At 38.2% G+C, this 60,551-nt stretch overlaps 7 protein-coding genes across 11 annotated transcripts; 6 read left to right on the top strand and 1 right to left on the bottom strand.

Moving 5' to 3' along the window:
* Positions 1-930: 930 nt before the first annotated feature.
* On the top strand, positions 931-3,276 carry LOC116247200 (probable (S)-N-methylcoclaurine 3'-hydroxylase isozyme 2). Its single transcript, XM_031619221.1, has 2 exons — positions 931-1,790; positions 2,602-3,276. The coding sequence occupies exons 1-2, from the start codon at positions 936-938 to the stop codon at positions 3,229-3,231; spliced, it is 1,485 nt and encodes a 494-aa protein (XP_031475081.1). The 5' UTR covers positions 931-935; the 3' UTR covers positions 3,232-3,276.
* A 3,282-nt stretch (positions 3,277-6,558) lies between these two features.
* LOC116249128 (corytuberine synthase-like) lies at positions 6,559-8,362 on the top strand. The gene is made up of 2 exons (XM_031622279.1): positions 6,559-6,801; positions 8,246-8,362. The coding sequence occupies exons 1-2, from the start codon at positions 6,559-6,561 to the stop codon at positions 8,360-8,362; spliced, it is 360 nt and encodes a 119-aa protein (XP_031478139.1).
* Positions 8,363-9,528: 1,166 nt separating this feature from the next.
* Positions 9,529-12,876, top strand: LOC116247199 ((S)-N-methylcoclaurine 3'-hydroxylase isozyme 1-like). Its single transcript, XM_031619220.2, has 2 exons — positions 9,529-10,426; positions 12,002-12,876. The coding sequence occupies exons 1-2, from the start codon at positions 9,569-9,571 to the stop codon at positions 12,626-12,628; spliced, it is 1,485 nt and encodes a 494-aa protein (XP_031475080.1). The 5' UTR covers positions 9,529-9,568; the 3' UTR covers positions 12,629-12,876.
* Positions 12,877-13,290: 414 nt separating this feature from the next.
* Positions 13,291-15,608, top strand: LOC116248324 (pentatricopeptide repeat-containing protein At3g13880-like). The gene has a single exon (XM_031621060.2). The coding sequence runs from the start codon at positions 13,526-13,528 to the stop codon at positions 15,488-15,490; it is 1,965 nt and encodes a 654-aa protein (XP_031476920.1). The 5' UTR covers positions 13,291-13,525; the 3' UTR covers positions 15,491-15,608.
* A 3,772-nt stretch (positions 15,609-19,380) lies between these two features.
* LOC116247711 (pantothenate kinase 2-like) lies at positions 19,381-35,418 on the top strand. Of its 3 annotated transcripts, none has more exons than XM_031619975.2 (22): positions 19,381-19,991; positions 21,813-21,920; positions 22,540-22,598; positions 23,482-23,598; positions 24,001-24,120; positions 24,228-24,322; positions 24,397-24,490; positions 25,084-25,215; positions 26,047-26,159; positions 26,368-26,560; positions 26,815-27,026; positions 27,563-27,607; positions 27,744-27,792; positions 28,421-28,503; positions 29,940-30,056; positions 30,330-30,393; positions 31,519-31,665; positions 31,784-31,942; positions 33,551-33,634; positions 33,815-34,012; positions 34,862-34,933; positions 35,051-35,418. In XM_031619975.2, exons 1-22 carry the CDS (start codon positions 19,730-19,732, stop codon positions 35,138-35,140), a joined length of 2,613 nt encoding a protein of 870 aa, XP_031475835.1. In that variant the 5' UTR covers positions 19,381-19,729; the 3' UTR covers positions 35,141-35,418. The 3 variants fall into 3 exon arrangements, with proteins under 3 accessions (XP_031475835.1, XP_031475834.1, XP_031475836.1); XM_031619974.2 differs by having other exon boundaries at positions 21,813-22,025; XM_031619976.2 differs by lacking the exons at positions 27,744-27,792; positions 28,421-28,503 and having other exon boundaries at positions 21,813-22,025.
* An 836-nt stretch (positions 35,419-36,254) lies between these two features.
* LOC116246759 (50S ribosomal protein L12, chloroplastic-like) lies at positions 36,255-41,521 on the top strand. Of its 3 annotated transcripts, XR_007572683.1 has the most exons (3): positions 36,255-37,059; positions 39,173-39,346; positions 41,277-41,521. XR_007572683.1 is itself a non-coding variant. In XM_031618623.1 (2 exons), exon 1 carries the CDS (start codon positions 36,446-36,448, stop codon positions 37,010-37,012), a length of 567 nt encoding a protein of 188 aa, XP_031474483.1. In that variant the 5' UTR covers positions 36,255-36,445; the 3' UTR covers positions 37,013-37,059; positions 39,176-39,374. The 3 variants fall into 3 exon arrangements, 2 of the variants coding, with proteins under 2 accessions (XP_031474483.1, XP_031474482.1); XM_031618623.1 differs by lacking the exon at positions 41,277-41,521 and having other exon boundaries at positions 39,176-39,374; XM_031618622.1 differs by lacking the exon at positions 41,277-41,521 and having other exon boundaries at positions 39,173-39,374.
* Positions 41,522-47,620: 6,099 nt separating this feature from the next.
* Positions 47,621-49,341, bottom strand: LOC116246827 (gibberellin 2-beta-dioxygenase-like). Its single transcript, XM_031618712.2, has 3 exons — positions 48,690-49,341; positions 48,233-48,578; positions 47,621-48,094 (listed from the first exon to the last, which is right to left on the bottom strand). The coding sequence occupies exons 1-3, from the start codon at positions 49,085-49,087 to the stop codon at positions 47,831-47,833; spliced, it is 1,008 nt and encodes a 335-aa protein (XP_031474572.1). The 5' UTR covers positions 49,088-49,341; the 3' UTR covers positions 47,621-47,830.
* Between the last annotated feature and the right edge of the window lie 11,210 nt (positions 49,342-60,551).

Raw genomic sequence — 60,551 nt, 5'->3', positions numbered from 1 at the left:
AGATATTTATGTATATATGAGTTCAATCCAATGTCTGTAGCATCACAAAAAATACATCGGTATTCATACTAACCGCCAATAGTTGAAGGAAATGTGTCAAAAGAAGAAGCACATATTTGTTAAGTTTTCATAGTTAGAATGGTGATCTTATTTTTCTTCAAACATTTAAGTATATTTTCTAGCCTTAAGGGGCATAGCATATATTCAATCGGGTAGAAAGACATGTAAAAGGTATATGTTTTTTTTTTTGGTAGTGTTTTTTGTGCGTACTATCTTTCTGCACTCTAAAATGTGAAATCGCTATATTCAATTGAAGAGTGTACCCTACCTCACTATGCCCCAATGTAGCTCATGACTCCAAAAAAGTCATATTGATGAGGTGAAATAGGATTTTTTTAAAGTGGGGCCAAACATATCCAACCTCTGGATCCGAGTGGAATCAAACTGAACCCAAATCCAAATAATACATAACCCAACTAAAATTTTTTATTTTTTAATTTTTTTTTTTCAATTTGTTGGGGTGGAGCCATGGCCTAGGTGGACCCTCCTCCCTCTACCCCTGAGGTGAGCTAGCTTGACTACTTACCTCTAGTAGCTCACTCCTTCTAAGTGGCCTTGACCAAACATGGCCATCTATGTTAGCAAAGATAGAAATTTTTGTCTATAAATCACTAAATATATAAGTAACATATTTTCAGTTAACCTTAGATAGTGGCCCATGTCTTATGGGACTGATCCATATAATTAAATCCAAATTTTTCAGATTCAACGTATACCCACTGCCCACACCTACCTCCGCCGCCGCCGCTGCCCTGATGTAGGCTCATTCATGCATAGAGAACACCACGCAATAGTTGCAGTAGTCAACCTCAGTTCGATCGGTGAATCACCCCTATATAAAGGGACCTCCGTGTTTGGCTCGCTATCTCAAACACATGGAGATGGAGATATGGCTGTCCTGCTGCCTTCTCTTTCTGTCACTTCCCCTTCTCTTCTCAGTCTTCCTCAAAAGAAAAGACAATCTTCCACCCGGACCAAGAGGCTGGCCTATCGTCGGCAACCTCTTCCAGCTGGGCTCCAAACCTCATGCCGCCCTCGCGAGCCTAGCCCGCACCTACGGCCCTCTCTTCTCCCTCAGGTTAGGCACCCAGCGCATCATCATCGCCTCCTCAGCCTCGGCTGCTGCCCTTGTCCTCAAGACCCACGACCTCATCATCTCTTCTCGCTCCGCTCCTCAGATGTGCCGATTCGATGAGTACCTCCCCTACTCCATGATTTGGTCCGACTGCAATGACTCGTGGAAGCAGTTCAGAGCCACATGCCGGAGCCTGCTGTTCTCCAACAAGATGATCAACGGGGGCGCCAGTCTCCGGCAGCAAAAGGTGGCGGATATGGTCGGACGCCTCCGCTCTGATGAGGGCAAGGAGGTCTGCATCTCGGAGCTTGTGTTTGGGACCATCTTCGGTATGATGGCTGCCAGCATATTTTCGAATGATGCAGAAGGCGCGACCGGCAACACGGACAAGATGAAGCGGGTGATACGGAGTGTGCTTGAGTTGATTTTTGAACCGGACGTTTCCGACTACTTTCCGGCGATCGGCCGGCTTGATGTTCGAGGGCTGCGCCGGAAGGCGAGGGGGTATTGCATGGAGATTTATGATGTCTGGGAAGGAATTATCGTGAAGAGAAGAAAGGAGAGGATGGATGGTGGAGCGAAGGTTCACCAGGATTTTCTTGATGTGTTGCTTTCGAGGGAGCTCAGTGACCTCCAAATCAAAGCACATCTTTTAGTGAGTTTTTCTTTTTTCAGTTTTTATCTTGGTTGCCTTTTTACTGACCGTTTTTCTTTCCTGTTCAGTTTTACTTTTTCTTATCTTTTCTGTTTACTAATATATTTTATATTAATAAAATATAAACATCTTAATATAATTTTAAAGTTATATTATATCGAAATTTTTGATGGGCTGTTGTGGGCAGTCTCCAAGAGCATCCAACAAACAACTCCTCTAGTTATTGGATTTGTTTCTACCCTTAAGGAGTATTTTTATTTCTTAAAAATACAACTTGCTTTTTTTTTTTTGCAACTTAATTTTCTTTTTTTTTTTCATCTTACTTTTCACAATCAAATCTCCTTAAAATCAATAGCTCACATGATTCACATCTATTCTAGGTTTTATTACCACTAGTTTCTAACATTGTACTCGTTTATTAAAATCATTGTCAGAAAAAATGTGTACCGTATTATATGGTATTATATGGTAAGAAAAAAGACGAGCATAATATAGCAAAGTTATATATCTGGAGAATAAAATGAGAAAATCTCAATAAATTTTAAAAAATTTAAAACATTTAATAAATCCTAAAAATTATAAAAAAATCAAAAAAATAAAAAAAACACAAAAAATGTATAATACACTTATAATACATGTCTTATATTCATTTTTTATTTTTTGACATTTTTTTTAAAATACAAGAATAAATCAAGTATTATACGATTGACTGTATATGCTTTTTTCAATAAGACGCGTTTTTTGTGAGAGTAACTAAAACCATGTGAATAAAAACAAGAAAAGGTACTCAACTTTTATATACATAATGCAGGAACTATTCATTGGTGGTATTGACGCTACAACCGCTACCATAGAGTGGGCTATAGCGGAGTTCATGAAACAACCAAAAATTATGGCCAAGCTACGTGAGGAACTGTTTGATGCCTTGAGCAGCCGAGGCACAGAGGACCCAGACCTGGAGCAGAAGCTGAAAGAACTGCCTTACTTCCAAGCTTGTATAAAGGAGACAATGAGATTGCACCCGGCAGTATCGCTCATCCCCCACTGTGCCACCGAGACATGTGAAGGTCTCGGTTACACAATCCCGAAGGGATGCCCAGTCTGGGTGAATGTGTGGGCAATAGGAAGGGACCCAGCATCCTGGGTTGAGCCCTTAACCTTCCTGCCTGAGCGCTTCATTGAGTTCCCGAATTTGGATTTCAAGGGGGCTGATCACCAACTGATTCCTTTCGGCTCGGGACGGCGCATATGTCCGGGGTTGCCGCTTGCAGCCCGGTTTATTGAGTTGACATTGGCAAACTTGGTATACAACTTTGAGTGGTCGCTACGTGAGGGCATGGACCTTAGCCAGCTTAGCATGGAAGAAAAGTTTGGCGTTACGATCCCCATGAAGCAGCCCCTGCAAATTATACCCAAGTTTACTAGACACATTAGCTCCTAGTTAGCAGCTGTAACTGCTTTGGCATAAAATTAAATAAATTTCAAATGGTGTGGTTTCCTTAGTATGGTATTCCCCTCGTGCATTAGACCTTAATTACAACATGTTTCTATGTTTTTCTTTTCGTTGTATTCTAAACTTTAAGACCAGGCACATGTATCACATTTTTGGATTCAATTGTTAATCTAGGATAATATTTCCTATTATATATATATATATATATATATATATATATATATATATATATATATATATATATATATATATGTATGCAATCATTGCATCAAGTCACCCAAATATAAATCCCCTATCACTAAGAATCAACAATAGACTGACAAGATATACTCAGGCATCTAAAATTAGTAAAGAAGAAAATTCATCCAGACTAATTGCCAATTCTAAAACATGGAAAGAGTAAAGTAATGGTCCTAACTTTCTCTCTCTCTCTCTCTCTCTTCCAAATTTGACATGTCTTCCTCTAATGTTTGGAATAGTTTATCTCTCACATCTCTCCCTCTCATTTTTGGTGTGACCTGCTTTCTGTACTTCTTCTTTTCCTCCAGATTGCTGACCTTCCTTCATTTACACCCTCATCTTAGCCTTTTTCACCTTTACATGATTCACTTTTTCTTCTTGCTACCTGACCTCCTTTGGTTCTTCTGTTGCGTCATTCTCACTCCAGTCTCTTTGGTCTCCAGGTCCTTCTTCTCATGTCATTGCTTTTGTCTGGCTTATTTTTGTTGACCACTTCAACACTTTTGACTACTTACTGTGCCTTGACATCAGTTTAACTAACCAGTGTCTCATATCTTTTGTCACAGCCGAGTCTCGGGTTCACCTTTTTACTTTTTGCTCTTTCTTCTTTAATGTTCTTGCCTTTGCATAGTCTTCCTTTGTAGTAGCCTTCTAGACTCACCCTCAATTCGTTTTATTTTCATCTTTTCTCCTTCCCCCTACCTATCTGCTTTCTGGGAGAGAGTATGGAGGTTGTGGCTCATTTTCTCTTGGTGGTGCATTTGGAAGGAGTGCAACAACAGGATCTTCAGGGGCACGTTTTCATTGTTGGATGTTGTGGCTCATCTTGTGCAGGGGGATGTCCATTTTGCTATTCGGCTACAGCGCCGTCCTCCGTCTGTGGGTGGTTGACTGTACTGCGCCATCTATTCACTCTCTCCCCACCTCTCTTATTTCGTTTTAATGTACGATTGTCTTGTATATTTCGTCTTTTATTTCTGTTTTACGGTTTGTTCTTATACTTTGGGGACTTTTTGTTCCCAAATTTTGCTATAAATTCTCATTTTATCAACTCTCTCTCTCTCTCTCTCTCTCTTCTCTCTCTCTCTCTCTCTCTCTCTATATATATATATATATATATATATATATATATATATAATCTGATGAAAGGGAGAGTTGTGGGAAAGAGGTGGCATAAATGAGATGATGACGGCCATCGATAGATTGGTAACTTGGAAGCATTGGAATTGCCAAATAATTAAGAAAAACACTTTGGTTTGATAAATATAAAAGGCAGGAAGAATTGAAAATCATGGAAAGAAGATCTACCTTGTTGTTATACATGATCACCTAAGAAAAGAAATGGATAAAAACAAAAGTAAAGGACAAGATATTATACCATTATCGTGTGTAACAGATCCACCAAAGGTGGATACCGAATGTAAATCTCCTTGACAGCTTATTTAAGGGAACCTCTCTAATGATGCTATTGAAGAAATTTAGAGAGAGAGAGAGAGAGAGAGAGAGAGAGAGAGAGATGCTCGTGGACGTAGGTCATTCAAGACCGAACCACGTTAAAAATTGTCCTTGTTTCTTTCTTTCAAATATACTCTGATTTATTACATGATTATTCCAATTACAATCTAACGATAATAACATACATTTCCAGGATAAAACATTGTTTTTCACCGCCTCTCGCTACTAATAACTTAGCCACACATAAATAAATACTTTTATAATTGGAAGCTTAAAAGGTAAATTTTCAAAAGTTATCTGTTTTTACCAATGTTTCTTGTAGGCTAAGAATGGGCCAAAGAAGAAGTAATTGATGCACATTAATGAGCACCGCCCACCCACATGGCACGGTTTTGAGTAGTTGGGTGATCCTTCATGGATCGTTTGCTACATCAACAAAACTACGTCATGTCATATCTACATCAAGATCCATAGATTTTAAATATGAAGTCATCAAATGTCCCTAAAAGAATTTATTACTTATCTTTGGATCCTTATCCACCAGCTAATGTTTTTTTCCCTTGTGGGACACTAACATAGGTGTGGACATCACCTGTGGTTGGACCTAGGTCCGGCCCAGTTGCAATAAAAGATTTAGACACACCAATCACACAATAACTCTGCTAGTGTTTGGATAGTTCTTCTTTCCCTTTGAATTGACACGAGCATGAGATTCCAATCTCTCTTGCTAATGAGGGCTTCCTTGTCCTTCAACAACAGTCCACACTTGTAGACTTTCTTTTCCTTTGTTTGGTTAACCTTACATGCATTTATGTTCATGCACCTACAATGTTTGACCAGCGTAGTTAGTATTGGTTGACCGGATGGTCAGCTCAGGCATGCATCAGCCGCCCACTGGTAGAAAATATTAATTTTTGATGTGAGCATCTCGAGTTGACTGATGGGAGATGTTTTTACTATAAGAGGGGTACTTTTGTCATTTTATATGCATGAATATTTTCTACCAATATGTGGTTTGTTCATTGAGAAGTTATCAGTTTGTTAACTTTCAAAAATTGGGAGCCGAATTGATTTGTTATCAAATAGTAACTGGTAAAAGTTCAATGTGTCTGGTTTGAAGGGTCAAAAGGTAGGCGCTTAATCTTGAACGAGGCATTTGATAGCCTTGGAGTTGAAATGCATGATCTAATGTGACATTTTTACTGGTGTGACAAAAGATCCATGGTAAAATCCATGATTCACCAAGATAAGGATCTTCGGTCAGACATAAGATCCGTACTTCAAATCCTTATTTTATTTCTTTGCATGGACAAAGGGTTAGACTTCAGATCGAAGATAGAGAAAGTCTTATTTTAAATCCACGATTCTCAAATCCGATGCTATCAAACACCTAAGAGGAATTGCCTAAAGAACCACCTAGGATTAATGAAAACATGACTAACGTGATGCAGTTTACAAAATTACTCATCTGAATAAAAGCAACTCAAACTATGTGATATTTTTATCAAAACCATGTTTGTGAACGAAGAAAGAACAAACCACGAACATATTTTTTTATATTCCAATGTAGGAGATGTTTGTTGCTAGCATGGCAGTACAACCACTACAATAGAGTGGAGGATGGCGAAGTTCACGAAACAACCAAAAATTGTGGCGAAGCTTCGTAAGGAACTGTTTGATGCCTTGAGTAGCACAGACACAAAGGTCCTAGACATGGAGCAGAAGCTGAAAGAACTGCCTTACTTTCAATCCTGCATAAAGGAGACACTGAGATTGCACCCAGTTGTGCCAATCCTCCCATATCGCGCCACCGACACGTGTGAAGGCCTCGGCCACAGAATCCCCAAGGGATCCCAAGTTTGGGTGAATGTGGGCAATAGGAAGGGACCCGGCGTCTTGGGCCGAGCCCTTACAACTGTTATTAGCTGGCTTCTTTTTGCAGGTCATATCAATACTTTTATCCACCTCCAGTGCCTGAGACATCATCTAGGTAACCAATATATCATTTGTCATACAGATGCAAAGGTTACGCATTCACCTTTTCTGTTCTTGCTCTTTTTCTGCCATATAGTTTCATTTGCTTGGTCTTCATTATTTCATCTCCTTTCTGACCCTCCTTCTGCTCACCTCTTCCTTCTTTTTACCCGTTCGCACTCCTCACCTTGGCTTTGGCAGCATACATGGCTGTCGTGACTTATTAACTATCGATGGTGAATCCGAGAGGAGTGCAACAATAGGGTGTTCAAAGATATAAATGCATGAGTGAGCTCAGTTAGCTACATGGTGAAGGCTGATGAGCATCTGGCACTCTGCCTTGACCAGTGGTTGTGCTCAGTCTCAAACCAGCATTTTTTACTTTTTCTCTTCTTCTCGCTCCTTTATTGCCTTTTGTTTGCTCTTTGTATAGTTTATTTTTCTTTGTTTTTTTGTAGACTTTTTATTTGTTCTTTAGTGACTGCTCGTCACTCAATTTTGTTGTTGACCAAACGATTCGGACAGGAATAAAAAACTAGATCTATATAAAAAAATCATCTTAAATGAAATATAAACATCATAATATACTTATAAAAACTATTTGGTATTAAACATGCTTTGAATTAAATTGTTTTATTTATGAAAAATGTGAATTTTTTTATTATCAAAATGCTGATGCTATAGGAGCCATTCAATTTTTTTATTATAAAAACAATATTGAATTTTAACAAATGATCAACTTAATATATGTTGTCCATAAACCTATTCTTAAGATAATATCAATAATATTAATGATCAACTTAGATTTTAATTATTTTTCTAAATATCTTAAATTTGTTTTTATATTTTTTATTAACTTTGCATGTTATTCGTTTATTTATTTAAAATTATTTTCAACATATTTTTAGTGGGTTCACAGCCGGCTGAATTGAATCAGCAATCTGCCACTTTACTGAATAGGCAGCACTTCCCATTCAGCTTAGAAGGAGGTGTTGTAAGAATGGAAAAGATAAATTTTCTGAATTTTAAACTTAAACTTCTCTCTAAGCATTAATTGTATGACTATTTAATTGTTGGTAACCATACATACACACACATATATATATATATATATATATATATATATATATATATATATATATATATATATATATATATATATATATATATTAGACAATTGATGGATACCCGGACCCGACCCTTTTCTTTGGTAGCATGAGAGAAAGAGAAAGAAGGGAATGGATGGTCATTGGAATTATGGTTGATCTTTTGTTGATGGAAAATGACATACAATTGTCATTTCTCATTTCCTTTTTCATTAATGATACTGAAGGTTACTGTTCAACAAATCGTCCAAAGGACCCCAAATGGTCAGTTGCCCGATTGGTATTTGACCCCAAACCAGTTGAAGCAGCAGCGGAAGCATCAACGAGGTGCCAGATCGAGATAGAGCAGCATGAATATTTAATGGCTGGTAACCATATATATACATATTGAAACTCAGTCTGCCAATCTCAGGATACAGAGTTTTGAGCACGGCACCAACAGTGCAGAACATGTTTGAATGATTTATATGTCAAACTTCAACATGGAATAAATTAGAATGGAACAAAAGTAGATTCACACGCCCGTAGAGACTTCCACCGGCGATTTAAGGACGTGACGTGGTGGACTAAGAAAAGGAGTCGTGGAACAAGAAACAAGCCCCAGACACCAAAAGACCCAAAAGAATCATGTCCATGCTGCCTCCGAGGACTAAAAATCAAGTGGATATAGCCGCCGAGTGCATTTGATTGACCATGATCGACGTAAATGAGATGATGACCGCATGGATCTTAGATCGTACATTTTTTCAATGAAGAAAAGTATACTGAAATTGCTTATTTGTGTATGTCACATCAAATAAAAACTCCTTAGTTCAATGAATCATAGGTCTTATTGTAGGTCAATCTTCTACTGCATATGTACATTGGATCAGAGTTTTTAAATATGAAGTAATCAAACGCCCCAAAAAGAATTTATTGACTATCTTTGCGTCCTTATCCACCAGCTAATCTTTTTCCACTTGCATGTAGAAGAGCAAGGCAGCTTTATGATGAAGGGCATGCTCATTCATTGCATTCTTGGGCTGACACAGGGCAGCCTTCTCAATAAATTGAGGCAAACCTCAATAAATGTCTTAGTTGCTCATGCCCCATGGGCCTTCCATGATCGCAGCAATGTGTCTTTGGTCGCCTACATGGTCAAATATTGCAGCTGTAAGTTATAAATTCTTTTGTAGATACAGTGGGTGGAGTCGACGAAGGACACTATCCGATCTCTCTGACTTAGTAGAATAAATGCTTGTGGGGGCACTATGTCGCATAGGAGTAGTCTTGGTAAACCAAATACGCCTTGAAAAGTTTTGATTGATTGAACTTGGCAACAGTGGCGGAGGTACGTAGTGGCTAACGTGGGCAGTTGCCCACACGAGCTTCATAAACAGTACTTAATTTTATGTTAATAATTTCATATATTTGGTTGTTTATATATATAAGTGCTCCTTAAAACATTGAGGTTATTCCAACCAAAATTTCTGTCTCCGCTAGTGCTTGGCAAGTCATCTATATAAAAAGGCCTACTTAACGTCGAACACCAGACCTCGTTACCTAAAGCCATGGAGCTGGAGGCATGGCTGCCCTGCCTTCTCGTCCTCTTACTTTTCTTTGTCTCCTCCCTCTTGTTCTTCCAAGGAAAGGACAATCTACCACCCGGACCAAGGGGCTGGCCTATCGTGGGCAACCTCTTCCAACTGGGCTCCAAACCTCACGCCACCCTCTCGGGCCTAGCCCGCACCTACGGCCCTCTCTTCTCTCTAAGGCTCGGCACCCAGTGTGTCGTCGTCGCCTCCTCACCGTCCACCGCGGCCCTTGTACTCAAGACTCATGAACGCTCTATCTCAGCTCGCGCCGTCCCTCAGGTATGCCGATACGAGGAGTACCTCCCCTACTCCATAGTGTGGTCTGACTGCAACGACTCGTGGAAGCAGTTGAGAGCCGTCTGCCGGAGTCGGCTGTTCTCCGGCAAGATGCTCGACAGCGGCGCGAGACTCAGGCAGCAGAAGGTGGAGGAAATGGTGAGGCGCCTTCGATCCAGTGAGGGCGAGACGGTCTGCATTCCAGACGTAGTGTTTAGCACCATCTTCAGCATGATGGCTGCCAGCATCTTTTCGGATGATGCAGAAAGTGCAACCGGTAATGCGGAAAAGATGAAGCGGTTGGCATGCAGGGTGCTCGAGTTGTCAACCACACCGAACTTTTCCGACTACTTTCCGGCAATCGCGGGGCTTGACGTGCAAGGGCTGCGCCGCGAATCGATGGCTTGCTATAAGGAGGTCTACGACATCTGGGAAGGAGTGATCGTGGAGAGAAAGAAGCAGAAGTTGCAGGGAGGAGGGAAGCTTGATCATGATGATTTTCTCGGCGCTTTGCTTGCCAGTGGGCTTAGCGACCTCCAAATCAAAGCATGCCTTTTCGTAAGTGTATTTTCTTGTTATGCTTTCTCCTTTCTCCCTCAGATCGTCATGAACAAGTTTGGCTGCCTTGATTTGCAAAATAAGGTGCTGTTCTGCTTAAAACATTTCTGCATATGCTCCATTAGTGAGGGATGCTGCTCTTGCAACCATTATAGAAACAAAAAATATCTGTGAAGAAGTGCTTTGACTGGGCCATGCTTTTTTGTTTTTAGTGGTGAATAATGTCCTTGGAGCTTTAAATACGCTTCAAAATTTAGCATCACCTGCTTTTCCTTTTTCAAAATTTAGCATCACCTGTATCATAGTATCACAGTAGGCCGTATAGAACTAGAAGACTCTTGTTCAAGGTAGCCGAATCTTTTATTTTTTTTCTTCCTTTACTCTATGCTAGCTTTACTGAAGTTATTTGATTTGAAGAAATCATATTGTGTGGACTCATTTACATTTTTTTTTTGGTTGGCAATTTTCTTGAACCTTTCAAACCTTAACTAAGGTTTTCTAAATGAAGACGATAAGAAAGGAGAGCTGGTTACGTGAGTGAGTAGTACACACCTTTAAAGAGAAAGATAAGTATCCTAGCTCACTTGTATTGACTCGGTGGGCATTTTTCAATCGAAGCCTTTATAGACCTCCGCATCAGTAACCAACAGGTACTCGGTACTCGACCCGATAATGTATCATCAGGCCTGATAATGTATCATCAGGCCTGATAATGTATCAGGCCAATTCAGGTTGGCTTGATTGGCTTGATGGGTCTGATTCGGCTCGATAACAGAATTATTTTTTTATTTTATTAAAAATATGTAGTATTATTAAAAATATATGTGAATATGGCTATGTTTGATAAGATAGAGATATGTAGAAATATTATAAAAAATCATAAAGCGCTACTTCAATTTTGAGCAAATAATGGATCGCCCCTCAACTTTTAGGGGTCAATAGTAAGGCACTTAGTCATTGCGGGGGTATTTGATTGAAGCTGGCTAATACATGACTAAAGTACCCATCTAAAATGAAAAAGAAAGATTTTCGATAGGCTAAAATGAGAATTATAAAAATATTAGAAGACTAAATGTACGTAGCTTTTTTAAAAAATCTACAATGCCACTGCCTCCTTTCTTTTTTTGGTACATAATTGTTGTGTGTGCAGCTCTACCTCGCATTTGATAACCTTGAATTTGTGATCCATGGACCTGATATAGATTTGACGTGACATGTTTTTATTGATGTGACAAAAGATTCATAATAAAATCTATGTTTTGTCAAAATAAGGATCCTAGGTCAGACATATTTTCCACACTTAAGATCCTTATTTTACTTCTTTGCATTGAAAAAAGGTTAGGTTTAAGATGGGAGAGGGGAGGGTCTGACCTTAAATCTGTAGTTCTCAAAACTTGAGAATCTCAAATCCGATGCTATCAAACACCCTAAGATAAATTGCCCAAAGAGCCACACCTACGATTAATGGTTAAAATGGCACAATTTGCAAAAGTACTCATATTATGTGATATTTTTCTTAAAACCATGTGTGTGAAGAAAGAATAAATCCCTGACATACTTTTACATACAATGCAGGAGATGTTCATTGCTAGCACCGACACTACAACCACTACAATAGAGTGGGCGATGGCAGAGTTCATGAAACAGCCAAAAATCATGGCCAAGCTTCGAAAGGAACTATTTGATACCTTGAGTAGCACAGACACAAAGGTCATAGACATGGAGAAGAAGCTGAAAGAACTGCCTTACTTTCAATCCTGCATAAAGGAGACACTGAGATTGCACCCAGTTGTGCCAATCCTCCCATATCGCGCCACCGACACGTGTGAAGGCCTCGGCCACACAATCCCCAAGGGATGCCAAGTTTGGGTGAATGTGTGGGCAATAGGAAGGGACCCGGCGTCGTGGGCCGAGCCCCTAACCTTCCTACCAGAGCGCTTCATCGACTCCCCGAGCTTGGATTTCAGGGGGGCTGATCACCGTTTGATTCCTTTTGGCTCGGGAAGGCGGACATGTCCCGGGTTGCCGCTCGCGACTCGGCTTATTGAGTTGATACTTGCAAACTTGGTGCACAACTTTGAGTGGTCACTACCTCAGGGTGTGGACCCTAGCAAGCTTAGCATGGAAGAGAAGAATGGCCTCACAATCCCAAGGGAGCACCCTTTGGAAATCATTCCCAAGTTTATTGGGCATAAACACTAGTTGGGGGCTGCAACTGCTATGACGTACAATTGAATAAATTTCAAGTGGTGTAGTTTCCTTGTAACATATTTTTGTGTGCTTCTTGAATCAATGTCTAGAGTTTAAACCACTGCATGCCTTAGCATGGGACATGTATCACATTATGAAAAATCTTAAATTTGAATTATGTAATAAAGTGAATTATGTAAAGGAGCTAGCTTTTGAGTGAAAGAAATTGTGTGGGTATGTGTGGGCAACTGCCCACACAAGCCGTCACCTATCTTTGCCGCTGCCCCTTTCCAAGCTATGTGCTCAATCAGCAAGCTGTAAGGTTAAGTTAGCCTATGCTCACTCAGCCTACATTCAATGAGGATGTCAATTGGTCATATTTACATTCTATATTGCTATTGTCATATCTTACTAATTGAAATAATGCCTGCATTGGCAATCAGATTTAAATCCAAACAAAACCAACAAAAATGTCACATCCAAAATTTTTACTTCAACATTTTATCAAACGCTTTTCGTAAATATATAATTCGTCTATCCGTCTGGATCCAAAACTAACTCTATGAAAAATAATCGATGAAATTATTTGGATAGCGGGTCCGACTATTCTGTCAATAGTATTGATAATAGTATTGATGGAGCCGTGGTACAACAAAAACTGAGACTAACGCGGATCCTGTCAGCATTTGCTCGGGTCGGGTCAACCCGCCTGAACATGCTAGATTTCGATTTCGCTTTCGCTTTCCTTTACATGGTTCTGCATGCCACCATGGGCTTGGCGCCTGTATGCATCTTGCACATGCGTCGTTTCTTGTAGCCCATCTCAAAGATCGGACGGTCCTGTTCGAGGCTTGAGAGTGTTCTTCTGCATATGTTAGAAGATGGCCGAAATGATCGGTTGGCCGTGAGATGCATATGAGAAAAATAGCTTTCTTTCGTTGCAGAAATGGGGGGAAATTCGGATTCAGGTTTCTGAATACTGTATCTCAAGTGTTCGATGGAATTTCACGGCAGGAAATCTTATTGCAAAATAAAAGAATTAGTGGGTATTTTAAATCCGGTTTGGTTGATGCTGCACGGCAAGTGTTTGATCAAATGCAGGAGAGAGATGTGATCACATGGAACTCGATGATCTCGGGATACCGCCGACATGGGCTCATAGAAGAAGCTCTTGAATTGTACCTATGCATGAATCGTGCGGGAATCAAGGGTAACACGTCAACTTTTAGTAGTGTTCTTGGTGTCTGTAATGATGCTGGGGCTGTAGAGTTAGGATCCCAGGTTCACTGCCTGAGTATACTTCTTGGGTTTGAGTCGAGTTTGTTTGTTGGCTCTGCTCTTGTTGAATTTTACATGCAGAGCTCGGAAGTCGCTGATGCAGTCAAAGTGTTTGGCTTGTTGCCAGAGAGGAATTTAGCAACTTGGAACTCAGTGTTGTCTGGATTTAGCAGAAATGGTCGGACAGGTGAATTGTTTGACATGTTAGTTGAGATGCGGGCGACAGGCGTGGAGCCGAATGCACTAAGCTATTGTTATGTCATTCATGGTTGTGATCATGAAGGTGTCTTGGACCAGGGAAGACAAGTGCAGTGTCACATGATCAAATCTGGATTAGCTGAATCGAATTTGTTCGTGGCTAATGGTTTAGTTGACATGTATTCTTCTTGTGGCTGCCTCAATGAAGCCATCAAGTCGTTCGAGGTAATACAGTTTCAAGATGTCATCTCTTGGAATTCTATTGTTTCAATCCATGCAAGTCATGCGTATAGATTCAGGGCCTTTGACTTGTTCAGCCAGATGCGTCAATGGGGGAAGAGTCCCACAGTCCGTTCACTTATCGAACTCCTGAACTCCAGTGGCAGCACCCAAAGCATTCAACTTGGGGAACAGATACATGGACAAATAATCAGTCTAGGATTCAATGGCAGTGTTCATATTCGATCAGCTCTAATCAGTATGTATGGCAAGTGCAAAGACATGAGAAGTTTTGAGAGGTTGTTTGATGAAATTGCACGAAGAAACTTGGTCTGCTATAATGCTCTTATATCTTCATATGCAGTGAGCAGTCTTCACGAAAATGCAATTGAAACATTTAAGATAATGCTTAAAGAAAAGCATGGACCTGATCAGTTCACCATATCGGCAATTCTCAAATCATGCACTTCCATGGCAGCATCGGAATACAGTGAACAGTTTCACTGTTATGTGTTAAAAAGTGGATTATTCAGCCACATGGCTGTATCTGTTTCCCTGATTGACTCGTACTCGAAATCGGGAAGAACTGAGATCTCACAACAAATTTTTCATGATATGTCTGAATTAACTACAACCTCAGTCACTGCAATCATATCAGCTTATGCTCGAAATGGGTTAGGCAGGGAAGCACTTGAATTATTCGAATACATGCTACTGAATGGATTAGCGCCAGATGATGTGACTCTTCTAGCAGTGCTGTCAGCATGTAACCATGCAGGACTTGTAGAGGAGGGACTGGCAATTTTTGAGTCCATGAGTACATGCTATGAAATTACTCCTGATCAACGGCATTATTCATGTATTATTAATCTTCTGGGACGAGCAGGAATGTTAGAAGAAGCAGAAGAATTGATGAACGCATCACCAATTGAAGGTGATGCAAAGCTTTGGACTGCAATCTTGGGGGCTTGTAGGATTTATGGAAATCTTGAGGTTGGTGAACGAGCTGCTTTAGCTTTGATGGAATTGGAGCCTGAATCTCCTGCAACTTACTTGCAAATGTGTGATTTGTACAATGCGAGTGGGGATTTGGAGATTGCTGCTAAAATTAGATGTTTGAATATGACAAAGCAGGGAAGAAAAGATTGTGGTTACAGTTTGATTGGGATAAGGGGATAACAAACAAAAAATTTACTTCCACTTCCAAACTGCAATTTAAAAAAAAATGTCTTTTTTTAATTTGTAAATTACTATATTTGCCAATAATATATTTATCCCTCTGGGAATTCTAGGCTTCCATTTGACAAAAATAAGAGAATAGTGGAGGAACATGCTAAATCACCCTTGACTTCTACCAAATATGGAGCAATGTTTCTTCTCATTGAATGTCTAAACGTTTCAACGTTGAATCATTTAAAGTTATCTTGAGAAAGTTGATCTGTATCTGATGTTATAGTGGGGAAACTATAAAATTAAACTCTGAGGTTATGAATATGGTTGTCGCCTCCATAACTCTATAGGAGAGATCAGTTTTCTTCCTCCCCATTTCCGAAGAAATTAACCGTGGACCTGACAAGATATTCACTCTCTCAATCTTTCATTTTGCAGTGGACTTTGGTACACTTATGCTGTTATTGTACATCAACGAATTGCACGAGTAATCAAGCCCAAATGCAAGTGCGAGAGGTTGAACATGCTTACGTTTCCCTTTCATTCGTGTAAAAGAAAAATTAAAGTTGCCTAGAACAAAAGCAATGTTTCCATATGAGACAAAATGAATTCGGTAAAACGAAAACTTAATTTCTCGGTGGCTGAACAAGGGTCTGATGTCCTAGCCTTTAACTATTTTTTGAATATTTTAATTGAGCTTGTATCGTTTTTTACAATTGTCGGTCGTGTCTCGCCGATTTACTGAATAGGCAGCCCTTCCAATTCAATTTAGAAATCGATTTTTTATAATATTGGAGCCTATAAATCTGTTTTAAACTGGAACTGGGAATGATGTTTTGTAAGAATAGAAAAATAAAGTTTCCAAGTATTTTAAAGCTTCCTGTTGCATAATTTTATCAGTGTAGTGAAATAAACTGATTTCTTATTAATAAGTAAGGTTAGGCTAACAATTTTGAAAAACCCAAGAAAGCCTAACAATTTTGAAAAACCCAAGAAACGTATGAAGAGAGTAGGCTTGCTTTCAGCACTCTAATTTGGAGGCACGATTAAGGCTAGAAGCGCATTGCCAATAGAAGGGACGAGAAAACTGCCTCCCACCTGGAGGCAGACCGGTCAGTGCAACTCAAAATCCAGTCCAACAGCTGTGAAGAATCTGTTTTGCAAGATCACGGCGATGAAAGACTGGCCTGCTGCAGAAAACAGGCGCCTCTAAGAACTCTGGTTTTACCGTTTGGAAGGGAAGCCACAGCATTTGGAGCACTTTCTTTAAACTCTTTTGTTGATTTCACCTTCATCATGGTACTTGATTATTTGCAGATCCGGCTTGAAGAAGATCTTTTAGGGGCACTGTCACTTTAAATTTCAAACTTTAAGGAACGCTCACATGAAACAAAAATTAAAATTAATGAATATCAATATGTAAATAAAACAAATTCTATGAGCTGGTGTAGGCAATTGCCTGCAGTAGCCACAACGTGAATCTGCCACTGTCTCTCAGGTCGAAGTTCTCACCATAGTCATTATTGGGTGTATCATCCTTGTCGCTCATTCTTGGGGGCCAACTGCCAAGAAAATCCCTCTTAGTTACTGCTTCTCCCCCGCTCCTAATGCCATCATCCTAGATCCTCCCTTTCCTATGTAGCATGAAATCTTTATTTAGCATGCTTGGTGTTTCAATTGCCCCAGGAAAAGGCTGTTCTTGTCCTAAGTTACATGGGTGCGGGTATGGATTCGGGTACATAAACGTGAATATGAGCAAAAAAAATTTAGAAAATCTGGACATGAGTACAGCAAGGTATATACGATACGTGTGTGTATATGAAAACTATCACAAAAAATTTGCAAATGAAAGCAACACTCAAAGATACAAGTAATACACATAAAAAACTATATGCTAATGACCAATAACTCGTAAAAAGAAAATGATAAATGAGTTAAAAGAAGTTAAATCAAGTAAAAGTAAGTAGTTTGAATCAATTTCGTTTCAAAAAAATATGTAAGTATTTCTAAATATCCGATTTGCCTTGACGGCATGATGACACGGTTATGGGGATCACCATGTGACTTAGTTTTGGCAAACTTACTAGACAATTGAACGCCAACCTAGTCGTTACTATTGAAACAAAGATAGATTAATGTTACGTCACCCTTAAGAAAGCTCAATTCATGGTTTGTTCTTGATTGCTTTTGATCATTAGTGTTTAGCAGCAGCCTCAAAACAATCTTGGATGCCTGCCCTTCAGCCTCCCGTAGCCGATTGGTTTCTGACATCATGCATTTGGTGCTCTGGCCCGACCTCGAAGACTTAGGTGCTGCCATGGCTCATCATCTCCAACAAAGTTGAAACATTCAATCTCTATAACCTTAGTCTCCATCTTGCTAGTAGATGTATCCTTTACCAAGTAAAGGAGAAGAACACAGTTAAATGAGAACAATAACAAACTATTTCACGAATCTACCCGAAAGATTAGGGTAGATTAACGAAACACCTATGTTACAGTGTTCATGAACCCACAGTAGATTTATAAAACAGTTTGTTATCGTTTCAATTACCAAACAACCCCATTTGGAGTCCCTATCTGGGAGGGATCTCATGAGGGACTTCTCGGTTACGGTTCATCAAGAAATTAAGGTCTATAACTTTATATTTCACTCATTTTGTTCGATACATTTTTTCATTTTGTCATTCTCCCCCTGTATTTTGATGGCCTGTATCAGGACCAAGTGGACCCTCTAAAAGCATTTCGTTTTTTGTGACATTTAATTTTCTGTTCTACTGATCGGTTGGCCGTTAAGGTAGCTCGTTATTAAACATGCCAACTCTTATTTAATGTTTTTAAATACGCCGTTGAAGAGATGAAAGCATGAAAACGATCGGGACTTAATGATTACAGTGACCTCTTCCTTGCCATTAGCGGAAGTCTTCCATTGGATTCAAGAAGAAGGTTTCAAAGGAAATTCAATACGAAGAGAGAAAGCAAGCAGTTGATGTTCCTCTTCTTGTTCAGATTTATTGGACTATAAATGGAGAAAACAGCAAAATGAAGAATATGTTGTTAGTCTCAAAGGCGTTTCAACTGTAAGCCCAAGATTACATACATATATAGTGAAACCGTTCCATCATGCCCATCAGAAATTTGCATTTCAATCTTGAAAGAGAGAGAGAAAATTTGCGTTCTTTGTAGTGTAGGCGCAGCTAAAACAAACTACTAAACTATTTTCTCAGTTATGTGAATGTGCATACATTTCTTTGAAACTTTTCAAAGCCATTAACTACTGGTTTGTTATAAAGCATAGACTGAACATGCATGTAATGGGCTTGCTAACTGCATATAATGTGCTCAAACCTTTGCTATTTTCTAGACTTTGAGTTGTAAATTTTGTGAAACATCTGACTTATAAATTTAAACCAAAAGCCAAGGGTCTTCATTACAGTGGTTTGCATTAAGAAAGAGGCCCTCCTAGTTAAGTAGCTTGTGTGAAAATTAGTGCAATCAAATCTCCCATTTTCTACGTCTGAAAAAACAAAGACCTGCAAAGGTCAAAGTACTCTATGATTCAAAAATGAACTTTCTGAGACAATGCTCTCAAAGTTTGGTAGTATGACGAAGACCGTTTGAATTTCTTTCATTTAACTACTTGTTTCTTATGTAATTTCGATAATCAAAGGGGAACATCAAAACGTAAGTATAGCCTGGTAGAAACTTTTTTTTTTAATTTAAGAATCATCGTGTTCAAAAGTCACGTGATTCAAGTGAACCCCTTGGCTTTGTGGTCTCTGAGCGACATAATTTAGAATCACGTGGCATGTGACAGAATAGCATTTGATTATAGTTGCTTGAGACTCAAGGAAGTGCTCCACCAATCTAATAATTTTCAGGGGGAAAGAAAGCGCCCATAATCAAATACCTCGCAGAAAGAAAGAGGGAGAGCCTGTTACGGACTCTCAACCTTTTTTTTTTCGGAAAGCCGCAGGCTAGGAGATTTGGAAGTTTAAAAAAGGAAAAAGTTGGTTGGCTCCTGACATTTCGTATGAAAACGATTTACGGGGACAAACTCAACTGCAGGTTTTTGCTGGCAATCTATGTGCATGGAAGGCGTTGGACGCGTAGAAGTAAAACGTGGACGAGGGGTTGAAAACACATCTCCAACACCCACCTAACAGATTGCAATTTCTGCAGAGTTGGCAGTGTCAGGTGGTGGGTGGTGTTCGTTGTTAAGTTTTCTGAAGCCTCCTCACTTGGCAAAATGCACGGCGAAGGCCATTCTGATCCACCCTTGCGCGCCCTTCCTTGCGCGCCAAGGCCGCAACTGATGGAGCCAGAAGGGAAGGAAGGGTCTGAGAGTGGGAAAGTGGCACCCCGGTTGGGCTTCATCCACCGATCGGGATCGAGGCCTCAGCTCGACCTTACCGGTGCAGCCATTCAGGGGAATTTGGAGGAGAGGAACCCCACAATTGTGCTACCCAACCAGTCTGACGATATCCCGCATCTTGCTATAGATATTGGAGGTTGGATTCTCTTGTTTCTTTAAGCTTCTATTTGATGGTTGGTAGATTCACCCATTTGGCTGATGTTTTTCTTTCTGCCTCTTTTTGTTAGTTTCTCCGTTGTGATGTGGTTATTTCGGTTGATTTGGGTCCAGAAATGCGTTGACTGGATTCAGTTGGGCCGATTTCTTTCTCATTCAAGCGAATTAGTGTAACGACTTCTTTTTTTTGTTCCAGAATCTTGATGAGTTCATGAGTCTAATGGATCTATTCGGCTGCTTCTCTACTGAATCTTTTTGTTCAGTTTGGGTTGTTTTTTTTTTTTCTCTCAGTCTATAGCTGTAAACGTCGAAAAGTTGCATGAGTTCTCTGTCTGGGGATAATTGTCATGAATTGCCGTTCTTTATGGTCTGCTTTCTGCCTTCTGAGCTTGGAATATTGTGTTATAAGTTTTCTGTCTTAGAATAACTGTCGTGGATTGCTGTTCTTTATGGCCTGCTTCTGTCTTCTGAGCTCCGAATATTGTGTTTAGGTTGTTATAAAAAAGAAGTTATTATGCCTTGTTGATGAACTGCTTTCCTCATGCTAGAAAACTAGTATGAATGAATTGTTTGTTCAAGTGAAATTTCAAGAGAGAAGGGGTCTTAAGGATAGCTACTCTCATGGTTGGATCACATTGTGTCTTATGTAGTGTTGCTCCTGGTCTGTCTTACTTCACATGTTGGTGACAAGTTGCTTCCTCTTCGGGGGTAATATTGCTGTTAGCCTTCTAGCGGTATCCTTGCATGCAAAGGAGCGATCCCAAGGTCAGTTCTGCTCGAGGGGATACACATGTAATTGCATGCTCGTACAAGATTAGCTAGTTTACTTGGTGATACAACTGAAATGCAACTGGCCGATAGCATCATTGGCTAGTTCCACAAGCATTAGTCCAGTCAACCTTACCAAGGATGGCCATTGCCTTGTGTCAACCAGCCAACCGGTTACAATCATGATGTTTGCAACATACACTTATAAATTGTTCATTACACAGTATCAGTTGCTGTTTATGGGTGCTATTAGATACATTTTTCCGTTATCTGCATCACAGTTTGTCTCCTCTACACTGTTCCTGGGAGAGGCTGTTCTAGAACACTCAGACCTGTAAGTAAAAGGGCTCTTATGTTTCAGCACTGCTGTCGACTTGCATGTGTGTGTGATGCATTTACTAGGATACTATGGAAAGCTGTAGATGGGTTTACTTTTCCATAATTTAAACCCGTAGCTGTTTGTCATTGTTTTCTGGAATAAAACGTGCATCAATATTGGTACCTTATCATGCTTAGCTGTAGTTTTGAAAGAGATACATGAGAATGCTGAGATCACACTAACGTTTTGTGATGAAGGATTTGAATATTTTGCTAAACCAAATTGATCCAATGCATGGATTTTATGCTACAGGTGAAGTATCTAGAAGTTAGGTGAAGAAATGCATGCAGCTGTTCAGGTTTTTGCTGGGTCATAATCTCTTAAATAATACAGTAGGAATGAATATATAAACATGCTACTGCTCCATGAACATAAACACACATAGACTTTGGAGACCTTCACTATGAAGCTTCTTACATGTAAATGGGTGGGTTTATTTTGTCTCTTTCTGGATAAAGCTATGACTCACTCTGCAATTTTCTATATCATCTGTCAGTTGCTTGATTGGGAGTCTCCAAACGGTTTTCCACTTTCTTTTGGTTCCTCATTGCCAAATATTTTTTTTTTCTGTTAGTTCTTGTTTCTGTAATTTCTTTGATGCACTTTCATCTTACCTATTGAATTAATAATTTCTGTCCTTTTTTCTGCTGTCAGGATCTTTGATAAAGTTAGTGTATTTTTCAAGGCATGAGGACTATACAACTGATGATAACACATGGCGATCTTTCAAACATGGATCAGAAGTTCTCAATGGACAAAACAGTAACTATCCCATCCTTGGAGGCCAACTTCATTTTGTAAAATTTGAGACAAGGAATCTTAATGATTGTTTGGAGTTTATTAAATCAAAGCAGCTCCATCATGGTGGTATGTTTTTTGCTTCTTTTTCCTTTGGTTTGTCTTAGTTGAAAGTCTAATGTTTTGTCCAATAAAAGAATCAATGGTAATAAAAATGCATAAGAATTCCCTCTCTGAGTTTAGCCTTGATTACTAGCTGAAGAACTTCATTTTGTTTTCTTCATTTTCAGAAGGTGTACATGGATGTTAGCTTATAACCATTAAGAAATATCATAGCAGAAAATAATCAATAAATAAATATGATTATTATCACTATTTATGTTAGCAAATAAAAAAATTATTTAAAATGGAGCAGAAAAGAAATATCATAAGGAATACCAGAGGAACCACAAGGAGCTTTTTGTCAATTTCTACCGATACATGGACTGTATAAATCATGATATTGCACGATGCTCTTAGCTCTTTCACCAAGATGCTTCAAATCATCTGCTTCATAGGAAAATTTCTGTTAGTATACTGTAACATATCTTTCAATTTTTCATTATAATCTTTGGCTCAATTCGCAACTTTCTTTTTTTGACAGGGCTAGGTTTCCTCACATGCCAACATGAAAATTCATTAAATGAACACGCAACTATTAAGGTAAGTCTTGCTTCCAAGTTTAAATGCTTGATTTGATCTTGCTTTCCATGTTTAAATGCTGGATGGTTTTTTTTTCCTTATTCTTTTATCTGGTGTGGATCTTTTGTGTTGCCATTGTATTTTTGAGGAGCAAAACATGTTCTTGCACATATGTGGAAAACTATTTTAACTTTTAATGTAAATAAATCTGTTAAAGTAGGTCAAAAAAATATGCACTTCTTCTATGTGAAAATATTTATTACCTCAATGCATTAATTAAAATGTCTAATCAAACAACAGTTAAGGTTATTAAATGGCAGAACAACAAAGAAACAGGTAGCAAGTCACAAAGCAATTTATTGTTTATATCACAGTTCACATGACACATAGGCAATGTCATTTGCCATTATGTTTCTTTCTTTATTCCATTAAAGAAGTAAAAGTACGACTTGGAACCAGCCCCAGCTTGAAAGTTTCTTTTCTTAGATAGATATCAGCAGACATTTCTAATTATACTTCTCACACATCTTTTCTGGAAGTGGGAGCTTGGGATGCACCTGTCGTGAAAGTGGATTCACTAGCCCAGTGTACCAGTGTCACTTTCCTGGTTTACCAAATGTTTGGGAGAGCAAAGGTGTATGAGCCACTGGAAAGATGCTGTTAGGAATAGTTTTTAACTTGTGTATGACACTGTTAGGAGTACTTTTTAACTTTAAAGATGCCACTGGAAATCATTGATGGCTAGAAATTTCTTATCCCTCTTTCATTTTTTCTTCTTCCTTTTCGGTTATGGATCATGAAATGTTTTTATCTTTCTTGCCCCTCCTTTATCTTCTAAAGAAATACATCAACTTTCGTATCTCTATACATTGTTGATTAAATTTTCTGTTCACTTGTTTTGTAGGCTACTGGTGGTGGTGCATATAAATTTGCTGATATCTTCAAAGAGAAACTTGCTGTTACACTTGAGAAGGAAGATGAAATAGATTGCCTTGTTGCTGGTGCTAATTTTCTGCTTAAGGTGTAGTAATAGGAATTTTGTGTTGTTGAGTTCCTAAATGGAGCTTTTACAGCATCAGTATGTTTAGAATTCTCTACTCAAGTTAACTAGAGTCTTCACTCGAAAAGAAAAAAAATGAAAAATGAATATCAAATATTATAGCTAAATCTTCATAATATTTTGCAAGCTTGTAATAATTATAGTAAGAAAAAATGTGGAAGCCAAAACTAATATGACCATATATCTATGGGGCTGAATATTATTAATTTGTCTTTCTATCATCAAGATAATTTGGCAAGTTTTGTGTGTCTGACTAAGCGGCCAGTATATATGAATATGTAGACATGTTTAATGATTTTTTAGGCATTGTTCTTTGGGATGCTGGAATGATAAAGCTGCTTACTTTTCATATTGAACATGCAGTCTGTACGCCATGAAGCTTTCACACACATGAACGGACAGAAAGAATTTGTACAGATTGATCAGAATGACCTATTTCCCTATCTTCTTGTTAACATTGGATCTGGTGTGGGTATGATCAAGGTATAAAGATTACATGAACATATGACGCCATGTGAATTGTGACAATAGTTCTTTCATTATTTACAAAAACATATGATTATATGCATCCTCTCTGGAGTTAACTTCAGGTAGATGGAGATGGGAAGTTTCAGCGGGTAAGTGGAACAAATGTCGGAGGTGGTACTTTCTGGGGCCTAGGAAGTCTTCTTACAAATTGCAAAAGGTAGCTTGGAAAAGATTCATTCATCCAGTTATTCGTACTTTCCATCAAATTGCTATGTGCTTTTGTGTTTCCAGCTTTGATGAACTATTGGAGTTAAGCAAGAAGGGAGATAATAGTGCAGTAGACATGCTTGTCGGAGATATATATGGGGGGATGGACTACTCCAAGGTCTGATTTTTTACTCCACTTATATTTGAGTAGACTGTTAAAGATTTGGGATTATCGTTGATTATCCTATTTTTTTTGTTCTCATGTGAGGCTTTGTTTTAACAGCATGTCAACTCTCCTGCTTTGACCCAGTCATCAGTAGATTTACATTGGTTATCTCACTTATTCGTGCTCATGCAAGGCTCATGTTGTTTAGTCTTCTTCTGTTTTAGCAAAGTTCTCAATTAATAATTGATATCTCCAGACAAGCTTTTGATAGGGAGACGTTCCTGCCTTCGATAACAAAAATGTTGAGTGCTGCAAGTTCAAGTAGTTATCACTTAAAACATGACTTCTGCTGAGCACTTCCGTTGTTGAGCTGGTTGACTATACCATATCTTGCACGCTGAAACTTCAATATTATGTGTGTGTGTGTGTGTGTATGTATGAACGTGGAAGCAAGGAAATAGTTAGTCATATAATATATATATATATATATATATATATATATATATATATTATGTGGCAAAAGCGGCATAGATTGACTGAACTTTATGTTGATGATGTTTTGGTGCTAATACTTTTCCTTCCTTCTTTGCTATCAATTGTTTCAGATTGGCCTGTCAAAAACAAACACAGCATCTAGTTTTGGGAAGCCAACTTCTGAAAATAAAGATCTCTCAGACTATAGACCTGAGGATATTTCTCTCTCTCTTCTACGCATGATTTCATACAACATTGGCCAGGTATTCACCATTTTCAGCTAAATATATCTTCTTTCAGTCAACATTAACTGTATTGCTATCTCCTGTAATGCCACTGATCTGGCTCTATTTTCTAGAGTATTAAGAAACCTTTAGATATCAGTATAAGTAATTTTATTTGTCTTTTCTTTGCAAGTGATGCTGCAAAATTCATTCATAGGGTTCTGGTGTATACTGTTGTATATCCTTTTGGATGATCGTGAGTCTGCAGTATGATGAGCACTAGTTTTGAATGTTAACGCATCTTGACACAATGGTGCCAAGAATGAAGATGAAACTTGAGCCTGTATAATGTTTCTGAGATGTACACTTGTTTTTCTGCCTTTTCTTTAAAAGAAAATAGATGATATTCACTGGTTCTCCATGAATGATCTCAGCTAAGAATAGGTCTCAAAGTGTTCATGGAAACTGTTAGCGCATTGAACTTAGGCATGGCATAGACATAAACTACTTCAATTTGTGAGATGCACATTTAACCTACTTGAATTTGTTCTCTTGCTAGGCTTGCTTTTATATTCGTATCCAATTGGTCTATAATTGTTAATCTGCGGTCCAAGCTTTGTTATTTGATTTCTAATTTTATTCACACACATATTCCCTGCAAATTTGAAACCCTTTTCATTCATGGAAGCATGAAATGAGATTGTTCTCAAACCTATAGCCATGGTTTCTCCTGTGTTTGGATTATCACTAATTTTCTGCTTCTAGTCCATGGTTTCAAGCTTGATTTCTTTCTTGTACTTAAGACCTCTCTGTTTTCAGTCTGATTGTTACCTCATGCAGTAGTTCTTATCCTTGCTGTTTGTCTACTAGATTTCTCACTTGATCGCACTACGTTATGGGCTCAAGAGGATTTTTTTTGGTGGCTTTTTTATACGTGGCCATGCCTACACTATGGATACAATTTCATTAGCAGTTCGTTTCTGGTAATTTTTTTATGGCAAGAGTAACCTTATGAAATTCTAGAACATTTCTATTTTTTCTATTACAGACAATGGGCTTGTCTAAGCAAATGACAAGAAAACATTCTCAGCTTTCTTTCTGCAATTTTATGTTCCTGACTAAGTTAAAATCCATAGCATACCTTGACATTTTTGTAAGTTTCAGTTCATAATTTCCCATATATGACATCAGGTCAAAAGGTGAGGCAAAGGCAATGTTTTTACGCCATGAAGGTTTTTTGGGGGCTCTGGGTGCATTTATGAGTTATCACAACCATGGTCTTGAGGATCTGATGGCCCATCAATTTGTTGAAAAATTTCCAATGGCCACTCCTTATGTGGGAGCAAAGATTCCTGTACCACCTCTTGGAGATCTGAATGAAAAGGTAACTGTGGTTCATAATTTTATTATTACTTATTATCTTCAAAATGTTTAGGTCCACATAGTTTGTGGAATATTGCCATTCATTTTTTGGGAAGCCAAAATGAGGTGCATTTATATTGTTTAAGGCACTATTGTTCCTTGTACTAATGATACATTTGTAGGGTTTTGTTTCCATTAGATCGAGCATTTTATTTCTTTATTTTTTACCTTCTATTATCTCTCTTGTTTCTATAATTTGTTCTGTTTATAATTCAGATATCTTGGTTGGAGAAATTTGAACTCGAAAGCACTAAAATCACTGCACCTGTGCCACTGGCTCCACCTGCAATGACAGGATTCAGTGGCCCTGAGAGGCCTCTGTCCAAAGAAAGCATTCTAAGTTCAGATGCAAGTGCTGCTTTAAATGTTGGCGTACTGCATCTGGTTCCTTCAATGGAGGCGTTTCCACTACTGGCAGATCCAAAGATGTAAGTGATACCTCTTTTTAGTTGCCTATGTTAGTGATGCTTTTAACAAGATTTTGAGCTTCTATGATTGGTTAATCTTACCTCAACCCTGTTTTGCTGTTGAATTTGTCACATTGCTATTTCCATGTGACTACATGCATCGATTACATTTCAACATGAAAAACTATGTTTTGGACTTTGGAAAGACATCACAATTCTGGTTTGTGAAGCAAAATACTGGTTAGCAGGAAGATCGTAATGAACTGTTCCCTGTACTTAAATGACTGCCCTACCCTTTATATTCTAGAGTATGAATAGAGCTATGGGTTGAAAACTAGTTAAGAAAACCCACTGAAGGATTAATTGGGGTTCTTGTTTATTTGCTGAATTTCCCAACTAAGTGCAAATCTTGTGCTGTTGAATGACTTTGCGTGTGTTTATGAAACCATTTTTTTCAGTTACTAATTGCTTTTTCATTCTTGATGCTGTAATTCCTGCTTATTTTTGTATACTTGTTTGAATTTCAGTCTCTAAGAAAGTACCAATATTACCTACAGGTATGAGCCAAACACAGTTGACCTTTCTGACCAAGGTGAACTTGGGTAAGTGATGTATCATTTTTCTATTGTCCAAAGAACTTGGATGTTTTATTTTTCAAAATATGGACAATATACTTGCTTATTTTGTAGATAATCCAATAATAAGTTATTTAGCTTAAATGTAGTCCTTTATTTCTAGGTATTGGTTGAATGTCTTATCCGAGCATTTACCTGACCTTGTTGATAAGGTAAATTTTGTCTCTTTCTAACATTTTCATGGTCTGCATTTTCTGACTTAGTTTAGCACATGTTTGTATTGGTTCACAACAATGTGTGCAAATGTGTTAATTTAGTGGCCTTGATGGATACATTTGCACTTTCCCCACTTCTAGGGAGAGCTTTACAACATTAATGGAAAACATGGATAATCATAAGGACAAATTGGGAACAGTCCATTTTCTTTATTGTGTAATGCTTCTGCATGGATTTTTAGTTCTTACTTAACAATTTCGTGTCTTAAGCACTTACTGCTTCTTAGGGAGAACCACCTAACGTTCTAAATGAAAAGCTGAAGTAACTTTTCATTATCCCCATTGAATAGATGACTTGCTACTGGATGGTTGTTGTTTCAGCTTTTTCTTGGTATTTTGTCTTATTATGGTTTTTCTCCATTTTTTTTTACTTTTATAAAGGGATCATAAGTGCATCAACAATATGTTTTTGCATCAAGTCTTGTTCTTATCTGCACAGCTTTGTGCATGAATTTCCATGTCGAAATGCGCTTCAAAATTTTCATTAGGAACATATACAAAACCTTTCTTTGCGGATTTTGTCAAATTTTACAGCCACAAGCTTACTTGTTGGTTGTCCTTGTAGGCAATAGCCAGTGAAGGTGGTACAGATGATGCAAAAAGGAGAGGAGTTGCATTTTCTAGTGCATTTTCTGCACACTTAGCCAGGTAATATTGGACTATGGTTTTATTGTCAATGACCATTCCTTGGGATCAACTTACTTGGTTAGCTATGTGACAACTTTGGGTGGCCAGTACGTAGGCATTGTAATGAGTCACACCTTCAAAGTATTCCACTTAGCTTTCGTCTTCATTTGATTAACTGAATCTTGCATTTGTGCTGACTTAGGCTGCTTGGTAGCTGGTTTAGTTTCGGATGAAAGACAGGTTACTTAGTCATGTAAATGTAGCTTCATGTATTCTTTGAATTTCCAGCAAGTGTATTCCTAAAGGTTCCTAGTGGTGGTGTTTAATTCTTTGATTTTTTTGTAACATTTGTCCAATTGTTAATAGGGTGTGCCTGTTACCAGAAAATCTCTCTCTCCCTCCCTCACTTTCTCTCTCTCTCCCCACTCTTTTGTTACTCTCTCTGCCAGATGCCATGCTTAATCTCATGAGAAAAAGTGAACCATCTTAACTTAATGCTGTTTGTCCCTCCTGCATTTCTTATTTCCTCTTGAACTTTTTTTTTATAACCTAAAAGGTTTACTGCATTGTCAGATTAAAAGGCATTCAGAGTAATTTCTTGGGTTCTGTTGCAATTTGATCAATTAGAGAATGCCTTCTGTTCATAGTCTGACTGAAAAAGGAAAATGCTCACAAAACCTTGGTTGCACAATTAACAGGAACTATATCCTAGACAAGACAAAAGAGGAAATAGACCACTCAATAAGTATCCATTCAAGGATTTCTCTTATGAGTTATGAGGAATTTATATTTGTTATTAATTTTTTGGAAGGGAGAACTGAGAAGGAGAAAAGGCGATCCAATCATAATTTAGTGATGAGGATATGTTTATTGTAGATTATAACCATAAATTCTGATCTGAGCCATATCAGGAGGAAACTTGAGTTTCCAATGGAATCCTTTGTGATCTTTTGATGCAGCTTTCTGTGTATTGAGAATCCTACAAATGTATCTTCATCTTCTTGACCAAAGTTTTTTCTAATTTTGTTATTTTACACACTTTTATTTCTTATTTTTAGACTTCTTCCACTTATACAGAACACTTTTGCATATGCTATGTGGCCTATCCTTGTACCAATAGAGATTGTGTCAATGCCTTTCATGTATAGCTTCATGTAACAAACCTGAGCACCAAGGTGTGAAATCCAAAGTATTTAATGTGTCAAACTAGTCTAGTTTGGTTATAATAATTTCCTAAATTGGTTAATAAGGTAATTTTCGCTGAAAATATGATCTTGTATGTTCAACTGCAAATTTTATGCATGTCGGACATTGCTCTTATGTGTACATTGTCTGTGGCGATTTCAGTGTCATTTTGTTCATTTGAAATGAATTGGATACCTATGATGCATTTATCATCTACTTTAAAATGCAGTCACATGTTTTCCTGTTCTGTATTCTGATACCTTTTAGTCCAGGTTAAGGGAAGAACCTGCTGCATATGGAAAGTTGGGTCTAGCAAATCTTTTAGAGCTTAGGGAAGAATGCTTGAGAGAGTTCCACTTCTCAGATGCATATTGGGTCATCAAGCAGAGGTGAGTAACGGTGTGAAGATGTTATTTTCTCTTTTTTTTTTTTTTTATGGTAACCCTACATATATTTTATTTTATATATCTTGTCCATATAAATCTGACATTAGCCGCATTGTGTCATAATTTGCTTGGATAGTGTTTCTTGGTAAAAACTAAAGGGACGTCAAAGAGTTAAGTCATTGAGATGTTTGATGTGAATTACGTTTTTATTTGATGTAACAATAAGGACCATCGCTCTGGTTACTGTAATTTCTATTTCGTGCCTTGAACATGCAGGGAGAATGAGGCGTCTCTGGGAGTTCTTCATGACCTGCTGATGGAACTTGATTCTATGGATGTGGTGTGTATAAAAATGAACTCCTGATATATACATGTTAGCTACAAATAAGATTTCACTTGTATAACTTTAGTGGTCTTCTCTTTAATTTTAAGGTGCTTATCAATCAGCTTGTAATCCACTTTTGTGTCTATCATCCTGTATATAATATTCAGAGACTTCACCTTCTTGATTGTGCAACCTGCCTCTGGATTTAACCCATGACTGGTGGTCTTTTTTTTTTTTGTAGAAAGTAAAGTAATAAGGCAAAAAATGGGAAGCTACCATAGGTTAACGATGCTTATGGCTGAGCTATTTCCTGTCTAACGATACAACTTTAGCATTAGAAATGATTGATGCACCGACAGAAGAGACATGACCACAAAAAGCAGAAATTTATAAAACAAGGACAGTTAAAGAAGAAAATATGGATTCTTGGAAGAACTTCAAACTGCAATACTGAGTACTATAGAACTTAACGGAAAAAAGCATGATAATACCACAATGGGATATGTTTTTGCCTTCTCCCTACATGTAATTTAAGCAACTTACATAAAACTTAAAAAAAAAATCAAACAACAAATTATTGACTAATGCAAACCTGTTCGTTGCATGCCACAGTTCCTTAAAAATTATGTATGTGTTGTCTGTACAAAATTGGATGTGGGTAAATAGGCAGTGAGCAGCATTTCTTTGATGGTTTGACCATGTCCAGAATGATCCTATTATACAATGTCAATGCTGGTATCATATAAGGAGTGCCCACATGATATTGATTATCATTTTTGTCAATTATGTTACTCATGGTATCAAGGTACATGTAAGTGTTGATTATACAGAGGTTATCTCATTGTTTCAGAAGAAGTTTGTATTAGCTTTTAAACTGATCTGGTGCTAAGAATTAACTTTGATCCCTCACAGTTTTGCATGATAAGTTGATATTTGAGTTGTGGAATGCTTAAGTCTGAAAATGATCAGTCACATATTTTTCTATAAGAATACATATGCTGGTCACCTGCATGTCCAAGCACCCATGTAATTGTAATAATTCTGTAATCAAAAGAGAAAAAAGGTTCTTTCTAAATTTCAGTTAGTTCAAATGTCAAGATGTTTTCTTCAGCAGTTCTGTTGACATTTCACAATTCTTAGGAAACTAGGCTTCTAGCCGTTGTTGAGGGGGTCCTTGCTGCCAATATCTTTGACTGGGGAGCTCGTGCCTGTGTGGATCTATATCGTAAAGGCACAATTATTGAAATATATCGTCTGAGTCACAACAAGATGCAGCGGCCTTGGCGGGTGAGTTTCGTCTTTCCAGCAATACTAACCTAATTGAAGTGTAAGACCTTTTGCATCAGTTCTTTCCATGCTCAGTTTGGTCGCTTGTCATATGTACTCCAGTTATGTGTGGTTTCAGGTTGATGATTTTGATTTGTTCAAAGAAAGACTGTTAGGATCTCCAGAGAAGAAGACAACACCATATAAAAGAGCTTTGCTTTTTGTGGATAATTCTGGTGCAGACATAGTTCTAGGCATGCTCCCATTGGCACGAGAACTGTTACGGCGAGGAACTGAGGTATGCTATTTACTAATGAAAAATGTTGTCTGAAGCTTATCACTGGATATTTTGGTATTTGGAAGATCATGGTATATTATCAGTTTAGTGCATAAGTAGTTGCTTCATTTTATTGAGGAGTTGTTGGCAACCTTTCCCAAGGAGGTGGCTAGGAGATTCGGTCCATCACCAATTACAACTCTTTCAACGAGTCTGATTTCCTCATTTATGTTCAACTCAATTAATCTAGAGTGGCGAGGTCTCTAATTTGTTTTCCATCATGTGAAACAATTCTGTGAAAAATAAGAAACCTGATTTTTCTAGTGTTGCTAGGTTTTCCAAGATTTGCATTGACCAGATTTGTTGATGAAATTATAGCATATCTTCCATCAAAGGGATTTGTTTTGACGTTCCTGCATCAGTCATAAGGCCAAGATATAAGACCATTTTTCATGTGACGCAGTTACTCTCTCTGTTCAGTCGAGTAGGGAATATAAGAGCACCTTTCAGATCAGATATACATTAAGAAATTCTGGCAGATGTGCTTGTTTCTGCTACGGAAATCTGGATATTTCCATTATATTTCATTTCAAACATAAACCTGTGCTTCTTTTTCATCATTATTGTGAAGTATTGCATTCTCCACTGCTATCTAAGTTATTTGTACTGCATCTCAGCGAACATCTATGCAATATCAACATGTTAAATTTTACATACTCGTGCAATTTCATGTGAATGTGACTGTAATTATGGGGCTTAACTGTGGTTATACACTAGAAACATTTTCTAACCTAACCATGAAAGAACTTGCATTTTATAACCACATTTTGATTCAATCTGGACATTCATCTGAACATTTGATTTCATCAATTCAAACTCTCCTTTGAAGTAAATGAACCATTGATACCAATCTATACGGTTATCCACATTGTGGTCTGTGATTCTACGTTAGAGATTTGTCTCCCCTCTTTCTCTCTCTTACACACACAAGTGCACATGTTTGCATGCTAGTATGCTGATCATAAGTTATGGAGTCAAATAGGAGATATTCCTTGTTGCTAGTAATTCATAATGTCCACTAAGAGAAAAATAGATGGGCAAATCCGACATCTAGCAGAACTTAAAGTAATGGTAACTAATCAATGAAATTTAAGTTTCAATCATTGCTTTATCAGATGAATGCAAAAAATTAATCATACATTGTGTGATCCATAATTTTGAGGCTGTGATGGAAACACAAAAAGCCATTCAAACCTGCATATAATCTTCGATACTGGAGGTTTCCAGAAATGAGTCACAGGAATACCTGTAGTTAAAAAGTCACAAGGTCACATACCTTTGCATATGGACAATTTAAAATCATCTGCCTTATTGGGATGTCCCATCTGATAAATGTTCGTGGTGCTTAGCTACAAATTATACTTTTCATTCACTTGGCCTGGCTTATTTCATTTCGCAGGGTTTTATCACATAATTTTTCCTATCCCCTTTTGGGTTAAAAGAGGACATCCTACAATATGTATTCTAGGGAATTGTAGATAGTCATATATTTTGCTATAAGCATCCTAACTTGGCCCTGTGATGTTACATAATCAATGTAGCTACACTCATCTGTTTACTCTTTTGCAGGTGGTTTTAGTTGCAAATTCATTGCCTGCCTTAAATGATGTCACTGCAAGTGAAATACCTGAAATAGTGTCTAAGGCTGCTAAGGTTCGGTATTTATGGTTATATTTTTATATTTTGCTGCAATTTCCTATTCCATCGTCTGCATTATAATAAGTAATTCAGTTCTCTTCATATTACTATTTATTTAGTGTGCCTGTGGTCTTCATTGTGGAGAGTTGGTTGAGAATTATCATCTGCCTGATTCTTCCTCTCTGACCTGTACAGCACTGTGATATCCTTCAGAAGGCAGCTGAATCTGGTGGACTTCTAGTAGATGCAACTGCCAAGGTTGATGACACGTCTGGGAAAGATTTGTCTTCTGTAGCGTCTTTATGGGTTGTTGAAAATGGCCATGGGAGCCCATGCATTGACTTCAGACAAATTAGTCCAGATCTTGCTTCTGTTGCAAAAGACGCAGACCTGGTGAGATTTTGCTTCTAAACACTGGGAAGGATAGTTCTCATTTTTGTCCATGTTTTGTTTATCATTTTCACACCTTTTTTGATAGCTAAAAGTCTTTCATCGTTTTTTAGTTCTCCATCAGAATAAATTGTATTTTGCTTAGAAGGATTACTAATTGACGATCTGCACAAAATCAGATAAATTCAATCATACAAGTTCCGTTTATGATAGTATGCAGCCAAGACTTGCATTTGACAATACCTTCACCTTAATGGTGGTAGAGGCAAATATTTTACCGGATACTTTAAAGGCTAATCCTTTGGTGAATCACATCCGACAATAATTTTGAAATCATTCTCTTGAAGAGTATTTTGGTCTCATGTCTGATACATGAGTAGAAACTTTTGCACGGTTTTCATGAGCTTCTATAATACTGGACGGCAGTTAAAGCAATGGCTAGTCCTTGGTGCACAAAACACATTGTTCCTTCTGTCAAGTAGTTATATAATACCTGTATGTAATGCGATGAAAATTCAAAAGTATTTTATTTAGTTTCATTCCTGGGAGAATATTCATGGTCGTTCTAACATGGAATAAATGCCCAGTCATTCTAAGGTCTTTCATCACTTAGAATCACCAGAAGTTGAATGGTGGAGCTGTGTAGGAAGTACTTTATGACCTCAGTGACAAATTATTTGCCCTGCCTTAGTTCTTTAAGTTGGGTGTTTAGATTCTTCATTGTGCTAGACGGCTTTATGACTTACATATTCAAGTGGTGCGTTTGTGCTTCGCGTTCTATGAGATATGTTTTGGTTGCTGGACACCTTTTTCTGATGGAACTGCTATTTACTAAGATGCCACATGGTGTAGATCATCTTGGAAGGCATGGGTCGTGCTCTGCACACCAACTTCAATGCCCGTTTCAAATGTGATGCTCTGAAAGTAAGCAAATTCTTGTTTTGGCCTTCTAATCATTCATGTGCACCATGATTCTGCTCCTCAAAGTTTAAGTTAAACTCGTTGGTCAGCTGATACGTGGAAAACTCTTTATTTTTTCAGCTTGCTATGTTGAAGAATCAGAGATTGGCTGCGCAGCTTGTAAATGGGAACATATACGACTGTGTCTGCCGGTATGAACCTGCTTCCTGAGGAGAGCTACACATGCAAAGAGTTCAATTGTTCATTAGATTATTACAATATGATGAGTATTATAATGATTGATGAGCCTCTTAAAAAGCTCCTCAGGACTAAACAGAAAGATGGCAGTTTGTGAATTGTTCGGGACGTCGTGCCTGGTAACAAGCCAATACACTTCAGGTTTTGTACTTTGATGTGCTATCCTATGATCATATCATAAGCTTAATGATGTAAATGAATAATGTAAAAGCCTATTGCTCTAAAATTATGGAAGCAGAAGTTAGAAGTTCCTTGAGTTCCTCTTTATAATTCTTGTAGCGATTTGATCAATGTCTTGCAAGTCGGCGAGTTTCAGTTGAGACCAGGCAACAAGCACCGTTGTTTGAAAATCTGATTGCCTTTTGCTCTTGACCGGGGCTTTTCTCATCTTTTCTGTCAAAATCCTTACAGCCAAACAAGGGAAAATCTCAAAACCACAACCATTTATATCAGGCTCCAAATTTAGGCCTGACCCATTAAATGTAAATTCAGGACATTTAATTAGCGACGCAAGTGGTCAATGTTTCCTAATGTGAGAATGGCTTGACAATAGCATCGTCTTTAAAATTCTACAAGATTAATAACATGTAACTAAGTACTGTGCATCTTTACTGGTTGTAAGCTGTCTACAAGATGGTTTAAGATCAAACGCTTTAGTCTACTTCGGTTTTGTTGTAACAGCTATTGGATTTACATTCAATCTTGAGCTGAGAATTGGGTTCAACATGCGAAGACACACATCTTACAAGGCAGATTATGCTTTTAACGCTCCACATAACCTTGTGGAATCTGGTGGAGCTAAACCTGCATCAGCCATGCATCATATGGGTAGGCAGATGCGGGTGGTGGATATTAACAACGCTACTTTGTTAAATTTTCACTTGCCTCTGACCAATTATGAGTTTTCGGTTCGGGTCTGTATGAGCATGCTCCAATCCGCCCGGTCTGCATCACTCATTGGTACATTTGGACCAAAAATTTCGGTTTCTAATCCGGGTCAAAATCGTTCAACTTTATCAGGTACGAGCACAGCCCGATCCATTAAACTTCACCGATATAAGCGTGGCAACCAAGAGGCCAACGGCCATCGGCCGTCGAGCGTCGACCTCCCCAATCCCCGCTCTCTCTCTCTCTCTCTCTTCTATTTTCCCTCTCCCCTCCTTATCCAAAACCCATCTGCAACTCCGGCATTTCTCAGAGAGAGAGAGAGAGAGAGAAAGTGAGAGAGAGGGAGGTAGAGTTGAAGGAACAGAGCAAAGGAAAAGCTAAAAGCAGAAAATGGCGGTTTCGCTCTCCACCAATTCCTTCCTTTCCGTCTCCCCTAGCTCCTCCATCACTTCCCGCTTTCGAGCCTCTCCCGGGAAGCTCACTTTCGGGACGAGCATCACTAGACACCCTGGCTACGGGAGGCGGAGCTCCGTCCTTCTTCGGCCTGTCTGCGCTGTCGCCGTCTCGCCCAAGATTGAAAAATTGGGCCAAGAGATCAAGCTCCTGACCCTCGAGGAGGCCCGGTCGCTCTCTGACTACCTCCAGGAGGAGCTTGGCGTCTCTCCAGCCGCATTCGCGCCCGCTGCTGTCGGGGTGGCGCCTGGTGCTGCCGCGGAGGCAGCGGCGCCTGTGGTCGAGGAGAAAACTGAGTTTGATGTGGTGATTGAGGATGTGCCAAGCAACGCAAGAATTGCGACCATCAAGGTGGTGAGGGCTATCACCAACCTCGCGCTGAAGGAGGCCAAGGAGCTCATCGAGGGCCTGCCGAAGAAGTTCAGGGAAGGCATCTCGAAGGAGGAGGCAGAGGATGCGAAGAAGAAGCTCGAGGAGGTGGGAGCAAAGGTCTCTATCGTCTAGAGCGGACAGTTCTCTTGCAGAAGGAAGAATCATGTGTGAATTAAAAGGTCATTGAAAAAATTCTTCTTTTTCTGCTTTGTAAATTTGATTACGACTCCAATCGACTTGAATCGTTGCGCTTGTTGTAAGAACCTTTTAGCTTCACAATGGATTTAGGAGGAATTTTTTATTTGGTTATTGAGTATACTTGCTAGATGCAGGAAATGGCTGCTACAGTTACTTTATTTTATTGACGATGAGATCGGTAAGTTCCGTATTTGAGGTATGGGAGCTTCCATGTTGGGACAGCTCGTGGTTTTAACGACCGGTGACATAAATGATACGGTTTAAGGAGCAAACATGTAGAAGTGATACCGAGTAATTGCTTGCTGGATACGGTGACGAAAACAGTTTGGATGGTTCCTTAGCAGTCACTAGTTGATTCTCTTCCTTCGGTAGCTGTAATTCAAATTGGTCTACTTGCCCCGTCCCGTTGACGGCTGTAGGTACAGTCCAACCTTGAACAATTTGAAAACTTTACACTGTATATACTCAAACTTTGGATCCGATTCGTGCTGTTAGTTCCACAAATCCAGGTCCAAATCATGCGTAATTGTGTCACCGTTCAGATATGCAAGTACGCTGTCAATGCATGCGCAAGCACATGTTCGTATACACATATTTCGTCTGCATGGATTGTAATACCCGAGATCTTTTCTTTGGTTCCCAAAATGTTCTTAAAAGGGACAGACTGTCCAGAATACGTGGAATGATCACACAGTGTCATTGTGTTTATGTGTTACACTCAGCTGCTTGGAACTTTCAATTCTTATAAATTTCTCGCTTTAAACATTCATAAGACCTAATAGTGAGAAAGCGTACTCTTGAACCCTTCACAGGGAATGCTGTGAGCTTGTTTGCATGCACACTATATCCATGCACGTATGGTAGTTTGGGAGGATGAATTCCTAAGGAAGTAGCTTAATTCTAAATAAGTGATTTTCCCATTTTTTTTCTAATTTTACATGTTAAGAAAGTTCTACTTTTTGTTATATGTATAAAAGCTACCGATGCCACATGGACTGATATTTTATATCACATGCATGCACAAAGTTGTATATCCATGTATGGGCATGCACGAACTTTTTTTTTTTGGGTTGAATGTAGTCTATTATGGTATGAAATACATACCTATTTAGACCATCTATGCTAGAAATTGCTTGGCGTTCAACTGATGATAGGGTTTAGTGTAGAAACTTTTGACCTCTGCCTAATCTTGATCACTTAAAAATGCATCCTGATAACTAAGTTAGGAGAATTTAATATCCTTGTAGTGGCTGTTCAATTTATTCTTACCATTCACCCTTTCAATGCAAACCAGCTGTAAGTATAGGGCTCATACAGTTTCCAACTCACTTGGGCTTCTTGTTTGGTTTGGGATGGAGCAGCTGTTAGGTCACATATCAGATGAGGCAAAGCCTAGACAATGTTCTTGTATTCAAATGTCTAGATCTGCTACTGACTTGTTCATAAACCTGGTGAAGCAGGGGTTGGGTTGTGCGGAATGAATGGTCATCACAGTTATAATAATGTTGCAGACTCTGCTCTGCTTTGAGCTTCGTGTATCTCATGAACAGGAATTCTCTATTTGTTATAATTTGGTTAGGGAAAAGTAATTTTCTTTTTGGCTTTACTTTACCTAGTGAATTGCTCAGTAGTTTCTGAGACTAAGATGGTTGGTCTCGAAGGGTTGGCTGATTAGTGTCTTATTTATGTAACGTGGCATATCACACAACATGTTATATTACACAATTGTCTATATTGTGTAACATAACTTTTAGAAAACTAATAATTTCTTGAGTGTATTATGCTGTATTGAGTGTTACTCGTGATACGTTCCCATATTAGCCAGGACCAGAGTTGTTAATTATTTATTATGGTACTGTAGTCATGTTGTTAATTAATATTCCACTAAGTTTCAAATTAGCCAGGATCAGAGTTGATAATTTTCATCCCTCATATGCTACCTTTCTTCACAAGTTCTATAATTGGTTACTGAAGCTGTTTTTAGTTGCGGAAAGGGTGCATGTGTGGTTTCATTTACTGCTCATAGTTGTGTCTAACAATCCTCTCATGCACTTATCAGTATGTGAATCTGATTTGCTTTTTGCTTTTTTGCAGCAGGTAAATGCTTGTGGAGTTCAAAAGATAATGCTATTGTGGGTGAACCAAGTTGCTCCAGAAGTTGTTGGATTCCTCTTTGTTTCAGGAATGAGCTCTGTGTTCGTTGTGTTAATTTCTAGTTCTTCAACATTCTCATCAGGGGACAAAATACCATGTGGAAGATTTTCGTTGGTAAATGAAATGATTTTTTTGGGTGTTCCTTTGTGCACTCACGCGATCATGCCACCCTTTTAATTCAGCATCTTCCACGTTAGAAATCTAGAAAGCCTGGCATTTCTTTACAGGCACTTTACATGGTGGTATAATGTTAAACAAGAAAATGTGCTTAAATCAGAGAGAGCACTAATCCATGTGGGCTTTGGAGTAACAACTCTGTCTGTAGTCATAGGTCCAGGTACAATTTGGTCAATCATAACTTCTAGACATGTTTTTCATTGTTTTTTTGTGACATGCCTTGGATCTGGTGTTGGCTGAAAACTTGATTCCTCTTTCCTCGTAAAGTTTTTCTGCAAAGCAAGGTATTCAAAGTTTTTCAGTGATGCAAGGTATTCAACTTTTATATTTTTCTAAAATCTAATGTATACATCAAAGCCTCCTCTCTGATGCGTGTTATCCACTAAGAGGAATGTGGGACTTGTCTCTTCACTGCCAAAGTGAATCATTCACTGTAAATGTTAGATAATGGATTAGCACGTCAAAAATTTGGGAATGAGACTGCGACCAATTCTGTGCCTTCTGAAGGATCTGTGCTAGGTTTGTTGGCATTTTGTATGCATTGGCTGAATATAACAACTTCTAATGGTTTCATTTTTTGGTCTTGATCTAACAAAGGTTCTCTGATCCAAATAAAAATTTGTAACAAACTTGAGATCTGCATCAAGTTTGGGATGAGAGAACAAATTTACTTTGGCAATTATGAATAATCTTTTGCACTAGGAGGGGCTTGATGTTGAGAACCCATACAAGGGTGGAGAAAGTTTGTCAATGGATAATGCTAGGAGAAGGTTGATGATGCTGATTGTCAATATTAGCTAGCCCTTAGCATGAAGGTTTAATGAACAATGAATGTATCTCCTTAGTGGAAGGGAAAGGAATAACCAACCTCATACCATTTCTAATTGGGATTCTGAAAATGGTTAAGTTTCAATCTCTCACTTCATCTTCAGTAGCCTTTCTTATCATGATTTCTCCAAATTATTGTTTTCTTTTCTTCAGCAAAATTTTATGCATTTTTCTAGTTTTCTTCTTTAAGGTTCCTGTAAAGTGCACATGTGCATACGGAAACAAAAAAGAAATGAAAATTTTGAACCACCTTCTCTCTCTTTTTATCCTTCATGATGGCAAATAATTGAAGATGAAAATGTGGAAAAACTTGGTAAGCAAAGTTGGTTAGCATTAACTCCAGCTGTATCTAGCTCACGACCACCTTCAAGCCTCATATAGGGGTTTGGTGGATGAATAGACCTGCATTAGTTGTCACCAACCATATTGATTTTTAGTGACCATAAAAGTTCATCGAAGTAATTATGCAGTTTCCACTTATTAGTCATGACCCAATGGAGATGTTCATGGTGGCTGTAAAGTATGAAATTAATTATTTCTCACATTATAGGAATATACTCTTTTGAATTCCTGTTATTTGGTTGCAGTAAAGATTGCATTTAAATTGTGAACTTTATAGACCTTGATATACGGATTCAGCATCGATAGGTAATTGTGTTTACTCAGTTGAGGAATTTCTACATAGAACTCTTGTATGTCCTTGTAATGGATTGAAAATAAACAGGATTACGCGACACTTGTAAAAAGTTGTTTGTTTCACACTAGGAGACCCTTCCAATTGTTATTTTATCTAAAATTTTCCCTTGGTTTTGAAAGGCTGGATAATAATTTCCTTATGGATTTGAAATGGCAATATGTTGATATTGACAATTTGCATTTACCATGGAGATGGATTTTAGAAAATTGAGGCAATCCATGTTGTGCCATACTGTGAAGAATCTGTCTGCAGGGCGAAGGTTTTATTCATCTTTACATTATATGGATTTAAACTTCTTACGGCTTTAATTATATTGATTATTTTTTTATTGTATCTGTCCAGTATTTGTCGCATAAGCCTACAGAATGACCCAACTTGTGGACCGAGGAATACGCTTTGAGCCTTTGACAGAGCAGTAAGTAGTGGTGGTAGTTTGTTATATACAAATAAAGCAGTTGTTTCTGGTCAAACAACGAGGATGACTTTAACATGCATTCATGAATTTACTGCTTTTACATGTATGTCCATCAGATGTACTATTTTAATATCTGATAGAAATCCCCCGGTCAGAGATGCCTTTTTTTTTCTGTTGTCAGAGCTTCATTAATTTGACGTTGCCACCTATCCCATCTTACCCAAAAGGAAGCATCCCAGGTCTCATCTTCCCTGCTTTGAGATGGATCCTTTCTTACTTTCGCTGTTTGTATTTACTTTCTGTCTTCCGTTCCATGTCTCTCAGTCATTTTGGTACTGAGTGTTCCTGATTACTTATGTGGTCAGTTTATTGAAAGACTTTATCGCAGGAAGTAGTATGTTTTTAATATGCCTTACAAACACCATTATTCTTGGGAGGAACCTTGCATGTTGTGCTTTCCTTGACCAAGTGTATTTTTGCTGTCACTGCTGGTAACCGTGAAGTGACCCAAGTCACCCTATTTAAGCCTCTCTTTTCAACATTAGTTTCTTTCCAGCATCTAGGGTTCAAGTTTCCTATAAAACTTGTCCAAATCAAAGCTTTGCCCCGTAAAAAGTACACAATGAAGGGTTTTCTGTGTGTTCAAATTAAGGTATAAACATATATTGTATTAGTTAAGGTGTTTAGGTCTCTTTGAAACACAAGCTTTTCAGGATTGTCTCTCTCCCTTATATTTTTTCATGATCATTGGTAGTTAGGATCTCACGTTGTTGAGACAGTTTGATTTCATGAATGTGCTCAGCCAGATTAATCTACATGTTCAAAAGAAAATGATGGAAGTCCAATAGTCATCTTTATAAGGATTTTACAGTCAAAACGGTTTTAATAATGGGAGTCACAAAATCAATCTGTGTTGGGTTTCATTTTCTTCTTTCCCAAACTTATTTGTGTTATCCCTTCTCATCAGTGAAGTCGTATCAGAAAAAATTGGCCTGCCGGAATATGGCCCTGTTAAAAATTATGCTTGTCTTGTGATTATATTTGTGGAGATACATTTATGAATTTTTACTCCTTAAATTTTGATGCATGAACTATTGAATTATATGTGCTTAATCTTCTTCCTTCCACGTCCGGCTGCTGCATTTTAAAATTTGTGTTCGTTAAGTGAATTATTTAGTTCCCATCTATCATATTTAGATCCCATCTGTCAAAATATACTACACATCCATCAGTTTATTGGATATTTTGGGGGTAGACATTGAGACACATGAAACTTGGGACACACAATGCTCTCTCTCTCTCTCTCTATATATATATACACACACACACACACACACACACACACACACACACATACTTGCTACATTTGAACAAAAGAATGATCTGTTGGTTGTCCGACGCTGTAGAAGTGCCACACGTTCTTTGGGGATTATATGATATCTTGAAATCAGTCGAGAGCAACTTTAATATGTTTAAATAAATCGATCATAATGTTTTGGACTTGAGAAGTGCAAATTCAAGCAAGTCCAGATTTTAACAACCAATTGCGTCCTCGCCTTCTTCTGTAACAATGGGGAACCTTCTGAAGACTGGGCCGCTTAATGCGGCTGCCCTGGCGGAAGCTAAATTCCAGATGAGCCCAACCATGAAGGCCTACATGGTTGTCCCTGAAAGCTCTGAGTGCAGAACAGGATGTTTAAGGCTTGATCCTTGGTCTGCGACCTGTAGGGCTTGGTCAAACTTCTTCCAGATCTGCAACGCAGATGTACTGTCTGGTAATGAACTCTTGACCTTCAACTCTCAAATTCTAAATTTAATACCCTACTTGAGTAAAGAGATGTACCCATTAGCAGGCCGAACACCTTGATCGTGATAGAGAAACAATAGTGTAAAGCATGATTGAAGGGAGATTTGCTTTGTCAAGTGGAGACTTCATCTACTTTTAGTATCTATCTAGACAACCATAATAAAGCAAAGTCATGAGAGAGAGAGAAGGACTTGTGGTGGAGGTACCATTTGGGAATGGCATGGATACCCCACCTTGATTTTGTCAGAAAGAAAACAGTACGCACAACACGGCTTCCAGATCTCTGGCTCTCAGACTGAAGGCTATCAGATGCTAAAGACGTACGACACTGAAAAGGCAAACAGCTAAAATTAGTCCCCACTTTCAAATGAGCCACGTCCGTGCCCTTTTACTCCTAATCTAAATTCTCCAGCTCCCCATTTTTACTCCTCCTTGTCCAGGTTGGAGGAGGCCATTCTTCTCCAGTTTCATTGTTGTACTGCAGATCTCGATCTTTATTTCACCTACCCAGGTCGAGGAAGAAAAAGAAAGAAATGAATGACTGAGTAAAATAAAAGAAGCCATTCTAATCTGTTGTGTGTTTGCTGTACTGAAGGCGATCTCAATAGCTCTGCTTCTGTTCTGTCAATTTAATGCTGTCTCCCGCAGCAGTATGGCCTTCACACTCCTTAAAGTCCTTCACTTTCAGAGTAAAGTTTTCACGTTGTTAATTTTTAGAAAGGTTAAAAAAGGGAGAGCAATGACCTCTCTCTCTCTAGATACGTTACATCACATGAGTTGGCTAACAGGTCGATACATCTCAAGATTTTTCAGTGAGGGGGTTCCACAGTTTGAGCATGCTGCAGTCCAGACCGTACAGTGCCAGATTCTGGGTTTTTCATGGCGCATGTAATCTTGTGCTCTATATTAAAAGAAAAAAAAAAGTAGAAGTAATTAATGTTGGTGCAGTTAGAGAGAGAGAGGGCGAGGACCTATGGCAAATAGTTCTGCAACCTCTTTTCCATGGGGACAGCTATAGGAAGAAGACCCATGCCTACATTTGATTCATTGCACATGTTTGAGTTGTGTAAGCCTCAAGAAATAGTAGCTGGATAGGTGCCTTGAACCTTTCGTTTCAGATGGAAACCTTAATGATAACATTGATTCTCTATTATTTTGTTCAATGATTGGGATGTATGTGTGAAAAGATGGACCTTCCCTTGTGTCTGCTGCAACTGATAATTGGACAATCCGATCAAAAGTTTATCTCCAAAGATATGAGGTTGGTTGGTGGAGCCAATCTAATCAAAATTTTGTGAATATGCTTACAGGAACTCCAAAGATGAGCCTCACAGTTTTCAGATGTGGTTTCTTGTATACCTTCCCTTTTCCTTTGGTGCTGCCTATTAAAAAAATCTCACTTATCATTAGGGTGGTATGATCCCATCCCCTCCTCTCCCAGTGGTGGAGCTAGGTATGGGCAGTTGCCTTCACGGGCCCACATAATATATTTTATTACATATTGGTTCCTTCACATAGTTTAGTTTATTACATATTGGTGTCCTTCAAATCTATGATTTCTTATATTAGTGCCCATTCCTCACAAATTTCTAGCGCTGTCACTGCCTCCCCTCCTACATATATACATATATTGAGGGCTTTGCCTGTTTGGATACTCTATCCTTGAAGCACCGGTAGGTGAAGATATGCTGCCTATGTATACGTGGTCTAGTCATGTTCATGCATTTTTTGGGTGCATCTCATATAAGATAAGCCTGCCATCATACTGAGGCCCCACAATGTTAGGGTAAGACCTAAAGTCTGGCATTTTTAGTACTATGCTTTATCTACTTCTCTCCATTGCACACATTTTAAATGATTGTCATGCAAAAATTGACTGAATGGGCACTACCATGATGTTGCTCAAATTCGATGTGATTCTGTGGAAATTGCATGTTACCCTAGGTTAAACTCATGGGAACAACTTTCACAGCTGTACATTTGATCTCAAGTGAGTGTCAATGCAGAATGCATGTTGTGCATGGAGTCATGCATGATGTGGAAATTGAAGGTTTGCAACTTTAGGACAGATCATCTTTATTCTTGGAAAGGGTTAAGGGTGAGAACCTGCAAGAAGAGGTTGTGTGGCACCACGCCTTCGAATGAGGACACTTTTCCGCAAACAATTCACAAAAAGTTTGGCTTGTATACCGGATAATCGGTGCGGCTTGTGCGAACGTGTCACGTGAATCTAATACGTGTGTTGGTGCATTGCGTACGAGTTTTAGTCCGGACACGTACTCTTCGGTTGCTACGTGGAGGACGCCGGTCAAGTTATGCAACATCAGTGTGTCTTCACTTGCTAGGGTGTACTAGTAAATGCTGCTGTAATACTTGGTACTTCAATTAAGTAAATACAAACTAAAATATAGGCATTTTCTGGGCTCATCTATTAGCAGATCCAAAGAAGATCAGCAGCCAATATTGCCAATTCTGTAATGAATTACCTGACCAAGCACGATCCTTCCAAGCTGGATTGAGTTAATCCGATGCATACAAAACTTGTATGTCTTCTCTGGTGCTTAATTGCTAGGAATACACCCAGTAAATGCAGCATTAGTACTTCATACTAAAATTAGCTTAATACCAGCTAAAATATAGTTATTTCCACAATCATTTGTTAACATATCTAAAAATCAGTAACGAGTATTGCCCTTTCATTGCCATTACATGATTGTGAATTGATAATCAACATATGGTAGCAGCATCTTTTAATTGTGAGAGGGGTCAACCCTGGGGAATCTGCAAGACTACTAGATGGCAGCTGGAAGTAGGTGCAATAAATAACGATAGGAAGCAATTAATTGGACTCTTCACTGATGTATGCTTATCAATATCCTGCCCGGCCGAAGTTTTTTTCACATAGTGCTCGTGATGAAGATTTTTAGTTTTTTCTACACCATTAAGTCTCTGTGCCTGTTTTATGAAGTAGCAGCCCTACGGGCGCACCAGCTTCTCATAAACATTCTGCACTGGTGCCCATAATCCCTTGATCCCAGTCCTTGAAGAAAAAAAAAAAGGCATGAGGAAAGCATCTCACGCTTCAAAATTTGTAGTTTTCGCAGGAAATATGGAGAAAACGTCTGCTTGCACATGCATAACATGAAAATGAAAAAAAGTTTGCATTGAGGATATTCTGCAAAGCAAGTGAATTTTCCAAGATAACGGTTTCTCTTGGTATCGTATCTATCTTAGAAGATCTGATTATAAAATCAAGATATTCTTAAAAAATGTGATGATTTTTAGTGATTACGAACGTTGCCCACAAAGAATATTATTATATTTTCTCATTTTATTCTTACCGGCAGCTGTTATAATTTTCAAGGCAAGTCTGATCAGAGGGAGATTGCCAAGACCCACAGACTGATTACGATCTGTTATGAATAATAGCGTCAAGTTAACATCTGCAGCAACAACACTATTAATGAGAACGACCGGCGACAGCTTGAACCTGTGTTGACAAGAAAGGCAACTACCAGAGCTAAAGCTTTAATGGAAAAGAAAGGATTCAAGGTGGGCATTTAATCCATGGGCTTCCGCGTTTACCAAGAACAGATTGATATTAAAGTAATCCGTGACTCACCCATTGATCACTTGCTTTCAATTGGGTTAAAGGAAAATGTATTCTACCAACCTTTGTGCAGAATATGACTCTGTACTAGGAGGCAGGCTAATATTTTATTCACATGTTAATGTACTTGTTGTTAAGTGTCCCTATAACACTTCATCAGAAGGGAAAAAGGGAAGTGCTTTAGCAGAAAGGCGATAAATACTTAATTCTTCATAAGCAGGAGCTTCAACTCAATAGTCAATACCTACCAAGTTTCCATAAGGATTCCTCTTGCGAAAGTTAAAATAGTCTTCACTTTATTGGGACAAGAAAGAACACGAAGAAGCAGGTTTCCACACCAGGGACATTATAAAAATCAGCTTCGTGCATTAGGGACCTTTACTTTCTCGTGATACTGAAGCAGGTTTTCTCAAGGACTTCTGAAGCCACCTAAAACATCATAGAAAATGCATCTTCAGGAACATCCCGCTCTTGGATTGCGTGGCCCACAGTGTTTTCTCATTTTTAGATTGATTTAAGTTTATTCAATTTTTACTTTAGTCTTTGGTCATCCACATCTTTTAATTGTAAATGCGGAACAGGGGAACGTATCAGTCCTTTTCTTTTTGTCCCAAGTCCACCCTGAATCTTGAGCAGTGATTTACTTTTGACTTTCAAAGCCTCGTCCAGAAGAAGCTTTTGTCATTAAATAAGGTCAAAATCCATCTCTTACAAATTTATTAAACTTTCAGTTTTCTGATGCTTTTTCTTAGTATTGGATTAAATGGTTGCCGAATTCCTGCAATTCATAAAAACAGTAAACGCTGATTTCTGCAAATTGAGGATCTCTTCCTCTTCCCCAAGTAAAACCCACATACAAGAAAAACATTAAAAACCTATTATTGAGACTGTAAGTCCATTTGCATGGGAAACATTGACAGCCATTTCCGTGTGCATTTTTGAGTACCTATATAATTTACTGCACATGTAAACAGACCCTATCTTCAACCTAAAGGGGAGAAAAGGAGGGGGGGGGGAGTAAAAGAAGCCTAAGGAAAAGGAAACATATAATATACAAGGAAAAGTTACACCCCGTCACATGCTTCTTTCTCCTCTGTGGTGAAGATGTCAAGCCTGTTATCTGCCAACCTTGAAGAATAAGCAGCTTTCTTGTATTCATACCAGGTAAACTCCTTATACCTAGATTTCTCTTCTCTAAGGAACAATGGTATGGGCGAAACTTTTGCAGTCAGAGATGGCGCGCCGAAGTATATCATTGACAACCTGGATTTCTTTCCATTAGCCAAAACTCTGTGCCTGACACTTCTAAATTTACCATTTGTGAGGACCTGCAACGCAAACATTCAGGAAAAGGGAATATTAAGTATCAAAAAGGAAGTAAAAGCTAGAAAAGGAAAAGAAAAAGAAAGTCATGGGAAGGAGCTGCCGTTATCGCAGCCTTGCAGGAGAAGGTATATCTTTTTAACCTGCATGGCATCACCCACGTTGATGAAGAAGGAGCTCTGGTCAGGAGGGACAGAGAGCCAAGTTCCATCTTTCATGCATATCTCTAGGCCTGCTGTGTTGTTTGATCTCAGGACAGTTAGTATCTGCGGATCGGTGTGCTCCCCAAATCCAATGAGATTGTGCTGAGGAGCATCCAATTCTGGGCATGGTGGATAGTGATTCAGCCTGAAAACAGAGTCACTCTGTGTATCCAGCAAGTATTGGCTGAGTGCATTCCTTGGTTGAATCTTCAGGGCTTCCGCTATCAGGTCAAGTATTTGACAAGCCAAAATCCTCACTGCGGATGTGTATTCGTTCACCGCTTTGCTGAAGAAGAAGAAAATGGGAATCACATAACAACCAAAAAATGACATCCACCATTAAAAAACTAGAAGAGAAAAGATTGATGTTTTCATTCGAAAAGTTGTAGTTCTTTACCAGAAAGAACTTGGGTTGTGCCTGGAGGCCGGCATGGGCTCCTGATAGACAAAGTTAGGATCAGCCTGCAAGAGAAGGTACTCGATCCAGCCCACGTCCCCATTAGGCCCTATCCTTCTGTTACCATAACCAAATGGGCTAGCAGGACCAGCCTTTTCCTTCTCAGACAGAGGAAGCGAGAAGAACTTGACAGTCTCAGCCTCCAATTTTGACATGAACTCCATCGGGACTCCATGATTGACAACTTTGAAGAAGCCAAACTCTTCACATGCCTTCACTAACTCGGTCTTGCAGTCAGGAAGGGAGAGGTCAATGACGGGAATACCAGAAAAAGTTGTTCCTTTCTGGGTTTTTATCAGAGAAAGCTGGTCGAGTGCTGGATTAGATAATACCACCATGGTTTTCAGTTGGAACAGAGCCGGTGGAGCAGCAGCAGAGGTTTCTTGGAGATGGGTAGTGAAAAACTTCCGCAGGTCTAGGGATGACGCAATTTTGGAGACTGGTTTGGGGATCTTGGTGCTCTACTGTCTAGTCAGGGAAACAGAGATGAAGAGCTTGCGGAGCAATGCAGGTGGTGATGCAAAAGCTTACAGGAAGGAAGGAAGATGGGGAAGCCAAGGGGAGAGACCTGGGGCATGTGCTTATAGGGGAAGATGGGGGTGCTATTTATAGTCTATTGGAGGGAATGGGAAGGTCATGACCCATAATTGAAAGGTCAAAATGTGCAAAGATACCCCTCCATTAATATTTATTTATTTATTTATTTATTTATTATCATATCAAAATTGATCGGGACACTTCTAAATCAGCGACAGTATGCAGAAGTTGCAAATTGGAGACGGCCTACCATTTTCCATCCGAATGGTTTCTAGTGTACCAAGGGTTCACTTTTCCACTAGAGAGAGAGAGAGAGAGAGAGAGTCTACCACGACTGGAAAAATTCTGGGCCTTGATCACCCCACAAATTATTTCCAAATCATGTGATTTCTTTCATTTTGTGTAATTGGTTTTTACTTTCTATTTTAAGGGAAACGTTAGGATCTAAAACACATAGCAAGTAAATCCACAGGAAGTTAAGAGAGAATTGCAGATCTAAAACATTCACTCTCCTTTGTTCCTCTCATTTCCTTCGTTTATGTTTCACACACACACGCACACAGAGGGAGAGAGAGAGGAAAACATGCCTTATAATGGTAAGAGCGCCGATCTTTTAAGATTTCATGCATGCATTTTAAGATAGAAGGAAGAAAACCATGCCTGAAAAAGCAAGAGGACCGATTTCTTAAGCTCTCACTCATTTTAAGGTGTTTACTCCATCCGAAAGATTGGGTTAATGCTATATGTTACTGGTGTTACTGTATATAAAGAGAAAGGAAAAGAGGTGAGCTTGAGTTTTTTAAGAAGTAAAACTCCAACAGCAACATAAAGAAACTAAAGAGAAAGGATAAATTTACAGAGAGAGAGGGAGAGGTGCCATTACAATGAATCTTTTTTTTTTTTAATGGCCGACCTATTCATAAGGGTCCTGCTTCACCAAACTGCTGGCTACCGAATTTGACAGGAAGGCGTCGAGCATGAAGCCTGAGACAGGCACACATCCATCGCAAGTCAAAGCTGGACGTACCCATCAATCGAAGAAAAAATCTCAAAGATTTGGCCTACCAAAAGCCTGCGATTGTGCGAACATGAAGTTTTCTCGATCATAATCATTTAAAAAGGACCCATTAAGCGGCCTCATGATCCTTGAAAAGATACCTCGTTATAGAGAAAGAGAAGAAAACAAAGCAAAAAGAAAGAAGCCGAAAATTTAGGTTTGGAACTTCTGCAATATTCTTGTAGGCAAGTCATCGAACAGATGCAGAGTTGTGAAATCTTTTCTGCTCTTAAATTTCTGTTCGATCTCTGATATCATATCCCAACTTGGTTTTTTGTATTGACTTTGTTAACACCGAAAGGAATTGTTTTCAAAGACATTGATTCATAAACGCCATCTCTGATTAGTCTTCTCTCCTCAGCCTTAAGCAACTTGACCGAAACATGTCGCTCATTTAGTCAAAAATCTCAGTAGTTTTCTAACCAGAAAATTTGACAAAAAAAAAAAAAGGAATTTCGTGAAAGTGACCATGTGGGTCATTTCTCTTTCCACCAATTAAAAAGTTGATCACACACGTCTTTGTCGACAGATGGTAGCATATTCCTCACTTGGCGACACTAATTACCAACCTCCTATTTAATGCTCTTTTATCGTCTATATATATATATATATATATATATATATATATATATATATATATATATATATATATATATACATCTTAGAGAGAGAAAGAGAGAGAGATTAGCTAAAACGTACGTGGCACACTAACTGTCGAAGCAGACCAATTCACAAAGTTTCAGCTTTTCGGATCACAAAGACGCATTCCATGAGGTCATACTTCTTTCCCCAAGAGTATAAATGCGATAAGTTGACAGTTTCAGAAATTAAACCTTGATATAAAGTGGGTCATTCTTTCGTGTGTTATTCTTTTAGATATTGCTTCAATGTAGTTCAGTCTGGTCATAAAATGATTTGGTTATATATATATATATATATATATATATATATATATATATATATATATATATATATGCATCAGATTTTGATGAGAACCAACTATGTCACTGATTCTAAAAAGGTCAAATAATAAAAATTAAGTTGATATAATGTCCATATATATATATATATATATATAAGAGACATATTATATGCATATGTTTAATCAGTTCAATGTAAACATATAAATGTACCAGGTATAGATTGTCTGCGAACGATAAAAGGCTGATTTTCCTGTTATAATATTCAAATAATTAATGAATACTAGATTTGTACATCACATAAAAACTTGGAGGCTTAACTTCTTAAGCCATTAAGTAAAGCACCTTTGCTCATATCACAATCACGTGACTCAGAATTTTTATCTTACTAAATCAAGCACCATCAAACACATGCATGCTTCTTCAAAAGCAGTGATACGTGATGCCCATCTACAAGAAGCAAAAATCAGATATACCAAGATAATATTCTTCCCAAAATATGGATAAATTTTATAAGCCCAAAAGTTTAGGCAACTTTCTTCTGACTCTTAAAATATCACATGCATACACTGTAAAGCACTACCCGTACGTTGATTCTTACATTTGTGGACATCAATGCAGGGCTCAAACAGCTAATTTCAAGGAAAACATTTCATACCCATAACTGAGTTGTTCTGCTACAACGTATTCCAATAGACTATATAAAATGTGTGTATATATATATATATATATATGAGTATGTAAGTCTGTATGTGTGCCTTAAAAGGCATAAAATAACTGGTAGGTCTAGTGCCAATGAAATCATGTGTCGTCAGTTTGTTTGTAATAAAAGTTAGGCATCTTTGTCAATAAAATTAAAATACTATATTAGTTGATATACATTAGGTTTATTTCAGGCACCAACATTATTTTTTAGACATTTAAAACAAAGTAGAACCCAAATCACTCGCTCATGTAATGTAAAGTGCGTGTATGTGTGACTGGTGAGTAAGGGAGAGAGAGAAAGAGTAGAAAGGATTAAACCTGTCAGCTGAAGTTGATCTGATGTGTGGATATGTATATACGTGCATATGCGTGTGTGATGAGAGAGAGCAAAACTGTGAGCTGAAAAACTTCTGATGTGAGAGAGATAGAGAGAGCGTGTAAAAGAAAAGTCACAAGGTCAAAAAGAAAGGGGGCCACATCTCATTTTTCTGCTCTCACGTGTGCTTATTAGGCTTCCTAACACTTATATATATATATATATAGAGAGAGAGAGAGAGAGAGAGAGAGACTGAGAGTATATATATATATATATATATATATATATATATATATATATATATATATATATATATATATATATATATATATATATATATATATATATATATATAGAGAGAGAGAGAGAGAGAGAGAGAGAGAGAGACTGAGAGGGCCTACACGCCCCAGTAAAGAGAAGAATGGTTTATTTAGAAGACAAGTGGACGGTTTTGAAGGTGGCGCTGCGGGATTCGGATCAACGAGCCCAAAAGGTGCACGCGGTCAGCAGAACCGCGTGGACACGCTTGGCCCAACCCGGCGATGTCGGCAAACGCATATCCCTCTTTTATCACACGCTCTCACACTAAGCAAAAATAAGCACAGTGACTGAGAAGATCAAGAACACTGCCATATATAATTCATTGACACCCAAACGGGATATCTAAATATCTCAAACTTTGGAGATTGAGATATGTATATATGGTGGAGATTCCATATGTATGTATGGTATACATACATACACACACACACACACACACACATATATATATATATATATATATATATATATATATATATATATATATATATATATATATATATATATATATAACATATCTACTAAATCTCAATGCTTTTATCTCGATCAAATTTGACTCTAAACGATCCTACAATCAATATTGGCCTTTGTATCACAGAAATCAGCTTGCAAACTAGTTAGTTTCATGAAATTTCAACATTCGATCTAAATCCGCCGATTAGAAGAAATGAAGTCTCTTCTACATTGCCATTATATGAATCCAATGCCAATCCTTGTCAAATTGACCTTCTAGATTCCATCTACCTCGTCCTTCACCTAAGATTTGATTGTATCCCTACTAAGATTTTGATGCAAATCTGTCCTGCAGTTCATGTCTTGGAAGGCGGGCCACGGAAAGAAGTATCCTAGGTATAGAATGTCACTATCAGATAACGAATTCCGACACAACCCCGCCGCCCACCGCTGTTTGCGACACCTGTCTCTCGAACACAAGCTTAGTGGGTGTCCGTCCTTAGTGCATGCTTGGGCAAGGTTTAGATTTTTATGTAAACATGATTAAGATTTGCTTTAGTTGGATTACAAGAAAAGGAAAAGAGGAAAAAAGAAAGAAGATATGACATGACATTATCATGTTGCTCCCAAGTTTGAATCTAACACATGTTTTGGAAGATTCACATTTTTCTTCCTAGATGCTACTCAACCTTATGGGGTGCATTTTGCTTTGGCTTGTGCAAAAAGTTGATATAATGACACTTCGAGAACAGATGGCCTGGTCATTGTGCCAACTCCTTTTGGGTCTAAAAGCGTGCACTACTTGATACGCGGGGTACACTTTTCTTTCTCCCACCCGCTAAGATTTTTGGGTGAGTGGGAGGAGAGGGCCGAAGCTCCCGTCCTTTCTCTTTACTTTCGCTTTTGTTTTTAAAGTATTGGGGTGAGACTCAGACAGCAGCATAATTTTGTTGTGTTATTGATATCAGGCCACATGGGGTAGGCATTTTTCTTTTGTTGATGAGTACTTTTGTTTTGTTTAAGTATATTTGCTTCATTGTAAAAAAAAAAAAAATCATTTTACTCTTTCAATTTCATTTGGGGATCATTTGATGCATTGGAAATATGGAATAGGAAAGAAGTTTCCATCAACTTATTTCAGGAATTGAAGAAATGAAAACAAAATCCAGATTTCCATAACTTCTTTGTGTTTGTTTTACTTAGGTTTGGGTTTATGTTCCAGGAAATAAATTTCTCAGTTTGATAAGAATGCAAGAAGAAAACAAAACAGTTGTATTAAGAATTACTTAAGAATCCAGCCGTAACATTTTTCATCTTGAAATTTTTTTTCCAACCCTTGAGATGGAAAGAAATTTCTGAAAAAAAACTTTCCGAAAACCAACCCAACGTTCACTTTTTTCATCTCAAGTTTGATGGGCAATAAAAAATTTTAAAAATTTGAATTTTATTTACATAACTACAGGAAATATTCTGCCCATCAAACCAGCCCTTAGGGGTCTTTTTTCCTCCTTTTTTTTTCATTTCAGGGATATTTTTTTCATCTTTTGGCACCTAATATTTACATAAATCTGTAGTGCCTACCAAGTAGATTTGTTTTGGCGGCTTAACCGCTTCTTACTACCATTAGTGATGATGATTATCACACCTTGTGTTTCTAGTGCATTGTAATGGCTAATTAGTTATAACTAATCAAGAGTTTTATAGATCAAATTCTGACCTTTCCATTCTTTATAGGTCCCGTTCGGCAAATGAAATAGTTTGTAATTGTTTTATGAATATACTCAAAAATTTGAGGCAGATCTATATAGATACTTTTACGGTGTTTCATGTACCTATCTCATTTAGGTCAGATTCATGTAACATTTACATATTATTCTGTTTGTCAATCGGGCCCATTATGGTGATTCTCATGGTGTTGTCCTTGTAAGATATGATGGTGGTGTCCACCCTATAAAACAACTAGTGCATTAAGTAGTCTAATCTTGAAGAGTTCCTCGTCATAGAAAATAAAAGGAAAAAGAAAAAAAGAACAACTTTATGAAGAAAAAGGCACTGAAAAGATGTTTAAAATTAACTTTAATGATTTCAATTAAGAAAATTTAAATTTGGTAGGGACTTGATAGCATTAACTCACAAAAGAAGGAGATGATGCAACTCCATTAGGTCATGTGTTCCACTTCCATTGGTTGTGAAGATGTTGATCTTAGGTGGAATCCATAAAAAGCCTGGGCATTGATACACCCTATAAAGATTTTTAGGGTTTATGTCACATGGTGACAGGAGCATTCCAAGACTTAGAACCCTAAAAATACTAAATTCAGTCACTTGGGTGGAGTACTTGAGTAGTCTTTTTCCCATAGAATGCAATAATGTGTCACAGCGGCGTGACCGGTCCCACCGGCTCTTAGAACACATGTTGCTCGAAAAAGGAGCTGAATTTACTAATCAAGTGGGTGAGGCTCATCTTCTAGGAAAGTTCCTTTACATATAAAAACTACGTGCAAGATAGGGGCAGGAATTTTCTTTCAAAGTTCTCTTCCTTTTTAGAGATCTCCTCCGCTGGGGTGTTGACACTATGTGTTTTCTCTTTCTTGTTAGGAAGATAAATAAATAAATAGAACTTGGCCCTCCAACTGCACTAGAATAATAATAAAAACCTTTTTCTTATCAAATAGGAACAGACTGCCATGCAACAAACAATGATAGGTGGAGAAGTCAGATACATATATATAAACTGAATCATAACTTTACAATTTTTTTTAAAGAGTGAGGTTCAGTCTCCACTTTTAAAGACCTTATTGACTCTTTTTTTTGTGCTCACTTTTTTAAATTTATAGAACATGCTTTAAAACCTTTTAGACGCACTAGAGTGCTTAAAACCTTTTAATCTAAAATGAACTTTTGTTTGAATTTTAGAGTGGTCACTGTAGTGCGTGTAAAACCTTTTACACGTACTACAGTGCTTTAAAACCTTTTACACAGTGACCACTCTAAAATTCAAACAAAAGTTTCTAAATAAATGGACATGGGGTGCCACTTTTAATTAACTTTCTTTTTTTAATTAACTTTCTTTTTAACTTAACTTGTTTTGGTAACATGTGGAGACATCAAAATAAAACCATCGACCTTCTCAATTTATGGTTCGTAAATTTTCTCTTTTTCAAATTTTTTTTAGTCGACTTGACGATGGAGGAACAGGAAAGGAAGATGGAAGATGGAAGAATAGGGGAAGGACGAAAACCTCCCCCTCCACGGCCTGCCAGCGGCAGGAATGCAATCGCCGGCACTGCCCGACGTCGGGCGGTGCCGGCATCTCTGCTTCTGGCGGGTGGCGGGGGGCGGGTTTCCTCCTCTCCCTCTTCCTCATCTTCCATCGTACGCCGCCCAATGATCCCAGACCGTCGGGCCGCGCCAGCCGACTCCACAGGTGCCGCCGATGGGCAACGAGGGAAACTATGAAGGTGGCGGGGCGCGGGTTTCCTCCTCCCCCTCAATTTTTTCCTAACCATGAAGGTTAGAAGCAAGGGTTGCACCGCCGGCTCTGCCCCTGCCGTCGCCGACGAGGCCTCTGGGTGGCGCCACCCCTGACGTCGCCCGGCGGGCCCACTGGTGATGGCAGGAGTGGAGCGAGCGAGACTCCAGTTGAAAAGAGAGTCGGAAGGCAGAGGTGCACAGGGAGAGGGAAAGGGAGGGAGGAAAATGATCTTAAACCGTTCGATCTAAAATCGGACGGTTCAAATTTGATGTCTTAAGTCTGTATTCATGGACTCGTATATATATATATATATATATAGGATTTTGATGAATGTACGATGGGGGCAATTTAGAGAAACGGTGGGAGGGGGGTGGCAACCGCCTGTTTTGGAGGAGGGAGACAAGGCAGCGTGCTTTTTTTTTTCTTTTGCTTTAGTCAAAGGGGATGGGTGTAAAGTTGAAAGAAAAACTCAGAGGATCTGTAATTTGTAACACAAAAGATGCTACCAGTACTGTCTGCTGACCGCGTCAATATATATATGCCAGCCTATATATTCGTACTGCCTCCGATAGGGTTCCCTCCATACTACCTCCCTCAATTATTTTTAGACACTGCTAGATTTTGTACCTTACTAAGCATTATATATATCTTATATATGTATATGTGAGCGCATGAATCATGCTCCCAATGTATATGTGACCGAATGAATGTTGGGCATGAATCTTATTTGATCATTTTTTGGTTGTTTTTACCAATTCAATCATGTAGATATATCATACATATATCCGATTTTCCCATACATGTTCCAATATGAAGTTAATTTAGTTACTAATCAATTTATAGCTTTGTCAATCCATAATATAATCTATACCTTAGCTTCCATGACGATTTACATTATCTGGTTTTATGATCTTGGGCAAGCGGCTAAATCTCTCGACTCAGGTGCAGTTTCTCAGTGTAACAAACCATAAAAATAGGAATTTTTTTTTTCTCCCTTTTGGCTTTGCTGTTGTAAAAGACATGTACGAAGCATAAGAAACTTGACGTTTTAGATTTGCAAGCAACGCATTTTTTTACTAAATCGTACAAATAAAAAGTTTTTCTTTCGTGATACTATTATTCTCTCTTCATTTGGTCCTCACAACTTGCAAATTTTATTTTATTCCCAGACATGAAGAAGCCTTCCTATGTACTAGCGTATTTCTTCCCAACCTAAGCACGAACATACTTTTTATTCGCCAACGTTTGGAATGTTTCTAGAAACTAATAAGTTTTGATCGTTACATATCTTTCTAACAACTTACATTTTCTAGAATTTTGATTTGGTCTTGTTCCTTTTGGTTTTCAACCCAAAAAAAAAAAAAGATCACAGTAAAGCAACTCAGGTGCACTTTGGGTGGCGTGAAACCACTGGATCCTTTCGTTTAGCAATAGTAACAAGTTGTTATTGCCCCGTGAGCTTGCATTGAGGCAGATTCATAAAACAATCTAAAATGTTATTTATAAAACTGCCTCAATTTTTGAGGCATGTTTACGAGGCAACAACAATTTACTACAAGACAATAACAATTTATTACTGTTGCCAAACAGGAGTTACCTCTATTCAAAATTAAGTTGGCACCAACTTTACTAGTTTTGAATGAACATGGCCCCGATATGGACCTAACTATCTTAGGCGCCCACACTGGACCCAACATAGTGCCCTTCATGAGTTTTATACTCGGCGTTAACTAGACAACAAATGAGTTTCAAACTAGGGGTAGGCTAAGGGAGGGCGGCTGGCAGGGGCCATTTAAGCACTTTGAAAGGTATATGTTTGGCCCTTACTAAATTTTCTGCAAAGTCTCTTTGGAAAATTTTGACTTCCCTACGAAGAAAGATCATAGTGCTGCCGCCAGGTTTGAGTCCCAATAGTGCTTTTAGAAAAAAATAAAAATTTAGCTCAGCCACTGCTAGCCAAATCCTAACCCGCCGAACCAACCTCAGCCTAATTGCTTTCTCTTTCTCCCTCTGGCATACACATATATGTATATACACATGTGCCTTCATATGCAACTCTTGATCATACTGATTATGTTGGTAAATGAATTCATGATCAGAAATTAATGTTTACTAATATCAAACATTCAATTTCCTTTCTGAATGCATACACATATATGTATATACACATGTGCCTTCATATGCAACTCTTGATCATGCTGAGTATGTCGGTAAATGAATTGATGATCAGGAATTAATGTTTACTAATATCAAACACTCAATTTCCTTTCTGAATACGATCTTGATTGATGGTTTAATCTTGACCGCTTCTTGTGCATAATTAATCTCTATGGATCATGTTCTTCGATCAACTTGAGCTACGTTGTGAGGGCCAGATCATTTCGCACATAACATCTACATAAATGGAAATCCAAATCGGAGTTGTAGATTTGGCAAACTTTGTGTGTGTATGTGTGTGTGTGAAGTGCTTGTGCGCATACATGCAGGTGTGTTTTGTTAGAAAAACTTTCTCTTTCCTCTCTCTCATGGGCATGAAGCATGCACGTCATGTACTCAGCAATAAAATATAATTCGATTTGAGTAAGATTAGGAAACAATTGCTTTTATTGTGTTAGCTAAACGTTCATTCTCTAATAAGCATCTTTCTTTAATTTATTATGACAAGATCACATGCCGAACAATAATGTTGCATTTGCCTCATTATCTTTCATTTCTTGTTTTAGCAAAAAACCATTGGTACCTCTCTCAGATGCCCCGGAGTAGTAACCGTGCATTAAGTGTAATGTTTATCTCAAAGGAAGGGAATTGTTTTTTCTGGTCATACCTTTTGCCCATAGTTTTGAGAAGGAAAATATCTTTTGCATTTTTTTAAACTATGGGCAACACATTTTATAAAAACTAAACAACTGTCAAATAAGAACCTAAAGTACCCTTTCATTAAGGGACATTACCACCTCAAGCAAATGGTAGGCAGCTAGCTCGTTTAGTTCTTCCCTAATGAAAAGACACTAATATATTAGCTGACATTTATTAGGTATCTATACTAATATATTAGTTGACATTTATTAGGTATCTATATATGACAACCTGAACCAATATGAGCATTATTTAGTAACAAAAAGTACTCTTGAAAAAAATTGCAGTTGCTAAAATTCTTTGGGTTTTGAAGTCAAGAAAATTAACTTCATGCCCTTATTTGACAATCTTCACAATAGGTGAAGCTTGTATTAAGAAATCTCAAAATGTTGCCAGTCACTTTTTGTAAAGTCGTAAAGAAGGAAAACCTTGAAATTTCTTCTAAAGAACCACGATACCCCTCCATTCAGAGATACCTTGCAAATGACAACCACTCAAAATCTCTCTCTCTCTCTCTCTCTCTCTCTCTCTCTCTCTCTGTCTCTCTCTCTCTATATATATATATATATATATATATATGTATGTATGTATGTGTGTGTGTACGCATATTTGTTTGTTTGAGTTGGTAAAATAAAACAAATAAAGAGTTTCCATGACCTAGATATCATTTTCGTAAGTTTGAATGGAAGAATTTCTAGAAAACTTGTGAAATAAATTGAATATATACAGTCTTATATGCACTAACATGTCAAGTCGCATCAACTCAAGTATTGCCAACATTTCCTTCAAACTTGACAGGCAACAGGTGAAGTTTCTACTCCCCCAACCAATGACAGGAGCTCCTCCTTATCTTACAACTGCATGATTTGGACATTGCCCTAACTTGGTTGCATCAAAGGAACAAGTAAGTCTCGGCGTTCTTTTCCTTCCTTTCTTTGCCTTTTTCCCTTTGAAGTCAAGGCATTCCTGCCTCTGTAACTTTTACAATGTCCCCTTCAACGTTGAACCAAAATAAAGGCAAGAAAATGACTGGAAAATGTCTATGTCCCTCTGATGTAGGAGGCTGGGGATGCAAATGGATTTGATATACAAATGGATTGGATCTCATAAAAGAAAAAAAAATCTGATTATCCATCTGATTCACATTTCAGTGTGCAGTTTC

Source organism: Nymphaea colorata, chromosome 2 (genome assembly GCF_008831285.2).
Source record: "Nymphaea colorata isolate Beijing-Zhang1983 chromosome 2, ASM883128v2, whole genome shotgun sequence".
Lineage (NCBI taxonomy): Eukaryota > Viridiplantae > Streptophyta > Magnoliopsida > Nymphaeales > Nymphaeaceae > Nymphaea > Nymphaea colorata.
This window is presented reverse-complemented; position numbering and strand designations above follow the sequence as displayed.

Bases quoted from the DNA above. Each gene is read 5' to 3' on its own strand.
- LOC116248324 (XM_031621060.2), top strand. From the start codon at position 13,526: ATGCATATGAGAAAAATAGCTTTCTTTCGTTGCAGAAATGGGGGGAAA.
- LOC116246827 (XM_031618712.2), bottom strand. From the start codon at position 49,087: ATGGTGGTATTATCTAATCCAGCACTCGACCAGCTTTCTCTGATAAAA. The intron at 48,579-48,689 runs GTAAAGAACTAC...CTTCTTCTTCAG, and splicing joins CACAACCCAAGTTCTTTCTG to CAAAGCGGTGAACGAATACA. The intron at 48,095-48,232 runs GTTAAAAAGATA...TTTGCGTTGCAG, and splicing joins ACGTGGGTGATGCCATGCAG to GTCCTCACAAATGGTAAATT.
- LOC116247199 (XM_031619220.2), top strand. From the start codon at position 9,569: ATGGAGCTGGAGGCATGGCTGCCCTGCCTTCTCGTCCTCTTACTTTTC. The intron at 10,427-12,001 runs GTAAGTGTATTT...CATACAATGCAG, and splicing joins AAATCAAAGCATGCCTTTTC to GAGATGTTCATTGCTAGCAC.
- LOC116249128 (XM_031622279.1), top strand. From the start codon at position 6,559: ATGGCGAAGTTCACGAAACAACCAAAAATTGTGGCGAAGCTTCGTAAG. The intron at 6,802-8,245 runs GTGAATGTGGGC...ATGATACTGAAG, and splicing joins CCAAGGGATCCCAAGTTTGG to GTTACTGTTCAACAAATCGT.
- LOC116247200 (XM_031619221.1), top strand. From the start codon at position 936: ATGGAGATGGAGATATGGCTGTCCTGCTGCCTTCTCTTTCTGTCACTT. The intron at 1,791-2,601 runs GTGAGTTTTTCT...TACATAATGCAG, and splicing joins AAATCAAAGCACATCTTTTA to GAACTATTCATTGGTGGTAT.
- LOC116246759 (XM_031618623.1), top strand. From the start codon at position 36,446: ATGGCGGTTTCGCTCTCCACCAATTCCTTCCTTTCCGTCTCCCCTAGC.
- LOC116247711 (XM_031619974.2), top strand. From the start codon at position 19,730: ATGCACGGCGAAGGCCATTCTGATCCACCCTTGCGCGCCCTTCCTTGC. The intron at 33,635-33,814 runs GTTCGGTATTTA...TGACCTGTACAG, and splicing joins TAGTGTCTAAGGCTGCTAAG to CACTGTGATATCCTTCAGAA. The intron at 34,934-35,050 runs GTAAGCAAATTC...TTATTTTTTCAG, and splicing joins TCAAATGTGATGCTCTGAAA to CTTGCTATGTTGAAGAATCA.